This window comes from Bufo bufo, chromosome 8, assembly GCF_905171765.1.
Source record: "Bufo bufo chromosome 8, aBufBuf1.1, whole genome shotgun sequence".
NCBI lineage: Eukaryota > Metazoa > Chordata > Amphibia > Anura > Bufonidae > Bufo > Bufo bufo.
The window spans coordinates 114,834,872-114,906,960 of NC_053396.1; the positions used below are offsets into that span (position 1 = coordinate 114,834,872).

General features: G+C 44.1%; 1 pseudogene; it reads left to right on the forward strand.

The window, feature by feature from the left end:
• Nucleotides 1-30,926: 30,926 nt before the first annotated feature.
• LOC120978086 lies at nucleotides 30,927-53,491 on the forward strand (annotated as a pseudogene).
• Nucleotides 53,492-72,089: the final 18,598 nt, after the last annotated feature.

Here is a 72,089-nt window from a genome sequence, read left to right on the forward strand (position 1 = left end):
AAAGTCGCGGTAAGCCCAACACTCACCTAGGGATGACCGCCTTAAAGAGGACCTTTCACTAGAATAAAACATCTAAACTAACTATACAGACATGGAGAGCGGCGCCCAGGGATCTCCCTGTACTTACTGTTATACCTGGGCGCCGCTCCGTTCTCCCGTTATAGCCTCCGGTATCTTCATAGTTAGGCTCCACCCAGGGGAACCTGCCGGCGTCTCATTCTCCCATGCTGTAGCGCTGGCCAATCGCAGCGCTCAGCTCATAGCCTGAGAGGCTTTTTTTTTTGCGATTGGCCAGCGCTACAGCCTGGGAGAAGGAGACCCCAGCAGGTTCCCCTGGGTGGAGCCTAACTATGAAGATACCGGAGGCTATAACGGGAGAACAGAGCGGCCCAGGTATAACAGTAAGTGCAGGAAGATCCCTGGGCGCCGCTCTCCATGTCTGTATAGTTAGTTTAGATGTTTTATTCTAGTGAAAGGTCTTCTTTAAGAAGGCACCTAGTCTCCCATCACCGAGCCCAGTGGGAGAAACACAGTCAGAACCCATAAAGCCGCACTCCACGTCTTGCCTCTTCTCCTCTCTCCTCCCATTTTTCCTACACCCCACCTTCCACCGTTCCATTGTCGTGTTCATCTGGCAAAAGGCAGGCTTCAGTAGCGCAAATGTTCGAACGTAAAAAGTTGATGACGTCGGATAACCCTCTTGCCAAAAGGCTGACCGCTGGCTTGTCGGAACTTCTAGCCTGCCAACTACTGCCATAAAAACTGGTGGGCTCGGAGGTCTTTAGAAAATTTGTGGCCATTGGCACACTGCAATGGAAGGTCCTCGGAAGGAAATATTGCTCCCAGGAGGTCATCCCAGAGCTATATGGCCATGTTCAGTGGCAAGTGAATGTATCTCTGGCCCACAGTGTTGGTGCCAAGATACATGTGACCACAGACACGTGGTCTAGCAAACACAGGCAGGGAAGGTAAGTAACTTTTACTGCCCACTGGGTGAACCTTCTGACGGACTTTAAGCATATAACCCATAGGACCCGTGTGGATTTGGTGTTACCGCCACAGATTGCATGCAGGCATGCCTCTTCTCCTCCTCCTACTCCATCCTCCGTCTCCTCCTCAGATGACTCCTTCTTTTCCACTGCTACCGCCTCTTCCGCTGCACCCCCCAAGCTCGTGCAAGGTGAGAAGTTTCCATGTTGTGCTTCGGCTGTTGTGCCTGGAAGCCAAGAGCCCCACCGTTCCTGTACTCCTTTCAGCTCTGTGGTCACAGGCCGACCAGTGGCTAACCCTGCTCAATTTGACAGTTGGTAAAGTGGTGTGCGACAACTGTTCCAATCTGCTGAGCGTGCTGAAATAGGGCAAAATGACACACGTGCAGTGCATGGCACACATCCTGAACTTAGTCGCGCAGCGATTCATTGCCAAATACCCCGGGTTCCAGGACGTCTTGCGGCAGGCCAGGAAAATCTTTGCCCATTTTAGAAGATCTTACACAACCATGGCTCGCTATGCTGACGTTCAGCGGCGACACCACTGGCCCGTCAGATGTTTGACTTGTGACTGCCCAACGTGCTGGAACTCCACCTTGTATATGCTTGATAGGCTTCTCCAGCAGAAACGTGCCGTTAATGACTACCTGTACGAACTCTGCAGCAAGACAAACTCTGGGGAGCCTGTTTTTTTTTTCACTGCGCTAGTGGCTGCTCATGCGCGATGCCTGCAGACTTCTGCAGCCATTTGATGAGATCACCAAACTGGTCAGTCGCATCCAGGGCACCATCAATGACATTGTACCTTACGCCTTCTTTCTGGAGCGTGCATTACATTGTGTCATTGAACAAGCCGTCGAGGAGCAGGAGCTGAAAGATGAGGAAGTCGCAATGCTGAATGAATTCCCAGGGGTGGGGCTACTCCATCTGAGACAAGTCAGAAGGAGTCTGAAGAGGAGTCAGAGGAGTCAGAGGAGGATGGTGCCTGGTGGGATGAGGAGGAGCAAGAAGAGCAGGCTTTAAACTTTTCTGGGATCCCTGGTGTTGTCCGAGGATGAGAACGAGGAGGACATTCTCCTGGGTGGTGAGCAGGAGCCAGGGTGCTCCATCGCTTCCAATTTAGTGCAAATGGGGGCCTTCATGCTCCAGTTTTGGAAAAGAGACCGCTGTATAAAAAGCATAAAGGGCAAGGACCAGTACTGGGTGGCAACGTACTTAGACCCCCAGTACAAACACAAAATGGAGGACATGTTTCCAGCATCACAAAGGGCTGTCAGAATGCAGCATTTCCAGGCCTTGCTTTGAGAGATGCTGCATTCTGCTGTTGTGGGCGCTGGCAGAGGAATTTCCACCCACAGAGAAACAGTTGGGAGTACCAATCCTACAGGGCATGCAAGAAGAGGCCGGTTTGAAGATGTGTTGGTCACTTCGAATATGAAATCATTCTTGCAGCCAACCCCTCGACAGCTGCCCTCCGGATCCAGCCTCAGGGAACGCCTAGACCAACAGGTGTCAGACTATATTGGGTTAACGGCCAATGTGGATGCTCGCTGAAAAGCGAGGAACCCCTGGACTACTGTGTGTGCATACTTGACCTGTGGCCAGAGCTGGCACAATTTGCCATGGAACTCTTTGCATGCACCTCGTCAAGTGTCCTGTCCGAAAGGACAGCAGTGGGGATCGTGACCGATAAGCGCACTCGCCTAGCTCACGACTGTCATGCCCCACTCTGACGATGTCCGGAGGTCGGCCAGGATAGCAGCACGAGTTTAGTATTTGTTTTGGTGCCGTGCTGGATCCGCCTCTCATCAGGTGCACTGGGTGGAGTCATTAGTTTAAATGGTCTCCAGCTAAGTGCTCTGAGCGGATTATACTGATCATTTTGGTCTGGGAAGTTTGGAGGGAAGGTTGGCTGTCAGTTCCTGCTCTCAGAAGATAAGTGTCATTTCTTGTTTGGTTGTTGGTGTCATCTTTCCCATCCAGGTTCTGTGCGAGCAGGCTGCTCCTATCTCCCCACTTCACCATCTCAGGGAGTTCAGGGTTTTGTCAGTCCAGGCTGGAGGACACAGCACACCTACCTTCAAGGTCTGCCTGTGGGCTGAGCAGTGCAGGGAAAGAGGTCAGGGATAAACTAGGAGGTGACCCTTCCCCTGTCTCTCGTCCAGAGCCTGGTTGGTGTGTTATCTTCTATACTGTGCACGTCCGTCGTGACATTATAATCCGCCATACTGTGACTGCCATTGCTCAGCGTTTATGTGATGGCGTCAATTGATGCACTGGTTGACCGCATGCAGGGTTTGTCCCTGGAGGTTGCGGATCTGATTAATACGGTCACACAGTGTCAGAGGGTGTTGGCTTCAGGTACAGGTCAAATTGTTGGGGAGCCTAAAGTCGCTCTTCCTGAGAAATTTGCAGGGGGTACTGATGATTTTTTCCGTTTCAAAGAGTCATGTAATTTGTACTTTCGATTGTGCCCATTTTCATCAGGTAATGAGGATCAGAGGGTGGGTATCATCATGTCTTTGCTTAAAGGGGACGCGCAATCCTGAGCTTTTTCTCTGCCGCCCGGTTCTCTGGCCCTCCGGTCGGTGGAGGAATCTTTTAAAGACCTGGAATTGATTTACGATGACCCAGATCGAGTTTCGATGGCAGAATCAAAATTACGTAACTTACTACAGGGTAAACATACTGCTGAGGTTTACTGCACAGAGTTTAGGAGGTGGGCTACTGAGTCGGGGTGGAACGACCCCGCATTACGTAGCCAGTTTTGTCAGGGGTTATCTGAAATGTTGAAAGATGCTCTGGCTATTCATGAATACCCAGATACTTTGGAGAACGCAATGTCTTTGGCTATACGTTTGGATAGATGTATCAGAGAGAGGTGTAAGGGTCCCTCCGTGCAGGGGATTCCTCCCCGCGTGTGGTTTTGTTTCACCAGCTGCCCAGGGTGATATTGCTTGTTACTCTGGGGTAGGGCAGGAACCCATGCAGTTAGGTCAGATATCTTGCCATTCGGATAGTAGAGACTTTCGAAAAATGCACAATCTATGTTTCTATTGTGGGAAGAGGGGTCATTTTGTTTTTTCTTGTCCGTATATTGAACCACAGGGGGAAGAGATAAAGAAAAAAGAGAAAAAAAAAAACTCCCCTCACACTTGGTAGTATGAATGGTGTGGTGGAGCAGACTGGTATGCAAGTTCCCTGCAGTTCCCGTTTTCTCCTTTCAGCTATGGTGGCGCTAGGGTCTAGAAATGTGTTTGTTGATGTTTTTCTTGATTGTGGTGCTGGGGTAAATTTAATTGACTTTCTGTTTCTTGAGGGTTTGGGACTAAGTACTTGCACGTTAGAGAAAGAGATTTGTGTTTTTGCTATTGATTCTTCCCCTCTTTCTCAAGGGAGCCTTACTCACGTTGTTCATGGTATTCATTTAAGGGTGGGTGATTCACATGTTGAGATTATTTCCTGTTTCGTCATGAAGGATTTGCCAGCTCCAATAGTTTTGGGGTTGCCATGGTTGTCTAGACACAACCCAATTATAGACTGGCAAGCGAGACAAATCATTGGTTGGAGCAAGTTTTGTTCGGATAATTGTCTTGTCACATCTATTTCTGAAGTGTCCGTTACGGCCTTGCCTCAGTATCTCTCTGATTTTTCGGACGTCTTTTTGGAGGGTGGGGCTCAGGAATTGCCCCTCATTGTGACTATGATTGTCCAGTGAATCTCATTCCGGGGGCTAAGTTGCCTAAGTCTGGGCTCTACAACCTCTCTCAACCCGAGAGAGAGGTCATGCGAAAGTATGTCGCCGAGAGTTTGGCAAAGGGTCATATTAGACCATCTAAGTCTCCAGTGGCTGTAGGTTTGTTCTTCGTGAAGAAGAAAGATGGATCACTGAGACCGTGTTTAGATTTCCGGGAGCTGAACCGTATTACAGTCCGGGATCGATATCCCCTGCCTTTGATCTCTGATCTTTTTGATCAGATTGTTGGAGCCAAGGTGTTCTCCAAGTTGAATTTGAGAGGAGCATACAATCTTATCAGGATCAAGGAGGGGGATGAGTGGAAAACGGCTTTCAATACGCACGAGTGTCATTTTGAGAACCTTGTAATGCCTTTTGGGTTGACGAATGCGCCAGCGGTATTTCAGTGATTCGTCAATGATATTTTTCATCACTTGGTGGGGAGGTTCGTAGTAGTCTACCTAGATGACATTTTAATTTATTCTTCTGATCTGAAGACCCATCAGGATCATGTGAGACCGGTTTTGACGATCCTTCGGGAGAATAAGTTATACGCCAAATTGGAGAAATGTTTGTTTGCGGTGCAAGAGCTTCCATTCTTGGGATACATGCTTTCTGATTCCGGTTTTCGTATGGACCCCGAAAAGGTCCGGGCGGTTCTGGAGTGGGACCGACTGGAGAATCAGAAAGCTTTGATGCGGTTTTTGGGGTTTACGAATTATTATAGAAAATTTATTTCAAATTATTCCACGCTAGTCAAACCTCTTACTGATATGACCAAGAAGGTGATGTCTCTGTCTGGTCGGATGAGGCATTGCAGGCCTTTTCGGCTATTAAGGAGCATTTTGCGTCTGCTCCCATTCTGGTGCAGCCGGATGTATCTCAGCCATTCGTGGTCGAGGTGGATGCATCAGAGGTGGGGGTTGGGGCGGTGCTTTCGCAGGGTCCTTCTCCTGGCAAGTGGGTCCCGTGTGCCTTCTTCTCCAGGAAGCTCTCGGTCGCCGAGAGGAATTATGATGTTGGAGATAGGGAATTGTTGGCATATCAAGTTGGCCTTTGAAGAATGGCGTCACTGGTTAGAGGGGGCTTCTCACCCCGTTACTGTGTATACAGACCATAATAATTTGGCTTACCTGCAATCTGCCAAGCGTCTGAACCCTAGACAGGCCAGATGGTCATTGTTTTTTACCAGGTTCAATTTCGTGGTTACCTTTCGCCCAGGGGTCAAGAACGTCAAGGCAGATGCCTTGTCTCGCAGCTTACCTGGGGGAGGGGATTCAGAAGATCCAGCGCCGATTTTGGCGGATGGAGTGGTGGTCTCCGCTCTGTACCCTGAATTAGAGATGGAGGTATTGGGAGCTCAGGAGAGGGCTCCTGGTTCGTGTCCCCCAGGGAGGTTGTTTGTTCCTGAGGGGCTACGATACAAGGTGTTCAAGGAACATCACGATACTGTTCTCGCTGGACATCCTGGTGGTAAGTCCACCTGTGATCTGGTGTCCCGGAGGTTCTGGTGGCCAGGGTTGCGTAAGAGTATTGAGAATTGTGAAACCTGCGCTCGGTCAAAGGTTGCTCATACTCGACCGCCTGGTTCACTTCTTCCATTGTCTATTCCATCTCATCCTTGGACGCATTTGTCCATGGACTTTATTACGGACCTGCCGAGTTCCTCCGGGAGAACAGTGATTTTGGTGGTTGTCGACCGTTTCAGTAAAATGGCTCACTTTATACCACTAACAAGTCTGCCTAACGCTATGACTCTTGCGCAGATTTTTGTGGATAATATTGTGAAATTGCACGGGATTCCTTCGGATGTGGTCTCTGATAGGGGCACGCAGTTTGTCTCCAGGTTTTGGAGGGCGTTCTGCTCTCGACTTGGCATTCAACTTTCTTTCTCATCGGCTTTTCATCCACAGTCGAATGGTCGTACGGAGCGTACCAATCAAAACCTGGAGACCTACTTGAGGTGCTTTGTGGCTGAGAATCAGGAGGACTGGTCCTCATTCTTGGCCTTAGCAGAATTTGCATTGAATAACCGTAGGCAGGAGTCCATGGGTAAGTCGCCATTTTTTGGCGCATACGGTTTCCATCCTCAGTTTGGTACCTTTTCTGGGTCTGGTTCCTCCGGAATGCCAGAGGAGGAGAGATTCTCTTCTGCCTTATCCTCTATCTGGCGGAGGATTCAAGGGAATTTGGAGAGGATGGGTGAGAGGTATAACCGAATGGCTGACAGGAGACGTGACTGGTCCGGACCTGTGTGTGGGTGATCTGTTGTGGTTGTCCACTAAGAATATCAAGTTGAGAGTGCCATCTTTGAAACTGGGTCTAAGATTTGTTGGTCCGTATAAAATTTCTGCGGTGATCAATCCTGTGGCGTTTCGACTGGATCTGCCGCAGACTTGGAGGATCCATGATGTCTTCCACAAGTCTTTACTAAAAAAATATGTTAAACCAGTGGTACCATCGCCATTGCCTCCTCCTCCTGTTCTAGTCGAGGGAAACTTGGAGTTCGAGATCTCCAGGATTCTCGACTCGATAGTTCTGCGGGGTTCCCTCCAGTACCTGGTGCACTGGAGGGGATACGGTCCTGAGGAGAGGATGGGGGTTCCGGCGTCAGATGTCAACGCCAGCCGACTGGTGAGGGCCTTTCATAGGTCCCATCCGGATAAGGTTGGTCCAGGGTGTCCGGAGGTCACCCGTAGAAGGGGGGGTACTGTCATGCCCCACTCTGACGATGTCCGGAGGTCGGCCAAGATAGCAGCATGAGTTTAGTATTTGTTTTGGTGCCGTGCTGGATCCGCCTCTCATCAGGTGCACTAGTTTAAATGGTCTCCAGCTAAGTGCTCTGAGCGGATTATATTGATCATTTTGGTCTGGGAAGTTTGGAGGGAAGGTTGGCTGTCAGTTCCTGCTCTCAGAAGATAAGTGTCATTTCTTGTTTGGTTGTTGGTGTCATCTTTCCCATCCAGGTTCTGTGCGAGCAGGCTGCTCCTATCTCCCCACTTCACCATCTCAGAGAGTTCAGGGTTTTGTCAGTTCAGGCTGGAGGACACAGCACACCTACCTTCAAGGTCTGCCTGTGGGCTGAGCAGTGCAGGGAAAGAGGTCAGGGATAAACTAGGAGGTGACCCTTCCCCTGTCTCTCGTCCAGAGCCTGGTTAGTGTGTTATCTTCTATACTGTGCACGTCCGTCGTGACAACGACAGTGTGGACTACCTCACATTTATAAAAATTAATGAGACATGGATCTCGGAGGAATTCAACACCTGTGACAACCACGTTAAATAGAATTTCCTCATGCCAGCCCACACATATCTGCCACCACTAGAGCAAATAATGGTCCCTGTCTTATGTAAATACAGTGGCATAAAAGGCCTTTTCTGTCCGGTGAATGCCTAATGTTTGGGACATCGGAGGAATTCAACACCTGTGACGACCATGTGTTATCGAATTTCAACTATTATAATTTGGGGGGTTTTCAAGAGGGGGGATTTTGTTAGCCATGTTTTTAATCCAATTTTATATTTTCTGTTCTTTTAAACATGTATTTTACATGTATTTCTACTGGAATGCAGTAAAATTGATATCCAATGACCTTCTAATATACCTCCAACCACATAATCACTTGATGTTTTTTGTCCAGTAAATGAATAATTTTTGGGGCCTGTAGTCCACTGGCATGCAGTAAAATTGATATCCATTGACTGTCTAATATACCTCCAGCCACATAATCACTTGATCTTTTATGCATGGTGAATGCAGAATTTTTGGGGCCTATAATCTAACTGGCCAACAGTAAAATTGTTATACGGTGACCACTTAATGTACCTTCAGCCACATTATCAATTGTTTGTTTCTGTACGGTGAATTAATAATTTTTGGGGCCTATAGTCCAGTGGCCTGCAGTAAAATTGATTTCCATTGATAGTCTAATATACTGCTGGCCACATAATAACTTGATCTTTTATGTACTTTAAATGCATAATTTTTGGGGCCTATAATCTAACTGGCCAACAGTAAAATTGTTATACGGTGATTGCCCAATGTACCTCCAGCCACATAATCACTTGATCTTTTCTGTACGGTAAATGCTTAATTGTTGGGACCTCAGAGGAATTCAACACCTGGGACGACCACATGTTATCGAATGCAACCTATCATCATTTGGGGTTTATTCAAGAGGGGGGATTTCGTTAGCCATGTTTTTAATAAATTTTTATATTTTTAGTTCTTTTAAATATATGTATTTGACATGTATTTGTACTGGCCTGCAGTAAAATTGATATCCAATGACTATCTAATATACCTCCGGCCACATAATCACTTGATATTTTCTGTCTGGTGAATGCCTAATGTTTAGGGTCTGTACTCCCGTGGCCTAAAATAAAAAAATTCTAGGCCCCAGCATGGCACATTTTTGAGAGTTTCCCTTTAAGACGCATAAAAATGGCCCCTGATTAAAATTTATATTTTTTATGGGAATTTTTGCCATTGATCCCCCTCTGGTATGTCACTGTCCATGTTGTGGGTCGATTTGTGCACTTCTTGTAAGTATTTGGTCGGTACAAACATGACCTGAAGGTTTTTCATGTTTGCCTGCCATTAAAGTGAATGGGGCCCGCCACGAACTTGCGATTCGCAAAAATTTGATCGTGTTTGCGTTATTGCGTTTGCGAATCATCCCAGCAGATGTTCGTCTATCACTAACTATGAGTAACCTGCATGGCCTAATTGTGCTACCATGGCCTGCAGCATCTCTGGACTTGTTTCATATCGCACACATCTGGGATGTCATTGGTCGGCAATTGCAAAGGGAGCTGTCAGCTGCAGATCTTGATGATTTGCATGCCCAATTGCTTTCAACATGGCAGAAAATTCCTTAGACAATAATTAATAAACTCACAGATAGCATGCCAAGCGTGTGTATTTCTGTGTGTGGTGCCCATACATGATACTGAATACATAGAGATATTTTGTTTCCATTCTTTTTATCATTTGCAATGCATATTATTATAATTTCTATTGATCCTGTGATTTCCAGAATTCCTCAACTCCTTCTTTGTGTTGCTTTTTCATTGTTGCATCCACAATGTGCATCCAAAATAACCAAAATGAACTGTTTTATTAAAGTAAATATCAGTATATGACTAAATGTGCTGTTACATTATAAAACACAGTTTATATGTTATCATACTTGTAGTCATGGCAGGCTGAATTAAGTCCCTCTAGCCTCTCTAGGAAAGGCCTTTGCTGATTATAGCTACCAAAAGTTTTTAGCATAGAAATATTGCAATTTTTGTCACAAGTGTTGGTTTAAGCTTTTTCTGATACCGTTGTGACTTTCCTAAAAAGTGGGTGAGGTTTGATTTGGAGGAGAAAAGCTATGGACAGGACCTGTACAGCTCAACTCATTTTAGAATGTGTGCATGAGAAAACTGGTGCACATTACCCCAGATATCTAATCCAGCTCCTAGGTGGAGTAAACTTTAGTTCTGGGACTAAGAAGTCCTGACACACACCACAGTAATTAAGAGGCGTGCGAGGAGAGCAAAATAAGACATTAACGAGAACATTTTGGCATAACCCATATCATTAAAAGTCATCAGGCAGGAAAATGCAAAAGGCCGCAAGTAGGTCCATTAGCAAAGGGAGGTCAGAACAAACGTAAAGAAGTTCAAGAACCTTCCAAGGTAAGGGCATGCATTTGTACACAAGTATGTATAACAGTATTACATTTTCTGTCTAAAATATGGAGGCCTCATCTTGGTTTTCTACAGAAGAAATATTTTAACAGGCAATACTTTATGTTAGCATGATGAGACAAGAACTTCTAATCTAACAAGGGTTCACACAAGGTAGATTTTTTTTTAGAAATTTCTTCAGCCGTTCCATAAATCTGAAAGTCATGCTCATGCTGTAGTAACAACCCAATTCCTTTTCAGTTGCTGAAATTTCTGAAACAAATCTGCTGCGCATAAACATGTCTCTAAAACTTGGACCTAGCCTATGCTTTCTAAGTAAGACTTGCCATATAGATTAGATTTTGGCCATCAGCTATCCTTCCTAACTACCCCATGCACATACTGTACATGCTTGGCCTCGCTTGCATATGATCTTTATAACCACAGGGAAGTAAACCACTGCCAGACACATCTGGAGGTTTATATCTCAGGAACAAATAGATTATGCATGCTGAAGTCAGGTGGTCCCCATATTGATTGGATGAGTTTGGTGAACCAAAGGTCTTCAGATGATGATAAATATTAAAAGAATGTTAAGAACGTGCAAACTTTCTTTTGTCATAAAAGTTATTTTTTTCTTTTAATACATATTTCCTGTTCTGAGTATTGCTATTTATATGTACTGTAAATGTCACCAGGCTTACAGAGTAAATATAAATATGGTATAAAGCTATATGATTCACCTCGATCTACTTGTGTGTTTTTCTATTAATTGGTGAACGTCACAGAAAACTGACCTTTTGCTAAAATAAACATTTTCCTTGGTTCTGTCAGAAAGCCAAACAGTTTGCATGTCTTTACACACCGACTATATTTACCTAAAGGTCAGCCATCAGAGAAACAATTGCAAATGTGGCATTTATCCTTTAGTGTTGTCAGCAACTAAGATTTTTATATAAAACTTTGAGTTTGCTAAGAAAATGAGTCTTTGTTTTATTTCAAATGTCATTTAAACATAATGTGGTAGGTGAACTAAAAAAAAAAAAAAAAGTTCTCCATAGATATCACATAGTTACGAAATATCATTGTCAGCTATGCCATTGTGGAAGCGACTGATAGAGAAGTTAGGTATTAGTCATATCTGTAGAGGAGGTGTATAAGGAAAGGATGCAATGACACAAACATCTCCGATATGTACTCAGGTGGTCTGTTCCGGCAGAGGAACAGACTAGTGGAGTTACTTTATCTGGCATATCTAGATACTGCCACAAACTGCCGTGCACCATCGGATCCCCCACTGACTATAAAAGGATCAGATGCGGATCTGGCAGGTTTCTGGCATAAATGCCAGCTTTCTGCTGGAAAATTACTACTGTATGTAGAGGTATTTCTCTGACAGAAAGCCGGCATTTATGCTGGAAACCCGTTGGACCACTGACGGATCCCATTTTAATGAATGGAGATGTGACGGTGCCCAGCAGTGTCCAGCTATGCTGGATACAGTGTACTCTGGTAGTCTGATCCTCTGCCAGAACACACTACCAGAGTACATATCGGATGTGGCTTTAGATACGAAGTGCTACCAAAAACCTAATCATTGTTTATTATATCACACAATGAGTATCAAATACTTGTGTTAAAAAATATACACATTTATGCAAATTTGGCCAGCATTTTTAAACATATCATCTATTACTTGGTCTCCATTGCATGTTTCAGACTACCCATATATGTTTACTCTCCATCAATCATTATTAGATGAAAGAGGCATGTGTATGGTATCTTTCTTGCCAAAACTTTAGAGTTATAGGTACTATGTGTACTGCCTAAAGCCTCATTCACACATAAAGCGTTCCAGGGACGTGTGCTGTACGTGTTCTCCATGGAAAGCACACGTCCCTAATCATTTTAATGTGGATATACAGACATCAGTGTTTTAGCACGGTCCATGGGCCCATGTTTTTAGCACGGGTGCATGCTTTATTTTGTCCATCACACCCATTATAGTCTATGGGTCCGTTAAAGGACCATTAGGAAAAGATGCTTTGAAGATTATTTTTCAGCTGTGCAGGGTCAGTGAAACACAGATGGCACACGGACAGCAAAAAACGGACACATGGACCACATATGGATCCTTCACAGACAGCTTCACAGATGCATCACTGACTACTTTTTCTTGGATTTGAGCACGGACATATGGAGGTACATAAACAGATGCAACGCTCCATAGTGTGGCACCCAATGGAGAAGGTCACATTTTTTTCGGAATCCAACAGAAAAATATCTATATGCTTCAATATGAAATCAGAGGCATCAGTAGGTACAATATTATTCCATATATTTTAAGGTTAACATCATGGCTCCGTCTAACTCTGAGCTCTAGAGTCTCCTCCCTGGTAGAAGAAGGGTTTGATGCTGAGGAAAGGCCTGAGCTACATAGCTGTCCCTCTCTCTCTCTCAAAAGACTGGCATCCTGGTAAAGGGCCCACGGTCTGTAGCTCACTAGTCTGGGTGGCTCATTGGTCACAAGGTTAGTGACCCATGGTCTGTGGCTCAGTGTCCCCATCTCATTGTCTTCTTCTGGTCACTCATGCAGGCTGGCATGAGTCTCCCCTCCAAGCACTGGTCCCTAACTGCAGCACACTAGGGGCTCTGACTGCTCTCCTTATATACAGTTTCTAGCTAGACTAGAACCTTTTAGTGGGAGGGGTGGAGTGGAGAAACTCAGCATAAACAGATACTTTGTAACACTTTCCATCTGGTATAGACTTACATTACAGCTTCAATGATACTAAATGGCAATGACATAGCAGTTTTTCCAGGCAAAAACAAGTTTCCAGACATAACAACATAGGTAAAACTTTTTAAAAGGTCAGACTGTCTGCTTTTGGTGGTGAACAAGTCTTGTTTCCCCCCCCCCCCCCCCCCCGAAACAGGGTGGTAAACAAGTCTGGGTATTTCCCTCCAAAACCGGGTGGTAAACAAGTTTGGGGTTTTCCCTCCAAAACATGTTCTTCTTTAAACCCTATGGCAACTGTGGAAAATTACCAGCTTCTCAATCAAAGTCCTAACAGTCTCTCAGTATTCATTAACCCTTTCCACAGAGCAATGTAAATATAGTGATAATGAACAGGATATATATCACAACATATAAAATATAGTTGCACAGTATTAAACAGTGCAAGTTAACCCTTTCAAGTGAAATAAAGTAAGAAGTTTTAACTTTCCATAGGGGAAATAGGCAAATGTCCAAAAATTTCCAAATGTCAAAGTACTCCCTGCTCCAGGGCACTACAATAGTGTTTCTGATTAATGGAGCGCTTAGTCATGGACCTATCAAGTTCTTATTCAGGCAATCGTAGCTCTATTTAAACCCCTTCCTGGCCATATACCAGTGCCAGTGATAGTCTCCTGGTTCCTTTTTCCTGTGCTTATTGGATTGATCCTTCTTTTGACCCCGGCTTGTCTTCTGACCATGCTCTGTCTCTCGTTTGGTACTGCATAGCTGGTTCTGACCCATTTATGTATGACGCTGGTATTGTTTTTGTCCGCTTCTGCACTTAAATAGTGTAGGGACCTTTAACCTGTTGTGGTCTAGCTATCTAGGGCTTGTGCCTTAGGGCTCACTCTCCTTGTCTGTCCTTACCTACCGGCATAACAAAGGATTTCTGAAACAGCCAAGAAACATTTTAGATCCCATGATATCTCAAGATATGTACATATTTAAGAACACTCTTTCAAAAATCTAAAAAGATGATATTAGGCTCCCTTTGTTATATAGCAAATGGGCTTATCAAGCTCAGGCCCCTGATGGCACTGTGTAGTGGATATAGGTTCTATGCAACACATATTCTGGTCCTTCCCAGACATTCAGAATTGTTGGACATACATAGAGAGTTAATGGAAATTTGTGCCACCCCCATCCAACTGACTCCAGAGTCCATTCTCCTCTGGATCCCGTACCCTACCCATCTAATAATTATTTAGTTACTCAACCACTTTAGGCTGCCAAATTCATTATTCCATTAAATTGGTTGGGCATAAACCCTCCCACAATTGGCCAATTGTTTTCTAAAAGAGATGCCATATTTAGGCTGCAGGAATTATTTAGTTGGGAACTGAGAAGATATAGTATTTTTTTTTTACTTGTGATCTACATTCAAAAATAATTCACAACCCTCTTTATAAGCCTCTTCTTGGCTCTTCACAAAAATAAAAAATTTTTATTGCAAGTCTTGCTGATATTCATATTTGAGAAACCAGACCAAAATTACTATTGGGGCTCACTTTTTCAGATTTTCAGCTACCATTATGTAACCAGCTATTCTTCCCTTTCCATTCCTGCATCCCCCAAATCACGTTGTTTTCATGTCTTTAAAAAAATTACATATTCAGTTATAAACTCACTCCATAAGATAGTGGTGTAAACCAAAAAAGTGATGGCAATAGGGTGTGATGTAAAAAAAACTAAAACTGTTGAGACCTCTCTAGAGAAAAATGTTAGGTTTAAAAAAGCACCAAATTTATCAAACATAACATTAAAGTACGCCAGCAGAGACTAGAGCAAAACTGACTCCAAATATTACCCTCATGATAAGTTCATTCCAGGAGAGTTTAAGGCCCCTTTCACATGGGCGAGTTTTCCGCACGGGTGCAATGCGTGAGGTGAACGCATTGCACCAGCACTGAATCCGGACCTATTCATTTCTATGGGGCTGTGCACATGAGCAGTGATTTTCACGCATCACTTGTGCGTTGCGTGAAAATCGCAGCATGCTCTTTATTGTGCGTTTTTCACATAACGCAGGCCCTACAGAAGTGAATGGGGCTGCGTGACAATCGCAAGCATCCGCAAGCAAGTGCGGATGCGGTGCAATTTTCACACATGGTTTCTAGGTGATGATCGGGATGGGGACCCGATCATTATTATTTTCCCTTATAACAATAATACAGAATGCTAAGTAAATTAGGGATGGAGGGGTTTAAAAAAAATAAAAAATTATGAAACTCACTTCATCCACTTGTTCGTGCTGCCAGGCTCATCTTCTTTATTATTCTTGGATGACCTGGGAGATGAAGTCACTGCACTCACGTCACTGCACTCATCACATGGTCTGTCACATGGTCCATCACCTGGTTCATCACCATGGTGATGGACCATGTGATGAGCACAGTGAAGTCACCAAAGGTTATTTTCTCCCAGGTCCTCAAAGTAGAAGAAAGAAGACAAGCCGGGCTGCGCGTACAAGTGGATGAGGTGAGTTTAATTATTTTATTTTATTTTTAAGCCCTCCATCCCTAATTTACTTAGCATTCTGTAGTAAGAATGCTATTATTTTCCCTTACATGTTATAAGGGAATATATAAAAATCTATAGAATACCTAACTCAAACCCGAACTTCAGTGAAGAAGTCCGGGTTTGGGTCTCGGTACCACATTCAGTTTTTTCTCACGCGCTTGCAAAATGCATTGCACTCGCTTGGAAAAAACTGAAGTATGCAACGCAATCGCATACAATCGCACGATTTTCCCGCGACGCACCAGCATCCTATCCGGCCCTCACACATGACTTTGTCACCAGATCACCCCTTTTAAACCAGGCACATAGCCTGGTAGATGTGATCTTGCTGTGGCAGCCTCCTCTAGTGCCAGCTTTTCTGGCAAGCAATTTCAAGCACCAGGAGGCAGGCTTTTTCAGTAGAAGCACCACTATGCGACGACTACCGATATCTAAACACCCTCCTCCCCCTGATTGACAATGCTAGACCAAGTTGAGGTCATACTCTAGTGCTTTCAATCAAAAGGAGGGGATGTGTTTAGATGTCAGTAGGCATCCCATAGTGGTGCTCGTACTGAAAAAGCCCACCTCCTGGTGCTCCAAATTGCCTGCCAGCAAAGGAATAAAAGTATGATTTTATCAACAACTGTGGTGCTGACAGTGAGGAGGAAGGTATTATTTTAAACTGGAGGATCACCAGTCTATGTAACTGGTTCAACAGGGATGATCTGGTGACAGGGCCACTTTAATGTCTTGATGTCTCGGGAACAGTTCTAATTACTGAGAACCACAACTATTTGATGTGGATTTACAATGGATTTTCCGGTTACATTCAAAATATTCAATAGTTTCTTTTTTAACTCATGTTATTTAATTGTATATTCACCTGTTCTTTGTAAAATGCTGAAACTGTGTAATGTGACTGGATTGAAATGGCATGTGCTTTGTGTGCTTACAATTGAGGCTCATTTTTTGAGCTGTGAGATTTGGTTTGTTTATGTCAAGTCTTTTAATGCAAGAACCACAAAATAGATATTTTTATGTACAGTTTTCCCAATGCTTTAGTCAAGGCAGGATGATAAGGTTCTATCCAGCCCTCTAGGGGCTTCCAGCCTACTTGCTTCAGATACCACACTTTCAAAATGAACTCACTTAGGAAAGTCATAGCAAGTGCTGCATCTAATTTGGATGATTTGTCAAACAGCAGCTGTAAGAGAAACCACACAGGTCTCAACAAGTCATGTGAACTTGAATAAAATCAGAATTTTCCATGAGCTCTGTGATGTTTTGTCCAGAGGATGCATAACACTCATCATCCCTAAATATAAACATTATCAACAATATATTATATATACAGTAAAAGAGGACACATATACAATGCATCAGCCAGCCTAAAGTCTGCTTCACCTGAATACTGTTTTCTAATTAGTGCAATAAGGATATGACTGGTGCATAAAAGATAACTCTGCCCTCTAAATACAGTATGTTCCACTTGAACATTTGCTGAATGGCAAAATACAAAATACATGATAATTTGTGAAACATGACTGCCAGAGTATAAAACCAGGAATACATGTATCTTTCAGACTAGCACTGTAGAACAAAATATGTTGTGGCACTGGGTCAAAGCATCTCCAAAACAGCAGGTCTTAAAGGGGTTATCCCATGATTAATGTAAGAAATGAAACAGAATCAGACATCATATAGTACATGACAATCTCTTTCTAACAAAGCTAGAACCAGCCCTGTACATCACATGGATCCAGAGATCTCCCCATTCATTGCTCTGCTAGATTTATTCCAAGGTGCTGGTTTGAAAAAATTAGAATATTTTTTGTGGGACAACCCCTTTAAGTGGGGCCCTGGGCAAACAAGGATTAAAGGTGAAACCAGTAGTGATGAGCACACCCGTGGAAGTTGGGGTATCCCGGTTCGGCCAAACTACAGTTCAAAGTTCGGGTTAAAGTTCAGGACCTGAACTTGACCCCAAACTCGGACCACATTGAAGTCAATGGGGACCCAAACTTCACTTTATTATTTTCCGTTATAACATGGTTATAGCGGAAAATAATAGCATTCTTAAGACAGAATGCAAAAGAGTATGACAATTTAGGGGTAAAACAAAAAAATACTCACTTCATCCACTTGATCGCCCTGTCACAGTGTCTTCTATCTTCTTTCAGAAGGACCTGCAAAACGACTTGCGATGACATCACCACGCTCACCACGTGGTGAGCGCTGTGACGTCATTGCAGGTCCTTTTGCAAGTCCTGCTGAAAGAAGATAGAAGAAACTGCGGCAGCGCGATCATGTGGATGAGGTGAGTTTTCTTTTGTTTTACCCCTAAATTGTCATACTCTTTTGCATTCTGTCTTAAGAATGCTATTATTTTCCGCTATAACCATGTTAACCCGAACCCGGACTTCGCTCATCCCTATGTAGAAAAAAGTTGTTCAGGAGCAGCACAGCAAACGGCTAGTGTAGAGCAATAATGGAGATCATGCAGCAGCTGGGCAGGGGATCACAGATCCAAAGCGATCCAAAGACGTGTAGAAAGAGTAGAGGGCCACAGCAGCATATCCAAAATTCTTCTTTATTAATCAATCACCGCATGACACGGCATAAAAATAGCAGCAACGTTTCGGCTAAAGATAGCCTTTGTCAAGCATATTTTACAATTAAAACCCCAGGTATATAACCAACATGTCAATGCCACCCACAATGATAACGATCCAATCAACAGACGTTTCTCTATGTTACACCCACCTAGTTAATATTCACCAGGCTGTATAACATTCATTAGCTATTTCTAACAAACATGAACAGAGTTCACACATTCACATATTCACCTGCGTGGCATGATGGTATGTACATATCCTCATGGTGGCTGGCGTCTCAAGATGGAGAGTGCGCATGTCCGCGAGCGTCATCAGGGGGCGACTAACACAGGGCAGCGCCGCAACTGCTGATGACGAACATCACAACGTGGTAGTTGGCGTCCCAATACTCACACTGCGCATGTCCATAAGCGTCATCAGAGGGCGGCCGGCCAGTGTCACGATGCCGCATCCTCTACTGACGTGGCAGGCAGTGGGACAGGAGAGGCAACATCGTTGTGTGACAGCGGAGGCAATAAAGCTGCAAAGTAGAAAATGTCCGCGTTGCCTAGATACAGAACAGCGCGCACAATCATGGATACAATGACACATGGTAAAAATACAATGCGTCACGTGTAAAGGGGGAATATTAATCACCAATATTTATGCAAATATCGATAATTAATATTCATAAATGGGAGGAGCCATCTAGTGATAACTCCGCCCATTTATGCCTTTATATAATAATAACAATACCTTCGCTATGCTTCACACTGATCACTATGCTAGCTGCATGCGCCTTACTAACTAACTATCGCCAATAACTACACGTTACACAGATAGTTACAAGTAACAGTATTTATTACTAACAATACACTACGCACACAATACTAACAATACCAAGCACTACAAATATACAATCCTAAACTACACTACACATTCCCATATTCCACCCATAAACTAACTAGACAATTCACACATACAAGTATATTAACAATCCCACCCGTCTGTACTCACTGTCCCTACAGGGTTAACAAAGGGTTAAAAGGATTTGTTTGCAGAGCAGAAGCATGCTCTACAGGACCAGGGTAACCACCAGTGGTTTATCAGGGTCACCAGGGTAAAGGGGGTAATGCAGGCACATTTCCGCCGGACAGGGGACATCAGGGGTACAAATAGGGCCACAGGATCAGGGGTACAACAGGGGAATACAATAAGGCAAGGGTTTGGGGGATCACAGGATCAGGGGTACAAACAAGGATACAATAAGGCAAGGGTTTGGGGGATCAGGATGTCCAGTAACCAGTGGCACAGGATCAGGGGTACAAACAAGGATACAATAAGGCAAGGGTTTGGGGGATCAGGGTGATACAGTGGGGGTAACCACAAATACAATCAGGGTAACCAGTGGCACAGGATCAGGGGTACAAACAAGGATCAAGGGTTTGGGGGATCAGGGTGTCAAGGACACAAATATAGGGGTTACAGGACCAGGGGTGATACTTAGGCCTTATCCAGGTGGTCATCATGGAGCTCCTCTCTCCTATGCGTCTCTGAATCTAGTCTGGTTGCAAGAGAAGGCACCTCTGTCCGGTTCGGGGTTTTATAGCCCAAAAGCAACCCCCTCCTCCTTCCTCAGGCATGTGACATCATAGTGTGCCTTAGTCCCCCCTCCTAGTCCCAAAAATGCTGGGAGTAATGGGCATGGCCATGGGGCAGAGGTGTGGAAAAACAGGTCTTTGATGTCTCTGATTAGAAGGTCCCCTCACAACGGTGCCACAGAGTCTGATTGCTTTGGGCCTGAACAAAAGGGGACTAGATGCTAATCAGCTGTTATCCTACAGGCTATCAGCACAAGTTTTTCTCTAAACAACTCTGTTGATAACAGTTGGAATTGCATATATGCATATATATATCCACAGATGCTTGGGGGCTCATCTATAAGCACATACAAAACAGGGGGTATGAATGGGCAGCAATAAGCCCACATACATACTGTCATGCTGACATAAGTGTATATACATAGACACGCGTGCAAATACATACACACATATCTATATATACACACACCCTCGCATATATCTGGGGCATCACATACAGGGGACATATATCACATATATATACTAATATAAGGGGGATTATAAGGGGGCACAGCTTCCAGGGACCACATATTTCCCACAGGGGCCACCATGAGCCCCTGGGGATCACCATGGGCATCACCCCATGATGCGGTGGTTAATGTATGCATATATATACTATACATGCCCGCACGTGTTTGCAGGCATGCATGGATATATATGCACACGTCTCAACCGTTCCTCAACAATCCCCCTGTTGTCGGAATATAATACGACAATATAATGGGGGAACGGGTTGAGATATGTTTGCCCCCCTTCAACCCCATCTTTGGTGGAAGTTCAGGAAGAACTGTAGTGCACACTGATCTTTAGGTACTTAGACATCCCCAATCCAGCTTCCTCCGACCTGCCCTTCTGTCTTCTTCTTGACATCTTTAGGATACCACACACCCACAGTCTCTTGGTTAGCTGGTCTTTCTTTAACAGTCTTAGTGTCGGCCACCCCCACTTTGGAGTGACCACACCCCCACAGTCTCTCGGTAATTCTGCCAATCTTCAGGTATCTTCGTCCCCCCCCCAATTCTGGAGTGGGTTCACCCTTACAGTCTTTAACTGGCCTTTCTTTAACAGTCTCTTGGTGTCGGCCACCCCCACTTTGGAGTGACCACACCCCCACAGTCTCTCGGTAGTTCTGCCGATCTTCAGGTATGGCCCGCCTCCAAGGCATCTGGAGCGGGTTCACCCTCACAGTCTCAGTCCCAACTTTCTTCTATCCAACGTCTGTTTCCATCTTGATGGGTGCGGTTCTCCCGTGGACAGATTAATAGGTCTTTACAAGGCAGGTCAGACTCTCAAGCGGCGATGTCACAGTACCTAAATTCTACTGCGGAGAACACCTCCGCCACACTACACCTCCAGCCCTTCCCTTAAGAACCTCACCGTTCCAGGGTTCAAGGTGGCAAATGAATGATGCCTGTCCCTATCGTGACCTAACCTTATCCCCATTCACACAAAATACATGTCACATCCCTCCCAACACCACCAAATTCCATTAAATGTGTGTACCCATAGAGACTCATGCAACCTGGCATATCTCTACACCTCCAAAGACACAGGTAGGTCGCAGACCCCTGTGTCAATGGGAAACGACTATAGGATGCAAATGTGTACAGCCAAATTATAACTCACCGCAATGCGTTGGGCGAGTTTCCCTGGGTGTAGGCTGTCACACATTTGTACCTAGAGTGTCTATGGGTACACAATCAACCAACAAACATAATCAATATATATACAATACAATGTGCTATGGGGTTTCAAGGTAGTACATGTTATACGTTCCGAACCCTCATAGGAAACAAAGTGTCCATAAAATATTTGGCTACAGGACAAAGTTGGAGTTATGTCCTGAGCCTCCTCCTCCGGATAGTTCTGTAAAGTTCTGTCTGGTTCTGGTGTATTTGGTCAGTAAGTCCCTTGACCCTCCGATTACGATGACCAGAACCAGAAGAAGTTTCACTGGGTGAAACAAGTGATAAGTTCTTCCACCCGAACGTCTCCCAAGTCTTCCTCCAGAGCCTTAAATAATGCTCCCTCTGGATTGTGGCACAGTCTTCTCTAGAACACCTCTAGGCAGAGGTCGCTTAGTTGCCAAAATCCAGTGGGATCTTCTGGAGCTTCCCAACAGTGTCAGGGGGAATAGCTGGTCTCTTCTGTGGCGTCTCCTGGGTTTTTCTTCCGCTCCATATAAAATCACACCTATGGCAGAAGAAAATACCAGGCGCTCCCAGGGGAATTTCTCCCCTAACAGTGCAATTAATGTGAATTTCCAGCACCAATACCTTTGACCCATGGGTAGAGAAAGGCATTGAGCTGCCCTTTATCTCACAGGACCCCTCGTCATCCCAACACTGGTGTCTGAACATCCTACCTTCAGAGGAGCGTGTCCCTCTGCACCAACAGATAAGGATGGCCACCCTACTAGGTTAGGATAACTGGAGCTCTGTGGACAAAGCACCATCTTGTTATTGATGGCACCGTATCCCCGTCCACTCGTGTGTACCCAGGCCGATTTCCCCCTGTGATCCCATCTTGTGGAGGCCCGCAGAACCAATGGCATAGGCATGCCCTGGCTCCCCAGGCCCCCACAACACAAGAACACAGTCCACATTCTGCTGCCAAACACTCTGCGTCCAATCCCTATCAGAGCTGTGCTACCTGACCGGACTAGAATTAAGTGCGCAGCAGAACATTACACCAATGTTGTCTGTCCGCCCCAGTCCCCAGCGCAACACAGTCCTACCGAAAACCTTGAGCAAAACAGTGTTATCTGTATCGATCTGAGACCCTGGCTGCCCAGAATAATATCACATCATCCTTTGTGTAGGATTTCCCGTGTGAAATTATCTGCTCGCAAGCCTATACGTTCTCGATCCACAGTATAACACTGTTCCACTGCAAGGGGACACAGAATGAAACAGACAGCAGATGGGACTTACACCACTACATAAATCAGCATGGTAGAACACATCCGCAGACAAGGACTACCACCATCAACATCAAGAAAAACTCAAACAGATAACAAAAACACACAACATGGACATACACAGGGAACAAACGGTGTAACAAATCGTACAGGGGTGTCAAATGTTGCCTAGCCTAGCTTGGCCATTCTGACCCCTCAGCAGCTGGTGATGCTGCCGAGAGGTAACCCCGTTATGGCCAGGCTGACTAGACCCTACTGCACAATTTGTTACCTGGCTGATACTGTTGGACACATTACAATTACCTGCACAAGGGCAATTCCTTGCAATGTGTCCTTTGTTCCCACACCTGAAACACGTGACTTGGTTTCCTGTCCTGTGTGTTATGTTCCCATCTGTTTCGCAGTGTCTCGCTATGTGACCTAGGCCACCACATGCAAAACATCTGATGTTTGCTCTGCATGGCCCAGGTCCATCTACACTGCATCCGTGCTCCCTTCTCCTGAATTGTTCCATCCTCAGGGACGCACTCTTCACCACAGTTGTTTTTCCCAAAGTCAGGGAAAAATCTCTGTTAGTCTGGACCGGCTTGACCTGATGATCAGACCGGTCACAGACTACTCTCCCCCCTTGTGGCCCTGCACAGGGCAACGTTTTGGGAGATTCCGACCCTGGCTTTACGGAAAAAGAAAGGGCCGGCACCAACTTGGTGATAACCTGTTGCATGCCAGACATTAGCTGGGACCTTACAGCAACCTGAGCCTTCAATTTGGCTACCGTCACGTCAGTAGAGGCAGTCCGCTCCTTGAAGGCCTTGACTTCAGTATAAGACTGAGTCAACTTAGCCTCAATTTCCTCCTTCTGCCTCTGCAGCTCTACCAACTGTGACTCTATCCTAGCCACCTGCGCATCTCGGTCAACAGTAGACTGCACATTCTCTGCCAGCTGTGCCCGCAATGCCGAAACCTGGTCCGAATTACTAGCACAGCATTGGCAGTGAATGGCCGGAGGAATTGTCTCCGTTGACTGAGACACCAGCGCCACTTCCTTTGGCTTACAGATGCTAGCCTCAAACGTATGAACGAGTTTGGCTAGCATCCGAAGCCGTTTGGTGGCCTTGTTCAAAACCGTCCGTTTGTTAACACAAAGCTTGTCGTAACTACAAGCCTGTGCTAACAAATCGGACCACAGCATTTCTGCTGACTTGTATGTAGTGGGGAGGATGGGGTTAAATGTGCTGTGTCTGCTCAAGTGTTGCAGTGTGGGGAAGTCCATACTCACCGTTTGATGAGTGTCCATCTTCTCCTTGGCGCCGTATCTCGCAGCTGCTTGGAAGAAGTCCATTTTCCCGGATCGCCTCTTCCCGACCAGCCTGACTTGTACGCCGCTACAACGAAGATGGATCTCCTCCAGTGACGTGTGCTCTTCTCCCTTGCAATCACTTGAGCGATGCTTGTTGGTGCTGTACTTTTCCGTGTCTTCTTACCCCAGCGACGGTGACCGTGTAAAGCAAATACAAAAATATTAATTCACAGAACAATTATAGATTCTCTGCAAAAGATTTTGTTTTATTTCTGGTACTCTAAGGGAAGTATGGCTTCTCCTGTACGAATTATCGGGTTCTAGACGCACAGACACTCCGCTGACCGCGTCTCTCCTGCCCGCTAATTCACAGTACTAGCGACCCTCAGCCTTCAGACCAAAAATAAAAGCAGAATCCACGCAGTGGGCCTGGCTCGCCAATGTAAAGGGGGAATATTAATCACCAATATTTATGCAAATATCGATAATTAATATTCATAAATGGGAGGAGCCATCTAGTGATAACTCCGCCCATTTATGCCTTTATATAATAATAACAATACCTTCGCTATGCTTCACACTGATCACTATGCTAGCTGCATGCGCCTTACTAACTAACTATCGCCAATAACTACACGTTACACAGATAGTTACAAGTAACAGTATTTATTACTAACAATACACTACGCACACAATACTAACAATACACAGCACTACAAATATACAATCCTAAACTACACTACACATTCCCATATTCCACCCATAAACTAACTAGACAATTCACACATACAAGTATATTAACAATCCCACCCGTCTGTACTCACTGTCCCTACAGGGTTAACAAAGGGTTAAAAGGATTTGTTTGCAGAGCAGAAGCATGCTCTACAGGACCAGGGTAACCACCAGTGGTTTATCAGGGTCACCAGGGTAAAGGGGTTAATGCAGGCACATTTCCGCCGGACAGGGGACATCAGGGGTACAAATAGGGCCACAGGATCAGGGGTACAACAGGGGAATACAATAAGGCAAGGGTTTGGGGGATCACAGGATCAGGGGTACAAACAAGGATACAATAAGGCAAGGGTTTGGGGGATCAGGGTGTCCAGTAACCAGTGGCACAGGATCAGGGGTACAAACAAGGATACAATAAGGCAAGGGTTTGGGGGATCAGGGTGATACAGTGGGGGTAACCACAAATACAATCAGGGGAACCAGTGGCACAGGATCAGGGGTACAAACAAGGATCAAGGGTTTGGGGGATCAGGGTGTCAAGGACACAAATATAGGGGTTACAGGACCAGGGGTGATACTTAGGCCTTATCCAGCTGGTCATCATGGAGCTCCTCTCTCCTATGCGTCTCTGAATCTAGTCTGGTTGCAAGAGAAGGCACCTCTGTCCGGATCGGGGTTTTATAGCCCAAAAGCAACCCCCTCCTCCTTCCTCAGGCATGTGACATCATAGTGTGCCTTAGTCCCCCCTCCTAGTCCCAAAAATGCTGGGAGTAATGGGCATGGCCATGGGGCAGAGGTGTGGAAAAACAGGTCTTTGATGTCTCTGATTAGAAGGTCCCCTCACAACGGTGCCACAGAGTCTGATTGCTTTGGGCCTGAACAAAAGGGGACTAGATGCTAATCAGCTGTTATCCTACAGGCTATCAGCACAAGTTTTTCTCTAAACAACTCTGTTGATAACAGTTGGAATTGCATATATGCATATATATATCCACAGATGCTTGGGGGCTCATCTATAAACACATACAAAACAGGGGGTATGAATGGGCAGCAATAAGCCCACATACATTCTGTCATGCTGACATAAGTGTATATACATAGACACGTGTGCAAATACATACACACATATCTATATATACAAACACCCTCGCATATATCTGGGGCATCACATACAGGGGACATATATCACATATATATACTAATATAAGGGGGATTATAAGGGGGCACAGCTTCCAGGGACCACATATTTCCCACAGGGGCCACCATGAGCCCCCGGGGATCACCATGGGCATCACCCCATGATGCGGTGGTTAATGTATGCATATATATACCATACATGCCCGCACGTGTTTGCAGGCATGCATGGATATATATGCACACGTCTCAACCGTTCCTCAACATCACGTATCATAGTTAGAACAGAGATCGCCTTGCAAATGGATAGTTTCATAACCAACACAGGTGTATACATGTAATGATGTGTATCTATACAACAGTATAAAGCATGTATACCCAACATGAAATGTCATAATGAAAAAAGATCATCCTAGTTGGTGACCTGTCAGTTGAAACCAGTGATCAGATGGTTATCAATCATTAATCATATGGTTTAGCATAGTCATGTGTTAAATTGGTTTTCAAATACATAAAATATAAAATAAAAACTATATATAACAGAGAAGAGTCTAACTGATTCCAGCCACATTGAACTCAAGATTGAGTCCAAATGGCTGCAGGGACTTCAGCGTAAAGATCCATTTGAGTTCCTTTTTTCTCAATATCGCATCCTTGTCACCACCTCTCCGTAGAAAACCCACACTATCTATAACTCTGAAGCGAAGTTGGTTGACAGAGTGCCCAGCCTCAACAAAGTGTTTGGCAGCAGGTTTATCCATGTTCTTATTGCGTATGGTGCTCTTGTGCTTATTAATGCGTTCCCTGACTTCCATGGTAGTCTCTCCCACATAGGTGAGGCTACACGGACATTGGATCGCATATACCACGTCCCGTGACCTGCTGGTGTAATAACCATTGATTTTATATTTTTTGCCACTATATGGATGGAAGAAGTGATCACCTTTAAGCACATTGCCACAATTGCAGCAAGATAAACACGGATAAGTACCATTTTTGCGTGGGGCAAGTAGTTTCTGTGTAGTCATTGTCTGGTCGCTAACATCAGTTTTAACCAGCCTATCACGTAGGCTAGGGTTCCTCCTGTATGCCATCATCGGCGGGGACTTGAATTCTTCTATCTCTGGCAACCCCCTTTGGAGTATATGCCATTCCTTCCTGAGGACATGCGCAATGTCACCACTGTCCCGGCCGAAGATGGAGACAAAGGGAACCCTAGCCTTAGGTCTGGTCTTTGTAGATTGCCGAAGTGTGGAACCTCTGTCAACCAACTTCACCTTGAGTCTAGTTCTGTCAAGAAGATGTTTGGGATAGCCACGTTTAACAAAACGTGTACACATGGCATCCACCCTTTGTGTGCAAACATCTTCCTCGGAAACTATGCGTCTAACCCTTAAAAGTTGACTCCAGGGTATGGAATCAAGCATTTTACGCGGGTGATAGCTATCATGCATAAGAAGGGTGTTTCTATCAGTGGGTTTCTGATAGAGGTCCGTAGCTAAAAGACCCTCCATCACATACACCCGTACATCAAGGAACTGCAATTCATTAGCTGATGAAGTAGCCGTGAATTGCAGTCCTGGGACACCCGCATTCAAATGTGAGTGGAAACTGTCCAACTCATCGGTCGTCCCTGTCCAGATCATGAAGATGTCGTCGATGTAGCGCCACCAACATAGGACCCTCCCAAAGAAGGAGGAGCGGTAAACCAGTTTGTCCTCAACCTCGGCCATAAAGATGTTAGCATAAGTTGGGGCCATATTAGACCCCATGGCCACACCCCGTTGTTGCTGGTAGAATGTGTCCCTGAAGAGGAAATAACTCCTCCTCAGGACAACCTCCAAGAGGTGGAGGACAAACTGGCGCACCACCGGGGAGAGTCCCATGTCGGTAAGGGCCACATCGACGACACCTAAACCATAGGTATGGTCAATTGATGTGTACAAAGACACTACATCAAAGCTTACCAATAAAAATTGGGTGGGTAATTGTAACCCATGTAGCTTGGATAGAAAGTGTCCTGTGTCCTTGATGTAGGATGGGGCGGAGGTCGCCCGGACCTGCAGCAACCTGTCAAGAAAGACAGACAATGGGTTAAATACAGAACCCCTACCGGAGACAATTGGTCGACCCGGAGGGTTGTTCAATCGCTTATGTATTTTGGGGAGTATGTATAACATCGGGGTGATAGGGTGAGGCACCGTGAGATATTGATACAAACCATCATCGATGATTGAGTTAAGTCTTGCCTCACCTAATATCGCCCCGATGTCCCGCATAATATCCCACTTGGGATCCCCTGGCAGCCGTTTATATACTTCAGAATCACCCAATTGTCTGTCAATCTCGCAGATATACATTGCAGTGTCCATAACGACCACCGCCCCACCCTTATCGGCAGGTTTGATAGTAATGCGGGTGTCGCGTTCTAGTGACATGATAGCCTCTCGCTCTGGTTTAGAGAGGTTGTTCCTATCCGGAAAAGTGGTTTTCAAAGCATTGATCTGTCTATGCACTATGTGTATATAGGACTCCACCACGTGGTTTGAATGAGGTGGTGAGAAAGTGCTAGGTTTCCTGAGCTGCAGCTCATTACATGTTAGCAAAGAATCACTAGCTTTATCAGATAACAACACTCTGCCATCAACATTTTTAGATGCAAAGAAACTTTTTAAACGTAAATTTCTAAAGAAACGTTGTAAATCAAGCTCTAAGGAAAAAAAGTCCCTCTCAGTGGTGGGAGAGAAGCTAAGACCCCGGCTTAGTACTTGGATCTGTACAGGAGTAAGTGTCGTTGATGAGATATTCACAACGAGTTGTGTTATCTCCTCGGATTGCGCCTGGTTGGCCTTCCAGGCATCGCCTGATTCGGTGGTGGTTTCCCTTTTGTATGACCGGTGATGCTTCCTACCGCCCCGGCGACATCCCCATCGCCTTGCTGTCCTAAAAAAGGAGCTGACGTGGAGGGTTCATCCGTAGAGTCGGAGTCAAAGGTGGAAAAGCCAAAGTGGCTGTGGTCAAATCTTCTATTGCGTCTTTTCCTGGGTCTACCTTGTGACTGCTGAGAGCGCCAGTTATACACTTTACCAGTTTGATAGTCCTTAAGGTCCCTGTGCCACTTCTCCCTTTTAACCCGTTCGGTTTCACTTCTATGGCGTTGGACCTGTTGTACAACTTTGTCAGTGTGCGCTGTAAAATCCTCTGCGCTGCTGAGGCCTTGGATTTGCGCATTCAGGTCAGTCACAATTCCTTTAATATTCTCGACCTCTTTACACAGATAGTCAATATTAAGCAGGATCAGGTCAAAGGAGTATTTGTTACTCACTGCCTCGAATTTGGCACAAAAGTCTGTGTCATTTGGAAAGAGGTTCGGCCGTAAATGGGAACGCAGTCCCCTTGGAATGCGACGATTCCGATAGTACTCTCTCAAGGTACTAAGATGTAGTTCCATTGTAGTCAGCCTCTTTGATTCCTGTTCACATTTGCGTCTGAGCAAATCAATGGAAGGGGTGCTGAGAAAGGAAACATCACTGGAGTCTGTACCAATAAGTTTCTGTATCTCCTCATCTGTATACATATAAGCCGTGTCATTTGGCATATCGATGCTCTTACCGGAGCCTGAGAGCGGATCCATATTCACATATAGTGTAGAAAGGCAGGTCCACTCACCGGTGCTCGCTCCCCAGATCAGGTTATGTAGAAAAAAGTTGTTCAGGAGCAGCACAGCAAACCGCTAGTGTAGAGCAATAATGGAGATCATGCAGCAGCTGGGCAGGGGATCACAGATCCAAAGCGATCCAAAGACGTGTAGAAAGAGTAGAGGGCCACAGCAGCATATCCAAAATTCTTCTTTATTAATCAATCACCGCATGACACGGCATAAAAATAGCAGCAACGTTTCGGCTAAAGATAGCCTTTGTCAAGCATATTTAACAATTAAAACCCCAGGTATATAACCAACATGTCAATAGGTCTAATATGGCCCCAACTTATGCTAACATCTTTATGGCCGAGGTTGAGGACAAACTGGTTTACCGCTCCTCCTTCTTTGGGAGGGTCCTATGTTGGTGGCGCTACATCGACGACATCTTCATGATCTGGACAGGGCGACCGATGAGTTGGACAGTTTCCACTCACATTTGAATGCGGGTGTCCCAGGACTGCAATTCACGGCTACTTCATCAGCTAATGAATTGCAGTTCCTTGATGTACGGTTGTATGTGATGGAGGGTCTTTTAGCTACGGACCTCTATCAGAAACCCACTGATAGAAACACCCTTCTTATGCATGATAGCTATCACCCGCGTAAAATGCTTGATTCCATACCCTGGAGTCAACTTTTAAGGGTTAGACGCATAGTTTCCGAGGAAGATGTTTGCACACAAAGGGTGGATGCCATGTGTACACGTTTTGTTGAACGTGGCTATCCCAAACATCTTCTTGACAGAACTAGACTCAAGGTGAAGTTGGTTGACAGAGGTTCCACACTTCGGCAATCTACAAAGACCAGACCTAAGGCTAGGGTTCCCTTTGTCTCCATCTTCGGCCGGGACAGTGGTGACATTGCGCATGTCCTCAGGAAGGAATGGCATATACTCCAAAGGGGGTTGCCAGAGATAGAAGAATTCAAGTCCCCGCCGATGATGGCATACAGGAGGAACCCTAGCCTACGTGATAGGCTGGTTAAAACTGATGTTAGCGACCAGACAATGACTACACAGAAACTACTTGCCCCACGCAAAAATGGTACTTATCCGTGTTTATCTTGCTGCAATTGTGGCAATGTGCTTAAAGGTGATCACTTCTTCCATCCATATAGTGGCAAAAAATATAAAATCAATGGTTATTACACCTGCAGGTCACGGGACGTGGTATATGCGATCCAATGTCCGTGTAGCCTCACCTATGTGGGAGAGACTACCATGGAAGTCAGGGAACGCATTAATAAGCACAAGAGCACCATACGCAATAAGAACATGGATAAACCTGCTGCCAAACACTTTGTTGAGGCTGGGCACTCTGTCAACCAACTTCGCTTCAGAGTTATAGATAGTGTGGGTTTTCTACGGAGAGGTGGTGACAAGGATGCGATATTGAGAAAAAAGGAACTCAAATGGATCTTTACGCTGAAGTCCCTGCAGCCATTTGGACTCAATCTTGAGTTCAATGTGGCTGGAATCAGTTAGACTCTTCTCTGTTATATATAGTTTTTATTTTATATTTTATGTATTTGAAAACCAATTTAACACATGACTATGCTAAACCATATGATTAATGATTGATAACCATCTGATCACTGGTTTCAACTGACAGGTCACCAACTAGGATGATCTTTTTTCATTATGACATTTCATGTTGGGTATACATGCTTTATACTGTTGTATAGATACACATCATTACATGTATACACCTGTGTTGGTTATGTATCTATCCATTTGCAAGGCAATCTCTGTTCTAACTATGATACGTGACGCATTGTATTTTTACCATGTGTCATTGTATCCATGATTGTGCGCGCTGTTCTGTATCTAGGCAACGCGAACATTTTCTACTTTGCAGCTTTATTGCCTCCGCTGTCACACAACGATGTTGCCTCTCCTGTCACACTGCCTGCCACGTCAGTAGAGGATGCGGCATCGTGACACTGGCCGGCCGCCCTCTGATGACGCTTATGGACATGCGCAGTGTGAGTATTGGGACGCCAACTACCACGTTGTGATGTTCGTCATCAGCAGTTGCGGCGCTGCCCTGTGTTAGTCGCCCCCTGATGACGCTCGCGGACATGCGCACTCTCCATCTTGAGACGCCAGCCACCATGAGGATATGTACATACCATCATGCCACGCAGGTGAATATGTGAATGTGTGAACTCTGTTCATGTTTGTTAGAAATAGCTAATGAATGTTATACAGCCTGGTGAATATTAACTAGGTGGGTGTAACATAGAGAAACGTCTGTTGATTGGATCGTTATCATTGTGGGTGGCATTGACATGTTGGTTATATACCTGGGGTTTTAATTGTAAAATATGCTTGACAAAGGCTATCTTTAGCCGAAACGTTGCTGCTATTTTTATGCCGTGTCATGCGGTGATTGATTAATAAAGAAGAATTTTGGATATGCTGCTGTGGCCCTCTACTCTTTCTTCGCTCATCCCTAGTCACCAGTTTTATGCAGTCCAGCAAATGCCATTGAGCTCCTGTTTGTCCCACTCGCCTGCAGGTCCTCATGAATTTAAGGGCTCATTGACATGTTCACCTTAAAATATAAAAAAGAGGGTTAAGCAGCACTCCAGGTCCCAATATAGGGACAGTTGCCAATAGAAACCTAGATAGGTCGGTGCTCGCGGATGAGGATCCTGGCTGAGGGTCCCATAGGTATACAGATAAAAAAGAAAATCCACAGCACTCCTTAGTTCTGGTGAACAAGCTGGTTACTTTATTGGTAACAGCAGCATAGGGATAGCAACGTTTCAACCATCTCTGGTCTTTATCAAGCTTGATAAAGACCAGAGATGGTTGAAACGTTGCTATCCCTATGCTGCTGTTACCAATAAAGTAACCACCTTAAAATATAGCCAGGATTAAATTTACTGTACGCATACCTGAGGCTCAATTATATACCTCTGCCGGATGCACGCGCTCCATTTTGCTTTCCACCGCCCGGAAGTTATCACTTCCGGTTTCCGGAGGTAACCTGTGTTCCACAGTTGCGCTCCACTGGCAGGATGTGGAGTTTCAGCGCCGGCCGGAAGGAGCAGAAGTGCGCTCAGTTGAGCGGATGTCAATCACCTGACAGGTGATACGGCCAGCGTCAGTATACTCAGGATTGGCTATATCGTTTGGAGGGAGGCCCGGGCGTGCTATTTAAAGGTCAGTGCGCAGGTGCCCCTGTATGCCCACAGTATCAGGCATCTGCAGGAGGTGGCACACATCCTAAGCTTGGAGGTCAAGTAAGTCTCTATTACCAACATGTATGATTGTTAGGGACATGTTGTTACTTTGTATGGATCTTATATAGGTGCCTCTCTTCTTTTGTAGGTATCAGGCTGTGAATACCAATCCCGCTGTCCTCTAAACAGTGAGACAGATAGTATAATCTATCACTCTGTCTGTCTATCTTTGCCACCTCACTGCATCATTTATTATTTACTTTATCTAATTTTATTTATGTGCTTATCATTTTACCTAATATCCTGACCCCCCGAGGAACCCACTTTGCTGGGGGAAACGTGTCGGAGTCTTGTTTTTATTTTTAACCCCCAATATACCTGTAGGGAAATTTAGGGTAATCTAGTTCAGGAACGAGGACAGAGAGTCTCCACCATCAGGATTCTTCTCTGGGCTGAGGGGTACAACAGGGTAATCCAGGGTTAGTGAGTTACCCTCCCCCCTGGACCCCGGCCCGCTCCTCTCTGTATGCTTAGTTTCAGCATTTATTTGAGTACATTTTTGTGGTACCAGGGTTTTTGATTGGCATCCTTTTCCAATCATAGTTTGGGCAATAGGTTTTAGATTGATATATAAAAAAAGTCTGAGTGCTAAGACCCCCACCAGTCCCTAGAACAAGAGGAGAGGTGTGCACATATCTCCCTACACTTCTATGCAGCCCATTTAATGCAGTGAGGAGAGCTGAGCATGCTTCTCTCCCCTTATTCTTGAGATCTCAGCACTCATACCCCACCAATCAAAACATTTAAAATGTCTCTATGACATATATATATAAAAAAAAAAATGAAAACGTTAGTGACACTTTAATGGGAATAAGTAATTTATTGTTAAACCAGGAAGATTGCCTGGTAGAGCTAGCTCAGCTGAATGTAATGATACCTTTCACTTGGCGATCTGTTGCTTCACTGTAAGTGCACCAAGGGCCGGCCCAAACCACTCTGTGCAACCTTACTCCTTGTGCTTCTTCTGCCAGCACTTCCATTCTTAAATCACAGGTCCAGCTTCTTGCATAGTCATAGTCATTAGGCCCTGTCAATAAAGAAGGGGCAGAAAACCTCTATGTTGGCCATGATGGAACAGTATCAGGACACACAGTGAATCACAGCTTACTCTATATAGTTCTGTGTAGCCTGTGGGGATTCGCTCTGGTAGGCAGGTTAACAAAATATAAGCAAAGTCAACTTAGTTTAAATCCTGGTGTTCCATTCACACCTTGCAGCAGGTACCGCATAAGAAGGTCAAGTCCTGGTGTTCACTTCACACCATGCTGCGGGTACCGCTTAAAGAGTCCCAGTTCTGGATGTCGTTCCCTTGTCCTCCCAGACAGGTCGCAGGCATGCATCCAGCTACAAGCCTCATACACAGACACATCCCTGGCTCTGAGCCCAGCTGCCTATTAAAGAACAACCAGGTGCTGCCAAAACCCGGACCAGCACTTAAACTCCGCTCCGGTATTTGAGCTCACCTGGCTGGAAACCAGCCCAGCTGCACATGTTGGGAGTAAAATACCTGCACTCCCATACAAAACCCCTCGCTGTGTCACAAGCCACAGACCAGTAACTGTGACAATGTTTCCCCAATCTACTTCTGAAATTGCCTTCAATGGTCTTGTGAGTATCAGAACTGGACCAAGGTACAACAGTAGAAGGTAGCCTGCATACCAGGGAAATCACACAAGCTGCAATTCACTTGGTGTTCTGGCTTCTTTTTATCCTAGCTGACACTGAATTTTTCAGCAATTTGTGCTGCAGTTGCTCTTCTGTGAAATTAGACAAGATGGGATACTCTTTGCTCCCCAAACACATCTATGAGCCTAGGGTACCCTTATCACCTTTAACTAGTTTACTAGTTGTCCTTCCTTGGAGCACCTTTGGTAAATACTAACCACTGCATACTACATGCATAGGAGTAACCAACAAGTCATCTAGCCACAATAATGTTTATTTTAACTAATTTAAAAAAAATCCGTTAACCAGAGTTTAGACTGCCCTATGCAATGTGAGTGACAATAATTAGTGTGCACCCTGCCAGATCATGTCTAATCTACTTGTCTACTGCCTTACCAATTAATTATGTAGGAAATATATTGCAGGGTTATGTCAGGTTAAGGGAAGAAAAGGCTCATTGTTCTACAGTATCATGAGAAAACTAGAAAAGATAAAAGTAAATTATCAATTGGATACATGGATACAAATAAAACAAAAATATTATTTTATAGTAATATATTAGAGGGTAACTGTCATATTTTTTTATTTTATTTGCAAGTTTATTTGAGCTAGGCATGTATACCTGAGTTGGTCTGTCAATGATTGTCAAAAGATCTGTAATTACCTTATAGTAACAGCTTTCATTAATGTCCTCTGTCCCTTTCCACTGCTCCCTTAAAGGGATTCTGTCACCAGGTTTCACCCCTGTCAGCTAAACATATGCTGATGTTCAGGGCCTCATCAGGATTCCTAATGTGAGCTTCTAAATGTGATCTGTAGCCTTATTTTGCTAAAAAACAGGTTTTACTAACCTGTCACTCAAAGAAATAAGGTGCCCAAGGGGATGTCAAGGGATGCAAGGTGCCAGCCGCACCCACCGCCGTTCGTGCCCAGCGCCGCCTTTCCAGACTTCTGCACCGCCTCCTAATCCTCTGTGCCGCCTCTCGCTCTCCCTCCATCCCCCCTCCTCCCTCATCCTGCTGTAAGATCTCACGCGTGCGCACAGGGCTCTGCCTGATGCGCCCGTGCGGACTTCTCGATTTGGCTTCTTAAAGCAAAGTGCACATGCGCCGGCACTTCGCTCAACCCAGGTATGACCTGCACTCTGGCGCCAGCCTCTCAGAGCCCTGTGCGCACGCGCGATATCTTACAGCAGGAGGAGGGGGGAGGGAGGGAGAGCGAGAGGCGGCACAGAAGATTAGGAGGCGGTGCAGAAGTCTGAAAAGGCGGCGCTGGGCACGAACGGCGGTGGGTGCAGCCGGCACCTTGCATCCCTTGACATCCCCTTGGGCACCTTATTTCTTTGAGTGACAGGTTAGTAAAACCTGTTTTTTTAGCAAAATAAGGCTACAGATCACATTTAGAAGCCCACATTAGGAATCCTGATGAGGCCCTGAACATCAGCATATGTTTAGCTGACAGGGGTGAAACCTGGTGACAGAATCCCTTTAAAAGACAGTTGCTATGGCTTGTCTGTCTCTGGCTAAGAAAACAGAAAGTCGGAGCGGCAGTCCTTACACTGCATGTCTGCATTAGGCTTCAGAGTGAGGAGGCGTGCCTCTTAGTAATCCAATCTGATTGGCTGGCAGGGAGCTGCTGGCTACAGCAAGTGTGTATGGGAAGTGAGAGAAAGCAGTTTTGGCCTCAGAGAACTGGCAGAGGAGCCATCTTAGAAGGTCCTCATATTGTAAATGTTTAAACAGCCGTAACTAAGGGAAAAACTCAAGGAAAACAGTGGTATGTGAAGATCCCACACCATAATTTTTCAAATTGAAAATTTTTAAAAACTGCTCCTATGCATTGTTACACCAGCCATTGGACCTGGTCACCTGCCTTGCACCCGAACCAACATTTAACTTCAAGGTTATCCCAATTACTGTTAGGCAGGAGCCCCCTACATCAGGGTATGCCCAGAGAGAAGAAAAGGTTATGTCTTCTTGTCACTGCATGGCCGTAGGTGTTATCTGTGTAAGGATTGTGACTGTGATCTATGTGAACAACTATCATTCCCAGAGCTACTACCACACCCATCCTCCACTTGCTCCTCCTGGGCTTGCTTCAACAATACTTATTCTAAGCACAAACTTTCTTTATCTTAGCAAAAATAATAACTGCAAAAACAGACAGTTAATAGTGATTTCAACAGAATTCCTTGGCAGTCAGTATTCTAGACAAAAGAACATTAACACTGAGCGGAGAAACAAAAATTAACTATAAAATAAGACATATGTCAATCTCCCAATGAGTGTTTTTCGGAACTTCTATGAAATATACAGCATTCACTGGAAAATTGTTATTCATGTAATGTTGCATAAATAATCTTTTTGTGTTATTTTTCCATATGCACATGAAATTTGCAAAAGAAGAAGATAACCAAATACTATATCAGCAATGTCTTGCAGAAATATTCACAGCAATTACTATAGCAGTTTGGAGCAAAATAAACTTTATACATTTGATTCAAGATGGTTTTGCAATTATTTTAAAAGCAGATGATAACCACAGGTGTATATGCGTAATAACAATAACCATGGCACTTAATTTAATGTTTAAATCAACACATTTCCTTTATCCATCCTTCCAGCATTACATAATATTCAGCCACAGGTGTATATATGACATTAATATGGAAGTAAAGAAAATAAATCCAACTTCCTTAGTTTCTAGAATACTTACTGATGGCATCTTGTAGTTTATTAAACCCAACTAAGTACAGTATTTATCAAGATTTCATTTGTATTTTTATAAAATATGTTGCTTCATTTTTTATTTGCGATTTTGATGCAATATGACCCTGTTATGTAACATAATATGATCTTTCACTTTGTGACTGAGTTGCTGTGGTTTCAAAATGCTTCCACTTTGCAGTGATACCACTCACAGTTTATGGCGGAATACCTAGGAAGGAAGAAATCTTATAAAATAACCTGATGCAATGGTGAAATCCTATCATAGGACCATGCTGAAATTCAGGGATCTCTTTAGAATAACCCATTCTTTCACAAATGTTTGTAAAGGCAGACTGCATGGCTAGGAGCTGGATTTTATACACCAGTAGCATTGGGACGGATGGAAACACTTGAAATCAATGATTAAGAGGTGTGTCTTCTAATTCTTACTTTAAAATGTATTAATTAATTTAGATTGTATGATAGACTTTAATTTAAGCTGAAAATATGCATAAGAATTTTGTGACTTTTTTGTGATATTTATGCACTTTTGTGGTCTTAGTGCTTAAAGTCTATAGGAAAAAGCAGCGTAGACAAGTTTTTTGCCTAGTGGCCTTTCTTCTTAATTGATGGTGCTTTTTGCCTCTCTGTCGTTATTTTAAAAATGCTGTATGTTGAAACATGTTTTTTCATGCAGATTGCCATCCCCTTTTTGTAGGGGAAAACACCTGAACAAAAAACATCATTCACACTTTTGTTTACAAAAATGCTACTAAAAGAATGCCATAAAACAACCGTTTTTATGGCATTTTATAGCAGCAAACAAATGGAAAACCAGATTTTTGTGTGTAGAGGCCCTAAGAGCTGTATTACACTGGCAGCTTGTCTGCCAGATCATCACTAATGAGCGTTCGTAGGGTTCGTTAGGGACGATCTGGCAGTGTAATACTGCGCCAATTACCTGATGAACAAGCGCTCATTCATCGGGCAATCAAGATTTTTAGGCATGCTTAAAAATCATTTGACAACAGCAGATCGGGTTGTCTAATCATGATCTGCTCCTGACAAACAACTAGTCAGTATGGCGACAAGCAATGGCATAACGATCGCTCATGCCCACACTCTAGAGGAGATCACTGCATATAATAGCAGCGGTCTCCTCCACTAACAAACAGGCAGGAATGGTCTGACCTTTACATGTAATACAGCCCTAAGTCTTCCTTAAAATGCAAATCTGGCCTTGTATTTTTTACCACAAAAATCACTTGCTTTTTTCATATTGTAGACATTTGTCTTTGTATTTTTAGTTGTGCACATGCTTTGTTTTGTTTTTCAGAAAAAAATAAATGCCTGAAAACACACCAATACGGCAAAGTTACAAAAAAGCCATCAAATTGAAAGAAATTATGTAACAAAAATGCCTGTGTACTGCATTTCATTATTTCCATATACTTTCAGCTAATGCCTGGAGTTAGTATTTTTCAGCAAAGGCTGCACCAAAAAACAGACGGAAAAAAATACCACCAAAAGCGCAAAAGTTCAGAGAAATGTCCTACAAATGTATGTCTAAATCCACCATCAGACTTTCTTTACAGGTAACTTGGTTTGCAATAGCGTGAATTTCATTTTCATGGCTTTTTGGGCAGCATTTCTTGAATTTAATTTTTATTATAAGACTTTCAGACATTCCATAGAAAAGTAAAAATGCATGAAGAAAATGTGTGTGGTGTTTTTTGGAGATTGCCTATAGGCTTCTGTTTTAACTAATTGGTCTTGAAAAAAAAATTTATGAATAAAAAAAATGCCACAAAAGATCCAATAACAAGCAAAGTCATATTTACAAGAAGGCACATGAGGGCTCGCATGTTTTAGGATTTCAAGAATGGGAGGAGAAACTTCACAATGTTGATTTTTTTACCTTAGTGATGCTTCTCATATCTCCTTTACACTATTTTTTATTGCAGCTACAAGTTAGGAGGTTTATTTAACCCTTACACTGCTTATCTACAGCTAATATAACATTAATCTCTTCAGAAAGGCAGTGTAACTATTAAATCCTCTGACTTGGTGCTGCAGTTAGCAAAAGTAAGTGATCCGGAGACATCAGAGCAGTCATGAGGAGAAATATGATGCTAGTATATGATCCATATGTACAATGCCAACTAGCAAAGAGGATGTCATCGCCTGTCACACAGCAGAACATTTCATAATTTACACACTGACACCAAAGCAGTGAAGCTCCTCAGCAGTAATGGCCAGTTTGCATTGTTCGCCCGCGAACACATGCGGGCTGCCATCTTTTCTCACAAGTCCAGCGAGGCACAGGTAAGCCCTTACCTGTGCCTGCGCCGCGAGCCGGTCTGAAACAAATGCGGTCAGCGGGAGCAGGCAGTTCTGAGAACAGCCGCCGGGGGCCTTCATCGGGCTGTTCTCGGAACTACCTGCTCCCGCTGACCGCATTTGTTTCAGACCGGCTCGAGGCACAGGTAAGGGCTTACCTGTGCCTCGCCGGACTTGTGAGAAAAGATGGCAGCCCGCATGTGTTCGCAGGCAAACAATGCGAACTGGCCATCACTGCTCCTCAGTAGAACTAAAAAAAAAAAAAACAGCTGCCACAGAGTAAAGCCTCTTGCACACAACCATATAAATTTTTCAGTATTTTGCGGTCAGCAAAAAATGGATCCGCAAAAAATATGGATAACGTCCGTGTGCATTCCGTTTTTTGCGGAACGTAACAGCTGGCCCCTGATAGAACAGTACTATCCTTGTTCATTATGCAGACAATAAGGCTCCATTCACATGTCCGCAATTGTGGTCCGCATACATTCCGCAATTGTGCGGAACGGGTGTGGACCCATTCATACTCTATGGGGAAGGAATGGATGCGGACAGCACACAGTGTGCTGTCCGCATTCGAATTTCCGGAGCGTGCCGCGGACAAGAATAGGCATTTCTATGGGGGTGCCGGCCGAGTGAATTGCGGATCCGCAATGCACTGCGAACGTGTGAATGGACCCTAATAGGACATGTTCTATCTTTGAACGGAACGGAAAAACGGAAACATGGAAACAGAAGGCATACGGAGTACCTTCCGTTTTTTTGGGCAGATCCATTGAAATCAATGGTTACGTATACGGTCCGTATACGGAACGCAAAAAACAGAATGTAAACGGAAAAAAAAACATTTGTGTGCAAGAGGCCTAAAGGTGGCCATACACCTAGCAAGATTTATAGTTTACTCATATTAGCAATTTTATAAGGACTACTTAAACCAACCAAGGACAACATCTGCATGGAGTTTGTATGTTCTCCCGGTTTTTGTGTGAGTTTCCTCTGGGTACTTTGGTTTCCTCCCACACTTCAAAGTCATACTGATAGAAAAATTAGATTGTGAGCCACATTGGGGACAACTTGATGCGAATGTCTGTAAAGCGCTACGGAGAAGCGCTATATAAGTGCATAAAATAAAAATAAAAAAACATGTTCTATCTTTTTGCAGAACGGAAGTACGAGACGAAACCCCACGGAACCACTCCGTAGTGCTTCCGTAGTGTTCCGTTCCGTGCTTCCGTTCCGCACCATTCCGCATCTCCGGATTTGCGGACCCATTGAAGTGAATGGGTCCGCATCCGTGATGCGGAATTGCCACGGAACGGCACCCGTGTATTGCTGATCTGCAAATGCGGTCCGCAATACGTGCAAGAGGCCTAATAGTTTACCTTTATAGTTTGCCGTTTTGATGCCGTTTTTTCATGTGTTTTTTTTTTTGTCGAAAGTAGGAGAGGAACATAAAAGCAAGATAAGCATAATTGAAAACATTAAACTTAAAGACTTAGGCCTCATTCACACGACCTTTGTTTTATTCCGTGTCCGTTGTGCCGTTTTTCGTGAATTTCTGCGGACCCATTGACTTTCAATGGGTCCGTTGAAAACTCGGCTAATGCACCGTTTGTCTTCCGCGTCCATGATCTGTGGTTCCAGTCCGTCAAAAAAATATAACCTGTCCTATTATTTTCGTGGAAAACGGTTCACGGACCCATTCAAGTCAAAAACACGGAGGCACACAAGATTGTCATCCACGTCCGCGTCCGTTTTTTTCCTTTCATTTGCATGGCAAACCTGTCATGTCTGGTGATCCTCCAAAAATAAAGGAAGACACACGGAAACAAAAACGGAAACGGATCACGGAACAACGGAACCCCATTTTGCGGAACGGAACACAACAACAGTCGTGTGCATGAGGCCTTAGGGGGACATTTATTATGGTATTTACACCACTATTCTGGTGTAAAAAAAAAAGTCATACATTTTGTTGCCCAGCATATCTGTGGTAATGTTTTCAACTTTTCCCTCTTCTCTAACTTTTCAAAAGAGGCAAGAAAAGGGGGCATGGCGAGGGCAAGAGGAGGCAGGGCCAGTAGAGCCCACACTCTTTTTGGATTCACGCCAGTCACGAAATGTAAAACTTTGGTCTTGATAAATGTCTTCCTTAATTTGCATATATTCTGTAAACACAAAACAAACTACATCATTTAAACTGAGCCTTATCTTTAGAAAATTACCATAATTTTAAACTTCCAAATAACTTATTCTTAGTCTCTGAAAACAAGCAAATATTTCAATTTTAAGTGTGTTCTTAACAAAGTAAGTTATTTATTTTTCATTCTCATCTTAATTTTCCTTTAAGTGCTAGAAAACTGCTGAACCATCCGTTACAAGTATCCTCATCTCAGGCCTGGATGATTCAGGTCTTTATTTCTTTATTGGCTTGTCTTTCCATCCACATTTGACGTTTCAAGTACAATGGAAGTCAGGATTTATACCCACACTTATTGCTTCTATTTCATTTAATGTTATAACATATCTTAGCTGTTCATGTGTAATGACCCCCTAACAAAAAAAAAACTAAAAACTAATGGCATTTAATGGATGTTTGCATCATTCTGCTTTAAGGCAAATAATAAAAAAAAGTTCCCTAATGAATACAAATAAACCCTCCAGCCATCTCTCGTCTGCCTACAACTGAGAATCGTGTTACTGATGCTGAGCTTGTTTGCATGTGCAATATAGTTTTAATATTTTCAGCACTGCTTGACAAATGGCTATCTATACTAATAAAAGCCCTGTGTACGTGCTCAGGGCTGTTGTCCGTGCGTGTGTGCCGATTAGTGAAGTGCGCATGCGCGGCGCACAAACCAATCAGCACACACTCCATCGGATCAGAGTTTTCTCCAATCCGGTGGTATATTTTAACTTGAAGCGTCCCCATCACCATGGGAACGCCTCTATGTTAGAATATACCATCGGATTTGAGTTAGATCGTGAAAATTCAGATCCGACAGTATATTCTAACACAGAGGCGTTCCCATGGTGGGTGAGGGGGACGCTTCAAGTTAGAATATACTAAGAACTGTGTACATAACTGCCCCCTGCTGCCTGGCAGCACCCGATCTTTTACAGGGGGCTGTGATCCGCACAATTAACCCCTCAGGTGCCGCACCTGAGGGGTTAATTGTGCGGATCTCAGCCCCCTGATCGGGTGCTGCCAGGCAGCAGGGGCCAGACCCCCCTCCTTCCCCAGTATTAAAAGCAGCGTTTTGGTGTCCGCCTCCAGAGCGGAATGGAGGCGGAACGGAGCCAAACTGATGCATTCTGAATGGATCCGCATCCATTCAGAATGCATTGGGGCTAAACTGAAGCCTTGAAACAGATCTCACAGGCGAACCCTGAAACGCCAGTGTGAAAGTAGCCTTAGTGAAGTGCGCATGCGCGGCGCACAAACCAATCAGCACACACTCCACACACACACAGCAGGGACCGCCCAAAGCACCGCTCCGCCGGCCAATAAAAACACGGCGCATCACATGCAGCCCGGACAGCCCACAGCAGCGCGGCCGCCCAATCAAAGTCGCCGCCCGGACCGCCCACAATTGCGCCAGCCAATAAACAAACGGCGCACCACACGCTGTACGGACCGCCCACAGCATGGAGCCCTCCAATCACACCATCCCCACAACTGCGCCGCTGGCCAATAACCGCCTCTTATGGTGTGTGGTGTCAGTTGGAGCAGAGTGCATAAGAAGCAGAGTGCATAAGAAGCGCCGCCATTACATGCACAGTGACAGAAATTGCTCTCAGATACACACTGCAGCTGCTGCCAGCAGTATTAGCCAGTACCACCAATCAATGCCAGCAATAATTGCCAGCCATCAATCATTGCCACCAGTCACAGTAACAGCAGTCAGTGCCAGCCCTATCAGCCACCAGTCACAGTGCCCGCCGTCTCAGCACCACCAGTTAGTGCCAGCTCTATCAGCCACCAGTCACAGTGCCTGCCGTCTCAGCACCACCAGTCAGTGCCAGCAGTCAGTGCGAGCTGTATCAGCCACCAGTCACAGTGCCAGTGGTCTCAGCACCACCAGTCAGTGCCAGCAGTCAGTGCCAGCCGTATCACCCACCAGTCACAGTGACAGCAGTCTCAGCATCAACAGTCAGTGCCAAGCGTATTAGCCACCAGTCACAGTGACAGTGGTTTCTGCACCACCAGTTAGTGCCAGCTCTATCAGCCACCAGTCATAGTGCCCACCGTATTAGCACCACCAATCAGTGCCAGCTGTATCAGCCACCAGTCACAATGCCAGTGGTCTCAGCACCACCAGTCAGTGCCAGCCGTATCAGCCACCAGTCACAGTGCCAGCAGTCTCAGCACCCCTGCTGCCTGGCAGCACTGCCAGTTGTCTCAGCCACCAGTCAGCGCCAGCTGTTTCAGCCATCAGCTGCAGTCTCAGCACCACCAGTCAGTGCCAGCAGTTCGTGCCAGCCATCTCAGGCACCAGTCACAGTGCCCACAGTCTCAGCACCACCAGTCAGTCCTAGCAGTCAGTGCCATCTGTATCAGACGGTATTGATTATACCAACACACAGTAAAGATGCGTTTGCGGCATATGTTCACACCCAAATATAATTGAAACGTATTGTGAATAGGAATTTAAAACATAACATTTACTAAATCATTTAAAATAAATGCCACTTGGTGAGAAACATTAAGGACAAATATCTCCACTATAGCATAGATAAATAAAGGGTGGATCTTACCCCGTTTGGTGGGTTCCACAGCCTGTGGAGGACGGTTCAGGTAGTAGGTGGACCACCGGAACCCGTGTGACCAAGGTGCTGATGTCTATAGGCAATATGGCACTCCTGTGTAACCCTATTATGTCTTTCCTGCCTACACACAGATGGGGGGCTAATCGAGCAGCTGCCTAGCACACATGGAGCACCCGCCCCGACAGGGGCGACCCCATACCGATCCTGTCCCTCAGTATGGGCCTTGTGCTATATATACCCTAATACAAAACCCTACATGCCATGTTTCGGTCCTAGACTCCAGACCTCCTCAGGGGTTTCATAGACGTATTCAGGGGTAAGGAAAGAAGATAGTTTTTGCCTCCTACTTCAATCCGGATCTATGTTGTATGGTATCCGAGCCTTAGCATGAGAAGTGTCCCAAGCAAGTGCTGTGTCTCACCTCAAATAGTGGCGATTTGGGTGAGCCATCTGTATCAGCCACCAGTCACAGTGCCAGTGGTCTCAGAACCACCAGTCAGTGCCAGCCGTATCAGCCACCAGTCACAGTGACAGCAGTCTCAGCACCACCAGTCAATGCCAAGCGTATTAGCCACCAGTCACAGTGCCAGTAGTTTCAGCACCACCAGTTATTGCCAGCTCTATCAGCCACCAGTCACAGTGCCAGTGGTCTCAGCACCACCAGCCAGTGCCAGCCGCATCAGCCATCAGTTACAGTGACAGCAGTCTCAGCACCACGTGGCACTGCCAGTCGTCTCAGCCACCAGTAAGTGCCAGCTGTTTCAGCCATCAGCTGCAGTCTCAGCACCACCAGTCCGTGCCAGCCATCTCAGGCACCAGTCACAGTGCCCACAGTCTCAGCACCACCAGTCAGTGCCCGCAGTCAGTGCCAGCAATCAGTGCCAGCAGTATCAGCCACCAGTCACAGTGCCAGTGCTCTCAGCACCATCAGTCAGTGTCAGCCGTATCAGCCACCAGTCATAGTGCCAGTGGTCTCAGCACCACCAGTCAGTGACAGCTGTATCAGTCACCAGTCACAGTGTAAGTGGTCTCAGCACTACCAGTCAGTGGCAGTCATATCAGCCACCAGTCATAGTGCCTACAGTCTCAGCCAAAGGTCAGTGCCAGTGACGCATATTACAGCTACATATAAGTCAGTATTACAGTAAGAGAAAATATTCTAAAATTATAAAAGTACAAGCCTATATTACTTGGACTTTTTACTAACAACATGCCACCCAAAAAAAAGGACACATCAAGTAGGACAAAAGACACAGGCAATGAAACCCTACATAACCAAATTCTCCTGGAGAAACAGTCAAGTCAGCAAGTAAAAATCAAAAAAAGAAAGGCTGAAAAACAAAGAAAAAAACGAGCAAATAGATCAATTCAAGAAAAAGAAAATGAGTGTCACAAAAACGCTAAAAGAGAAAGATTCAGAAGAGCAAATAGATCTATAGAAGAACAGGAAAATCAGCGTAAAAAAACAATCTCTAAGAGAAAGACAAAGACAAGCAAATAGATCTATTGAAGAAAAGGAAAATGAGCGTCAGAAAAATATGAAAGCACACAGAGCTACGTCAGCAACAAGCAATAAAAAAAGGCAGGATAACAGATCTACAAACAGACACAACACATTTATCAACAGCCACACAGGAGAGGATAAATGATATTAGAGAAAGACAAAAATGTAAGAGACATGCTGAAAGAGAAAAAGCTAGGAGAGCAAGACTTACATCAGAAGAACGACAATTACAATGTTTGCGGCAAGCACAATTACAGAGACTGGCCCGAAGTAAACGAGTGGAAAATAACGAATCTGTCACGAGGGTATCAAGAGCCACGTCTGACTCCGTTATACCCGGGGTCAGGAAGTCGCAGCGGGTGGCTGCGCGCTCTATAGCTAAAGATCATGGTGTTTCTTAGTTATTGTTTTCTGTGTTTGCCTTGCTATCCTTTTTGTCTCTCTCAGGGATCCGTAGCTTCTCCTCCTCAGCTGTTTCGTGTCTGCCACTCCCTACCTCCTTATATTCTCCCCTCACACTTCTCTAGTTGCCAGTTATAGAGCTTCCTGCCTGGACATCTATACTGACCCACTGGAGTGGTTAATCCTGGTTGTTGTTCCTGTGTGCTACCCTCCGGATCCCTGTTGGGCTTATTGTTGTCTCCTGTTGTCACCCACCTGGGATTATATGTTGAGTCTGTGTTGTCTGTCCTTCCCTTGGTGTTTTCCCTTAGAGCTAGTGGTGCGGACTAGTGTTCCCATCGCCCTGTTCACTACCTAGGGCTCAGCTCAGGGAAAGCCAGGGCTTTAGGCACGTGATCGGCGTACGGGTGAGGAACCCGTCTAAGGACGTCAGGGCAGCCAGGTGCCAGCCGCCAGGTGAGTCAGGGGTCACCATCTTCCCTCTCACTTGGGCAGGGCCTTCCTTGTTCCCTCCCTCTGTGTCACGTATGTGATAGCCACGCCGACCGTGATATTATAACTGGCCATTACTTTTTGAGAAAAAAAAAAATTATATAATTTTTTATTTGTTGTTTTTTTTTCTCTACTTAGAATCCAATATGGATCCTATTGATGCCTTGGCAGAACAGCTTCAAAGCCTGTCTTTGGAGGTGGCAGGATTGAAGGCGTCTGTTCTCCAACAACAGCAGAAAATGCAGCAGACCGCACCCCCAGCGGTTGCTATGGGTAACCAGGTTGTCACTGAACCCAAGGTTGCTCTTCCCGACAGATTTTCTGGGGGAAGGGACAAATTTGCAACGTTCCGTGAGGCCTGCAAATTATATTTTAAGTTACGCCCTTACTCCTCAGGTCATGAAGAACAGCGGGTTGGGATTGTCATTTCCCTGCTTCAGGGGGATCCGCAATCCTGGGCGTTCTCGTTACCCCCTGGTTCTCAGGCTCTTCGGTCAGTGGAGGGATTTTTTGGGGCTTTGGGTCTCATATATGATGACCCTGACCGAGTCGCCCTGGCTGAGTCAAAGTTACGGAGACTCCTACAGGGAGATCGGTCAGCAGAGGAATATTGCTCAGAGTTCCGTAGGTGGGCTACGGATACTCAGTGGAACGACCCGGCTCCCAGGAGTCAGTTCTGCTCTGGGTTATCTGAAAGGGTTAAGGATGCACTGGCGCTGTATGAGACCCCCCTTTCCCTTGATGCTGTTATGTCCCTCTCTATCAGAATAGATAGACGTCTTAGGGAGAGATCGAAAATTCCGGAGCAATTGGTTACCTCTCCCAAGCAACAGTCAGTCTGTACTGACTTAGATGAGCCTATGCAGCTAGGCGGAACTTCTCGTCAGGTCCGTCCTCCCGAGGTTCGCCGTAGGGGGGGGGCTTGTTTTTTCTGTGGGGGGAGGGGTCATTTCATTAATGTCTGTCCCTCCTTTCTCAAAAACAAAAGACCGTCGGAAAACTACTAACCCCGGGCTGTGCGGAGGATGTCAGCCGGGGGGTATACGTTTCCTCCATACGAACATCTCAATTTGTGTTACCAGCGGTCATTGTTTTTGGTGTTAAGACGGAGTCTATTTCTGTTTTTCTAGACAGTGGAGCAGGGGTAAACTTGATTGATGCCCATTTTGCCCGCACTATGGGTTTGTCTCTCTGTACGCTGCAGAGACCTATTCCCGTATTCGCTATAGATTCTGCTCCTCTGTCTCAGAGAAACCTCACCCACATTGTTCGTAATTTACACCTTCGGGTAGGGGACCACCATAATGAGTGTCTTTCATGTTACGTTCTGGAGGGCCTTCCCTCTCCGGTGGTATTGGGTCTTCCCTGGTTGGTAGCGCACAATCCAGTGGTGGATTGGCAGGCCAGGGAGATATTGGAGTGGAGTGAGCATTGCAGAGAGAATTGCTTAAATAACAATTGCTTAATCGCCTCCATAGCTTCCCTACCTACATTTATTTCGGACTTTGAGGACGTTTTTTCTGAAAAGGGTTGTCAGAAACTACCACCTCATCGTCCTTATGATTGCCCGGTTAACCTGATTCCCGGGGCAAAATTACCCAAGTCCAGGTTGTATAATCTTTCGGGTCCCGAGAGACAAGCCATGAAAGATTATATCTCCGAGAGTCTGGCTAAGGGACACATCAGACCCTCTTCTTCACCCGTGGCTGCAGGGTTTTTCTTTGTTAAAAAGAAAGATGGGGGCCTGCGTCCTTGCTTCGATTTCCGTGAGTTAAATCAGATAACCATCCGTGACCCATACCCTCTTCCTCTCATTCCTGACCTTTTTAATCAGATTGCGGGTGCTAAGTGGTTCTCCAAACTTGATCTTAGGGGGGCCTACAATCTGATTCGTATCAGGGAAGGGGATGAGTGGAAGACAGCTTTTAACACCCCTGAGGGGCATTATGAAAATCTTGTCATGCCTTTCGGTCTGACCAATGCCCCTGCTGTCTTCCAACATTTCGTTAATGATATTTTTAGTCATCTCATCGGCAGGTTTGTAGTCATATACCTAGATGATATCTTAATTTATTCGGCTGATCTGAAAACACATGAGGTGCATGTCAGGCAAGTACTGCAGGTCCTACGGACGAATAAATTATATGCGAAAATTGAAAAATGTGTCTTCGCTGTTCAGGAATTACAGTTCCTGGGATATCTATTATCTGCTTCAGGTTTCCGCATGGATCCTGTGAAGGTCCAAGCAATTTTAGATTGGGATCTTCCTGAGAACCTTAAAGCCCTACAACGGTTTTTGGGTTTCGCTAATTTCTATAGAAAGTTCATTAAAAATTATTCAGTGATCGTTAAACCCCTTACCGACATGACTAGGAAGGGGACGGATTTTTCCAAATGGTCTGACGCCGCTAAAGAGGCATTTTCCTCTCTAAAGGAGAGGTTTACCTCGGCACCTGTTCTAATTCAACCTGATGTCTCCCAGCCTTTTATTGTCGAGGTAGATGTGTCAGAGGTGGGAGTGGGAGCTGTATTGTCTCAGGGTCCGTCTCCTGGCAAATGGCGTCCTTGCGCTTTCTTTTCCAAAAAATTATCTTCTGCAGAGAAGAATTATGATATTGGAAATAGGGAACTGTTGGCGATTAAACTGGCGCTTGAAGAGTGGCGTCACTTCTTAGAGGGAGCAGTCCACCCCGTCACGGTGATTACGGATCACAAGAACCTTCTGTACCTAGAATCGGCTAAACGTCTCACCCCTAGACAAGCTAGGTGGTCGCTATTCTTTACCAGATTTAACTTTGTAATCACCTATCGTCCTGGGGCAAAAAATACCAAGGCAGGCGCATTATCTCGTAGTTTCCCTGGAGGGGGTAATGTTTGTGATCCGGTACCTATTTTACAAAGAGGAGTGGTTGTCTCTGCTGTACACTCTGTTCTAGAGGGAAAGGTGTTAGAGGCTCAGGGGGACGCCCCGGCCTCTTGCCCCTCAGAGAAATTGTTTGTACCGTTAAACCTGCGTCTTGAATTATTAAAAGAACATCATAATTCGGCACTTGCTGGACACCCGGGTAGTAAAGCAACCTTGGAGCTTTTATCTCGTCGTTTTTGGTGGCCAAGGTTGCGTCAGGATGTAATGGATTTCGTGTCTACTTGTTCTACTTGTGCACGCGCGAAAGTCTCTCATACACGTCCAGCAGGGTCTTTATTGCCACTTTTCATTCCCAATAGGCCATGGACACATCTGTCTATGGATTTCATCACTGACTTACCGTTGTCGGCGGGTAAAACAGTTATCTTGGTAGTAGTAGACAGGTTTAGCAAAATGGTACACTTTATTGCGTTACCCGCACTTCCTAATGCTAAAACTCTTGCTCAGGTGTTTATCAGTGAAATCGTGAAGCTTCACGGGGTCCCTTCCGATGTGGTTTCGGATCGGGGAACCCAGTTTATTTCTAAGTTTTGGAAAGCTTTTTGTTCCCGTTTGGGGGTTCACTTGTCCTTTTCCTCAGCTTTCCATCCTCAGTCGAATGGACAGACTGAGCGTACCAACCAAAACCTAGAAACATATTTAAGGTGTTTTGTGTCTGAAAACCAAGAGTTGTGGTCATCATACTTACCGTTAGCTGAGTTTGCCATAAATAATCATTATCAGGAGTCCACTGGCAAGTCACCATTCCTTGGTGCATACGGTTTTCATCCCCAATTTTGTACTTTCAAAGAGGGGGGGTCTTCTGGGGTTCCCGAAGAGGAAAGGTTTTCTTCATCTCTTTCATTGGTATGGCAGAAGGTGCAAGTTAACTTGAAAAAGATGAGTGGTAAATATAAATGCATGGCCGATAAGAAACGGTCGCCAGGTCCGGACCTAGGAGTGAATGACTATGTGTGGTTGTCTACTAGGAATATTAAGTTGAAGGTTCCTTCTTGGAAACTGGGTCCTAGGTTCATTGGTCCCTATAAAATAGTAACCGTCATTAACCCTGTGGCTTTTCGCCTGGAGCTACCTCAGACTTTTAAGATCCATAACGTCTTCCATAAATCGTTACTCAAGAAGTATGTTCCACCTCTAGAACCATCGCCGCTGCCACCTCCTCCTGTTATTGTGGATGGTAATCTGGAGTTTCAAATAGCCAGAATTGTTGATTCTCGTCGGGTCCCCCGCTCTCTTCAGTATCTTGTGCATTGGAGGGGTTACGGTCCCGAGGAAAGAATGTGGGTTCCAGCGTCAGAGGTAAACGCCAACAGGTTAATTCAGACTTTCCATGCCTCTCATCCGGAGAGACCTGGTCCTGAGTGTCCGGAGGCCCCTCGTGAAAGGGGGGGTACTGTCACGAGGGTATCAAGAGCCACGTCTGACTCCGTTATACCCGGGGTCAGGAAGTCGCAGCGGGTGGCTGCGCGCTCTATAGCTAAAGATCATGGTGTTTCTTAGTTATTGTTTTCTGTGTTTGCCTTGCTATCCTTTTTGTCTCTCTCAGGGATCCGTAGCTTCTCCTCCTCAGCTGTTTCGTGTCTGCCACTCCCTACCTCCTTATATTCTCCCCTCACACTTCTCTAGTTGCCAGTTATAGAGCTTCCTGCCTGGACATCTATACTGACCCACTGGAGTGGTTAATCCTGGTTGTTGTTCCTGTGTGCTACCCTCCGGATCCCTGTTGGGCTTATTGTTGTCTCCTGTTGTCACCCACCTGGGATTATATGTTGAGTCTGTGTTGTCTGTCCTTCCCTTGGTGTTTTCCCTTAGAGCTAGTGGTGCGGACTAGTGTTCCCATCGCCCTGTTCACTACCTAGGGCTCAGCTCAGGGAAAGCCAGGGCTTTAGGCACGTGATCGGCGTACGGGTGAGGAACCCGTCTAGGGACGTCAGGGCAGCCAGGTGCCAGCCGCCAGGTGAGTCAGGGGTCACCATCTTCCCTCTCACTTGGGCAGGGCCTTCCTTGTTCCCTCCCTCTGTGTCACGTATGTGATAGCCACGCCGACCGTGATAGAATCCCGGGCAACAATAGAAAGAATGGCAATGATAAATGATATAGTTAATATTAATGAGGGTAAAATTATACCCCACACATGTGGAGATTTAAATCAGATATGCAATTTTTGTCAAGCAAAACATTTTGAAGGAGAAAGACCATCTGATCAAAAATTTACACAGTGTTGCTCAAAAGGAAAAGTAAATCTTCAACCAATTCGAACAAATCCGTTTATACAGCAGCTCATGATGGGTCAGCATCATTACAGCAAAAATTTCATGCAAAATATAAGGTCAATAAATAGTGCTCTAGCATTTGCATCTATGGGAGCTAACATTAGTCCGCCTTCTGGCTATGGGCCATACTGTTTTCGAATCCATGGTTCGATTTGTCACAGAGCAGGAACACTGCATCCTCAACAGGGTGAAAACAGACAGTTTGCACAATTATACATTTTAGATCCCTCTGAAGCTGCAGAACAAAGAATGCAAATTTCTGCCAACTCAGGAATAAATACAGAGCTTATGCAAACATTAAGTACATTTAGGGCACAATTCAATCCTTTTGCCGAGGCCTGCAAAATGTTGTACCAAGTTGAAAAAGAATATGAAGAGAATGCCGCCAAAAATGACAATGTTATTAAGGAAGTGTCCATGACAATAGTACAAGATCGCAAAAATGACCAAAGGCGCTATAACGCACCAAAATATAATGAGGTTGCTTTTATTTTTCAAAATGATGATGGAGAACCACCACTTGAAAGAGATCTTCTTATACACTGCAAACCAAGTGAAGATTATACAAATTTTAAAAAAACACAAAGAATTAGTGTCCTTGATCCTAATTTGGAAACCATGGTTTATCCTTTGTTATTCCCCTATGGGGATCAAAGCTGGGGAATTGACATTCCATTGCAAAACAGACCACAAGCTTTATTAAATTTACCAAACCAGTCACACAATCCTAGAGTTAGAGTCACTCAAATGCAATACTACGGTTACCGTCTTTCCATTAGAGAGGATTTTAATCCCTTTTTAAATGCAGGCCGCCTTACACAGCAATATATCGTTTATGCATATGTAAAAACAGAAGCCAACAGACTCAATTATATACGTCAAAATCAGCCTAAATTGTGTGTTGAAAAATACTCTGGATTAATGGATCATTTGTTTAATGAAGCCAATGAAGCAGGCCTGAGTCCTGGAAAAATGTATATTTTGCCTTCTTCATTTGCAGGGAGCCCCAGAAACATGCAACAAAATTATCAAGATGGTATGGCAATTGTCAGAAAATATGGAAAACCAGATCTTTTTATTACAATGACATGCAATCCCAAATGGGAAGAGATTGTACATAACCTACAACATGGACAAACTGTTGATGGACAACCACATTTAGTTGCAAGAGTATTTCACCTAAAACTCAAAGCTCTAATTGATGACATCAGTAAAAAACATATTTTTGGAGTCCCAAAAGCAATGGTCTACGTGATAGAATTTCAAAAGAGAGGTTTACCACATGCTCACATACTTCTCATTCTTAAAGAAAGCTGTAAACCAAAAAATTAAGAACTGATAGATAAAATTGTCTCTGCTGAAATCCCTAACATAGAAATCACTCCTCGCTTACATGCAATTGTAACAAAGCATATGATTCATGGACCATGCGGAACACTCAATCCTAATTCTCCATGTATGACAAATGACAAATGCTGTAAGGATTTTCTGAAGGAATTCCAACAAAAAACTATTGCTAATAGCAATGGCTATCCAAAGTACAAGAGAAGAAATACAGGCCAAACTACAGGGTGGGCCATTTATATGGATACACCTTAATAAAATGGGAATGGTTGGTGATATTAACTTCCTGTTTGTGGCACATTAGTATATGTGAGGGGGGAAACTTTTCAAGATGGGTGGTGACCATGGCGGCCATTTTGAAGTCGGCTATTTTGAATCCAACTTTTGTTTTTTCAATAGGAAGAGGGTCATGTGACACATCAAACTTATTGGGAATTTCACAAGAAAAACAATGGTGTGCTTGGTTTGTAACGTAACTTTATTCTTTCATGAGTTATTTACAAGTTTCTCTTTGTTTACAGCCATTGACATGTCGCCGAGGTTAACACTTGCGGAGCAGATAGAAATTGTGTTGATGTCAGGTGAACGCAGTAACCGGGTCATTGCAGCAGATTTTAATGCAAGACAGCCTACGAGACCACCCATCTCCCATGCTACAGTTAGCAAACTGCTTGCTAAGTTTCGTGAAACTGGTTCAGTGTTGGATTTGCCAAAATGTGGACGCATGAAATCTGTCACTAATGAAGAAACATCAGTGGCTGTCCTAGCTTCATTCAGCAAGAGCCCACAGCGTAGCACTCGCCGCATGTCACTGGAAAGTGGCATTAGTCGAACATCCCTTCGCCGGATATTAGCTACTCACAAATGGCACCCTTACAAACTCCAGCTACTGCAGCATCTCAACGAGGATGACCCAGATCGGCGCACTGAATTTGCAGAATGGGCAAAACAAAAATTGGAACAGGACACTCAGTTTACGCAGAAGATTTTGTTCAGTGATGAGGCAAACTTTTATGTGAATGGTGAAGTTAACAAACAAAACCACCGCTATTGGTCTGACACTAACCCACATTGGATAGATCCCTCCAAGACTGTTGGAACAAAAGAATTGATGGTATGGTGTGGTATATGGGGTACAAAGATAGTGGGGCCATTCTTCATCAATGGAAACCTCAAGGCCACTGGATATGCGAAATTGCTACATGATGATGTGTTTCCCTCTTTATGCACTGAAGCTGGCACGTTCCCTGAGTTTTTCCAGCAAGATGGTGCACCACCACATTATGGGTGTCAGGTCCGAGCATTCCTAGATGAACAGTTTCCTGGAAAGTGGATTGGTCGTCGTGGGCCAGTTGAATGGCCCCCAAGGTCTCCCGATCTGACCCCCTTAGACTTTTATCTTTGGGGTCATCTGAAGGAAATTGTCTATGCTGTGAAGATACGAGATCTGCAGCACCTGAAACTACGGATACTGGAAGCCTGTGCTAGCATTTCTCCTGTGGTGTTGCTATCAGTGTGTGAAGAGTGGGAGAAGAGGGTTGCATTGACAATCCAACACAATGGGCAGCACATTGAACACATTTTATAAGTGGTCAGAAACTTGTAAATAACTCATGAAAGAATAAAGTTACGTTAAAACCAAGCACACCGTTGTTTTTCTTGTGAAATTCCCAATAAGTTTGATGTGTCACATGACCCTCTTCCTATTGAAAAAACAAAAGTTGGATTCAAAATGTCCGACTTCAAAATGGCCACCATGGTCACCACCCATCTTGAAAAGTTTCCCCCCTCACATATACTAATGTGCCACAAACAGGAAGTTAATATCACCAACCATTCCCATTTTATTAAGGTGTATCCATATAAATGGCCCACCCTGTATAATTCTTAATGGAAAGAATATTGATAATTCTTGGGTTGTACCATATAATCCTTACTTAGCGTTGAAGTACAATTGCCACATTAATGTGGAAGTTTGTGCATCAGTGAAAAGTGTCAAATACCTTTTTAAATAGGTGTACAAAGGTCATGATTGTGCAAATGCTGTCATTCAAGAACAAGGTACTTTGAATCATGATGAAATAAACACCTTTATTAATTCTAGTTATGTCAGTGCTCCAGAAGCAGCATGGCGTTTGCATGGGTTTGAAATGCATTATCAATCCCATACCATCCATAGATTAGCAGTGCATCTACCTGAAGAACAATCAGTTTTTTTCAACCCAAATGACATTACCACAGCGGTACAGAGAGCTTTAAACCGTGATACTCAATTGACAGCTTGGTTCAAATTGAATCAACAAAAAGAGGAAGCAAAAAATATATTATATTCGGACATTCCTTTGCATTATGTGTTTGACTCTCAAAATTGTTGTTGGAAATTGCGTCAACATGGTGCAGAAAAAATTATTGGACGAATGTATTCTGTCAACTTAATATCAGATGCAGAGCGTTACTGTCTGCGTCTACTATTGCTGCATGTGGCTGGTGCAGTATCCTTTGAAGATCTGAGGACAGTACATGGTAATGTCTATCCCACTTTCCAAGAGGCTGCAAAAGCAAAAGGACTTATTAATGATGACGATGTGTGGGAGAACACTCTGGAAGATGTTGTCCACTTTACAATGCCTAAACAACTTAGGGAATTATTTGCATATGTCTGCGTTTTTGCATCATTACAAAATATGAATGCACTTTTTCTAAAATATGAGCAATATCTCATTGAAGATTTAGTTCACAAACATAAACAACACAATGATGATTGTACAATTTGTCGTAAGATCGCACTTAAAGAAATAGCCAACATTCTGGTACTACATGGCAAAAACTGTGAAGATTTTGGATTGCCTTCCACAATGCCAAATACTGATCAACTTTGGAATATGTATGATAAGGAATTACAAAAATACAGAGTTGAAGAAATGGAGAAAACATTAAACAGAGAACAAAAAAGAGCTTCAGAAAAAAAATTGTCTGCAAGCAAAAATGACAACCTTCAACCGTTGTTTTTCTTGGATGGTCCAGGAGGTAGTAGAAAAATTAATCTTTATAAAAACCCTTCTCAGCACAGTTCGTGGAGAAAGTAACATTGCACTCCCTGCAGCCTCAACAGGTATAGCAGCCAATCTTCTTGAGGGTGGAAGAACATACCACTCTCAGTTCAAATTACCTGTTCGGATAGTTGAGAACTCAATATCAAATATGCGTCTCAATTCTGCTGATGCTAAAAAATTTTGATCATCTACAGTGCTCATTTGGGATGAGTGTACAATGGCCCCGTCTATCGCTGTTACAGTGGTTGACAAACTGCTAAAGAAAATAATGGATAACCAGAAACCCTTTGGAGGAAAAGTTTTATTACTTGGTGGAGATTTTCAGGAAACTCTTCCAGTGGTTCCTCATGGTGACCGGACAAAAATTGTTGAAGCATGTATAAAGTATAATAAACTGTGGCAAAACTTCCAAATACTTAACCTTACAAACAATATCCGTTCAGTTGATACTGAATTCAGCAATTGGTTGATCCAAGTTGGCAATGGTGATACACCACACATTGACGGTTTGCCTGAAGACATAATTGAAATCCCTTCAAAAATTTTATGTTTAGGAAATATTGTCAACAACTTTTTTGGAGAAAGAATTTTAGTTGCTGATGTCTGAAAGATAACAAAAAAATGTATTCTTTGCCCAAAGAACTCTGATGTTGATAGCATAAATGAAGAGGTGCTAAACATTTTGGAAGGAGATACTGTGACATTCCTTAGCTCAAAGGCCCCTTTCACACGGACGAGTATTCCGCGCGGATGCGATGCGTGAGGTGAACGCATTGCACCCGCACTGAATACCGACCCATTCATTTCTATGGGGCTGTTCACATGAGCGGTGATTTTCACGCATCACTTGTGCGTTGCGTGAAAATCGCAGCATGCTCTATATTCTGCATTTTTCACGCAACGCAGGCCCCATAAAAGTAAATGGGGTTGCGTGAAAATCGCAAGCATCCGCAAGCAAGTGCAGATGCGGTGCGATTTTCACGCATGGTTGCTAGGTGACAGTCTATTCACTGTATTATTTTCCCTTATAACATGGTTATAAGGGAAAATAATAGCATTCTGAATACAGAATGCTTAGTAGGTGATCAATTGAGGGTTAAAAAGAAATTTAAAAAATAACTCACCTTCTCCTCTTGTTCGCGTAGTTCCCGGTCTCTTCTTTACTTCTTTAATGATGAGCTGTGGGCTAAAGGACCTTTGGTGACGTCAGATCACATGCTCCAATCACATGGTCCATCATTGTGGGGATGGACAATGTGATTGGAGCATGTGATCTGACGTCACCACAGGTCCTAGCCGGTAGTTCATCATTATAGAAGTAAAGAAGAGACCGGGAACTACGCGAACAAGAGGAGAAGGTGAGTTAATTTTTATTTATTTTTTTAACCCTCAATTGATCACCTACTAAGCATTCTGTATTCAGAATGCTATTATTTTCCCTTATAACCATGTTATAAGGGAAAATAATAACATCTACACAACACCCAACTTAAGCCCGAACCTCTGTGAAGAAGTTCAGGTTTGGGTACCAAACATGCGCGATTTTTCTCACGCGAGTGCAAAACGCATTACAATGTTTTGCACTCGCGCGGAAAAATCGCGGGTGTTCCCGCAACGCATACGCACATTTTCCCGCAACGCCCGTGTGAAAGAGGCCAAACTCAATTGATGACTCAACTGAGGAAGATATGCAGAACTATCCTATTGAGTTTCTTAATGAGTTAACTCCACCAGGAATGCCGAGGCATAAACTGAACCTTAAAAAGGGAGCAATAATTATGCTCCTCAGAAATATAAACACTAAAAGAGGATTGTGCAATGGAACCCGCCTCTTTGTTAAAGACTTGAAAAGAAACCTCATTATTGGTCAAGTAATAACAGGTTCAGCGGAAGGGGACATGGTCTTTATTCCACGTATTGATTTAGCTCCATCCTCTACTAATTTGCCATTTACCTAAGAAGACGACAATTTCCAGTTGCATTAGCCTTTGCCATGACAATTAATAAAGCTCAGGGGCAAACCTTAGAAAAAGTTGGCATTTACTTGCCTGAACCAGTATTCTGCCACGGTCAGTTATATGTTGCATTATCTAGAGTTAGAACTTTTTCAGATGTGGTTGTAAAGGTTGTAGATGGTCCTGAACAAGGCAAACTGTTGCCAAATGTAGAAAAATTTCAAGAGGTTAAAAAATACCTTTTTCCGGAATATCTGATTCAGGTATTGTATATTGCAGATTGTTACAAACTATACTTACTGTATCGTGATATACAGTTGCAATAACAAGTATGTGAACCCTTTGGAATTATATGAATTTCTGCACAAATTGGTCATAAAATGTGATCTGATCTTCATCTAAGTCACAGCAATAGACAATCACAGTCTGCTTAAACTAATAACACACAAAGAATTTAATGTTACAATGTTTTTATTGAACACACCATGTAAACATTCACAGTGGAGGTGGAAAAAGTATGTGAACCCCTAGACTAATGACATCTCCAAGAGCTAATTGGAGTGAGGTGTCAGCCAACTGGAGTCCAATCAATGAGATGAGATTGGAGGTGTTTGTTACAGCTGCCCTGCCCTTTAAAAAAACACACACCAGTTCTGGGTTTGCTTTTCACAAGAAGCATTGCCTTATGTGAATGATGCCTCGCACAAAAGAGTTCTCAGAAGACCTAAGATTAAGAATTGTTGACTTGCATAAAGCTGGAAAGGTTATAAAAGTATCTCCAAAAGCCTTGCTGTTCATCAGTCCACGGTAAGACAAATTGTCTATAAATGGAGAAAGTTCAGCACTGCTGCTACTCTCCCTAGGAGTGGCCGTCCTGTAAAGATGACTGCAAGAGCACAGCGCAGACTGCTCAACGAGGTGAAGAAGAATCCTAGAGTGTCAGCTAAAGACTTACAAAACTCTCTGGCATATGCTAACATCCCATATGCTAACGTAAAACACTAAACAAGAATGGATTTCATGGGAGGATACCACAGAGTAAGCCACTGCTGTCCAAAAAAAACATTGCTGCAAGTTTACAGTTTGCACAAGAGCACCTGGATGTTCCACAGTAGTACTGGCAAAATATTCTGTGGACAGATAAAACCAAAGTTGAGTTGTTTGGAAGAAACACACAACACTATATGTGGAGAAAAAGAGGCACAGCACACCAACATCAAAACCTCATCCCAACTGTGAAGTATGGTGGTGGGGGCATCATGGTTTGGGGCTGCTTGCTGCGTCAGGGCCTGGACGGATTGCTATCATCGAAGGAAAAATGAATTCCCAATTTATCAAGACAATTTTGCAGGAAAACTTAAGGCCATCTGTCCACCAGCTGAAGCTCAACATAAGATGGGTGTTGAAACAGGACAACGACCCAAAGCATAGAAGTAAATCAACAACAGAATGGCCTAAACAGAAGAAAATACGCCTTCTGCAGTGGCCCAGTAACAGTCCTGACCTGAACCCGATTGAGATGCTGTGGCATGACCTCAAGAAAGCGATTCACACCAGACATCCCAAGAATATTGCTGAACTGAAACAGTTCTGTAAAGAGGAATGGTCAAGAATTACTCCTGACCGTTGTGCATGTCTGATCTGCAACTACAGGAAACGTTTGGTTGAAGTTATTTCTGCCAAAGGAGGTTCAACCAGTTATTAAATCAAAGGGTTCACATACTTTTTCCACCTGCACTGTGAATGTTTACATGGTGTGTTCAATAAAAACATGGTAACATTTAATTCTTTGTGTGGTATTAGTTTAAGCAGACTGTGATTGTCTATTGTTGTGACTTAGATGAAGATCAGATCACATTTTATGACCAATTTGTGCAGAAATCCATATCATTCCAAAGGGTTCACATACTTTTTCTTGCAACTGTATACGTTTCCATTTTATTTTTATTATTAATTTACTTTTGACTTCTTTCCAAAATATTTTTGACAAAAGAAAATAAAACAAGAAATACAATGTGGTTAAATTATCTTACTATTTAATATAGTCTGTTTCTACTAATGTTTATACACTACTGTTCTAGCGCCCGTTATTATAACGGGCTTAATGTCTAGTAAAATATATATATGATACTGTGCTGACTCAGCTTGTACATCAGAGGGACAGACAGGCACATAAGCTATTCATATTACATTTAGAAGAGATAAAGGGATTGTCCAGCAATATAAAAATGTCATTGTTGTTTTGAAAATTATAGAAAACTTTGTAATATATTTAATTATGAAAGGCAATATGATGGGATGAAGGGAGCTGCCTGGCTCAGAACATTAGCTAAACCAGCTTCCTTCTCTATCTCGACTGAAGCTGAGGACGGAAAGAGACAAAGTATGGGATGATCCTTTCTAGTGGTACTTCTCTGCACCACTGCTGCACAATACAAATACACTATAATATACTTTCTATGTTAGAAAGTATATTATAAGTATATCACACCCCTCAATAAATCACACCTATCGATAGCACACCTATACCAGTCCTTAAAATGACTTTTGTGGCCCTATTAGCTAGCGTTTGGTGTCCCTAACAGTCTGTCCCTGCTCCACAAAGCAACCTCTCCCTACAATGGCAAAACACAGAATGTAAAATGGCTGCCAGATCGGGTTCTGTTATAGGGTGGGGGTGTGTCCATGTGCTTAAATGTCTCAATTGGCTGTCCTGTCCCACCTGATGGATGTTTTAAGGGTCAAAGTTTGGCACAATGCAAAAGAATATGGCGCATGGGAACATCACCATATGTTCGCATGTTCGGCGAATCGCGAACGAGCAAAGTTCGCCGCGAAACAACCGCCGGACGAACTGCAAGGCATCTCTAGAAGCAGGTATTAAAGACGAATTTTAGAAATTTAAGTCCCTGTCACCTATGCAGAATAGAGATTTTTCATCGCCAGAAATGGGTTAATGTCACCCACCAATGGAACTGATTATTTTAAAAAAATTCTGTCCCTGTCACCTATGCAGAACAGGGGTTTATTCACGTTAAAAATTGTAAAATGTCAACCCAAGAATGTAACAGAAAAATTTGTGAAATTTATTAACCTGTCTATTAGGTAGAGCAGGGGTCTTTCACAGACAAAAATTGTTTAATGTCACCCGAAAATGTAAAAGTAAATTAGTGAAATTTATTAAGCTTTCAACTAGGTAGAGGAGGGGCATATTACAGCCAAAAATTGGTTAATTTCACCCGAAAATGTAACAGACAAATTAGTGATTTTTTTTTTACCTGTCTACTAGGTATAGCAGTCGTATATCACACCCACAAATTAGTGAATTTCACCCTAAAATGTAACAGACAAATTTGTGATTTTTTTTTTACCTGTCTACTAGGTATAACAGTGGTATATCACAGCCAAAATTTGTTGAATTTCACCCGAAAATGTAGCACACAAATTTGTGAATTTTTTTAACCTGTCTACTAGGTATAGCAGTGGTATATCACACCCAAAAATTGGTGAATTTCACACGAAATTGGAACAGACAAATTAGTTAAATGACATAAAATAAAATAAAATACGTACAAATAAAAAAATAAACCTAATTTATGAGGTGAAAGTCAATATGGGTTAGGAGTTTGAGGAGGCGGTGGACGTAGCAGTGTAGGTGGAAGCATCGGTGGAGGAGGATGAGGTAGCCAACACAGGTTTTTAATTTTAATATTTTTTTTTATTAGGGTACACTCCAAAAGAGTGTGAAATATAAAAAATGCAAGAATGAGCAAATGCGCTGTAGTATAACAATGGCTGGTTAAAGCCGGTATACATGTCTATTCTGCACAGGGTACGGACAAGTCCTGTGGGATCCAAGCCTGGTTCATTTTAATGATGTGCTGGAGGTGCCCCAGCTGCGTTGGCGACCTCTTCCTCCTCCTCTGCCTTCGCCTTGTGCTTCCACTGTGCCCCCGCTGTCAGGTGGGAATGCCACCAGCAGCGCGTCTACCAGCGTGCGCTGGTACTCGCGCATCTTACAATCACGCTCCAGTGACGGAATTAAGGACGGTACGTTGTCCTTGTAACGGAGATCCAGCAGCGTGGCCACCCAGTAATCAGCACAAGTTAGAATGTGGGCAGCTCGGCGGTCGTTGCGGAGACACTCCAGCATGTAATCGCACATGTGTGCCAGGCTGCCCAGAAACAACGAAAAGCTGTCCTCTGTGGGAGGTGTATCGTCTATGTCCTCTGTATCCCCCAGCCAAGCACCAGTGATGGCCATGAGCTGGTCTGGGTGCCACCCTGCTGTGAACATGGTTCCTCCTCCTCCATCTCCTCATCCTCCACCTCGTCATCCTCCAGAACTGTGCCCTGGCTGGACAATTGTGTACCTGGTATTTGTGGGTGCAGGAACCCACCCTCGGAGCCACTTGTGAATTACTGGGCAGGAAAACCCTACGAAATGATCCCTCTTCCTCCTCCTCCTCCTGTGCCACATCCTCTTCCATCATCGCCATAAGCGTTTTTTCAAGGAGGCATAGAAGTGGGATAGTAACGTTGAGAACGAAGTTATCGGCACTGGCCATGTTGGTGGAGTACTCGAAACAGCGCAACAAAGAATACAGGTCTCGCATGGAGGCCCAGTCATTGGTGGTGAAGTGGTGCTGTTCTGCAGAGGGCGTGCTACAGCTGAAACTCCACTATCGCCTGCTGCTTCTCGCACAGTCTGGCCAACATGTGCAAGGTGGAGTTCCACATTGTGGGCACGTCGCATATGAGGCTGTGAGCGGGAAGGCCGAAGTTACACTGCAGCGCTGACAGGCGAGCAGCAGCAGGGTGAAAACGCCAAAAGCGCGCACAGACGGCCCGCACTTTATGTAGCAGCTCTGACATATCGGGGTAATTTTTCAGGAATCTCTGCACCACCAAATTCAGCACATGCGCCAGGCAAGGGATGTGCGTCAAACCGGCTAGTCCCAGAGCTGCTAAGAGATTTCGCCCATTATCGCACACCACCAGGCCGGGCTTGAGGCTCACTGGCACAAACCACTCATCGGTCTGTTGTTCAAGGCCCGTCCACAGCTCCTACGCGGTGTGGGGTTTGTCCCCCAAACAAATAAGTTTTGAAACTGCCTGCTATCGTTTACCCCTGGCTGTGCTGAAGTTGGTGGTGAAGGTGTTACGCTGACCGGATTAGGAGCCGGTAGAGGATAAGGAAGCGGAATAGGAGGAGGAAGCAACAGGAGGCAAACTGAAGCGCCCTGCAATCCTCGGTGGTGGAAGGACATGGGGCAAACTGCTATCCGCCTCAGGCCCAGCCGCCACTGCATTTATCCAGTGTGCTGTTATGCAGATATAACGTCCCTGACCGTGCTTACTGGTCCACGTATCCGTAGTCAGGTGCACCTTGCCACAGATGGCATTGTGCACTGCACACCTGATTTTGTCCCCAACTTGGTTGTGCAGGGAAGGGATGGCTCGCCTGGAAAAGTAGTGGCGGCTGGGCATGACATACTGTGGGACAGCCACCGCCATAAGGCCTTTAAAACTCGCTGACAGCATTTCAAAGACCAGTAATTTTGAAATGCTGGCATTCAGTGCCAGGGATCGTGGGTGGGTAGGGTGGTACTTCCTCTTCCGCTCCAGTGTTTGGGAGATAAAGAGCTGAACGCTTCCGTGGGACATTGTGGAGATGCTTGGTGACCCAGATGCTGGCAGATCCTCTGTTTGCGGCGTGGCAGGTGGCACTGTCACTCTAGAGGTGGATGAAGAGGCAGAGACTGCAGCAGATGAGGAAGCAGGAGGAGCCAGTGACCTTTCTTGGTTTTTGAGGTGTCTACTCCACTGCAGCTCGTGCTTTGCCTGGTCATACAGATTGTGTTCAGGTTGAGAACGTTTATGCCTAGCTTCAGGATCTGATTGCACAGCGTGCAAACCACTCGCGTCTTGTCGTTAGCACATTGTCTGAAGAACTGCCACGACAGGGAACTCCTTGGAGCTGGCTTTGGTGTGCTCGGTCCCTTGATGTGGTGGGCAGTAGCAGGCGTACTGTCTAGGGGACGGCCGCTCCGCTTTTGCACCCTGGTCCCTCTTCTGCTGTGCTGGTGGCTCTGTGTGACCACTGCCTCTTCCTCCGAACTACACAGGTCACTCGCATGACCTTGATTCCATGTGGGGTCGAGGACCTCATCATCCTCCACATCATCTTCTTCCCAGTCTTCACCCCTGCCCTTCTTGTCAGTCTGAACACTTTTCGAAAGCCCCAGCAGTTGGCACCTGTGTTTCGTCATCATCCGAGACGTGCTGCGATGGTCCTTCTATGTACTCATCTTGAAACATAAGTGGTTGGGCATCGGTGCACTCAATCTCTTCCACTTCTGGGGCAGGGATAGGTGAATGGCCCTGGGAAACCCTGCTAACAGAGTCATCAAAAAGCAGAATAGACTGCTGCATGCCTTGGGGCTCAGACTGCTTAGCTGATTTGCAAGGGGGTGAGGTGAAAGACTGATGGACATCGGCTGCAGGTGCCAACTCTGATCTTTCAGCAGGAGACTGGGTGGGAGACAATGTGAAGGAACTGGAGGCACTGTCAGCAACCCAATCTACTATCGACTGTAATTGTTCTGGCCTCACCATTCGTCGAGCCGCATTAGGCCCGACCAAATACCGCTGCAGGTTCTGTCGCCTACTCACACCTGAGGAAGGGGTTTCACTTGTGCGTGTAGCTGGCACAGATCGACCACGTCCTTTCCCTGCAACAGGAGCTCCACCAGCAGCACCACAACCTGGGCCACGTCCCTTATTTAACGCTCGCATTATATTTCTCAAATTTCGGAGCTTGCTCTAAATGAGTGTTTTATTAATTGCAGAATAGAACCACAGTATGTAAAGGGGGTATCTCACACGTACAGATGCAAACTAGGCAGCAATTAAAGATTTTGGACCAAAATGGGTGTTTTATTAATAGCAGAATAGAACCACAGTATCTAAAGTGTGTATCTCACACGTACAGATCCAGTCAAGGCCGCAATTTAAGTTTTTTTCAAAAAATGGCTGTTTTTCAAATAACAGAATAGAACCACAGTATCTAAAGTGTGCATCTCACACGTACAGATGCAGACTAAGCCGCAATTAAAGTTTTGTGCCCAAAATGGGTGTTTTATTAATAGCAGAATAGAACCACAGTATCTAAAGGGTGTATCTCACAATGACATATGCCGCAAAGGCCGCAAAATTAATTTTTTTGCCCAAAATAGTTTTTTATTTTTATTTAAGAATATGACAGCAGTATATAACGCTTGAATTTCACAGGTGCAGGTGCAGCAAGGGCTGTAAAATTATGTAATTTGCCAAAATAGGCTGTTTTATTAATAGCAGAAAAGAACCATAGTATCTAAAGGGTGTATCTCACTATGACATATGCAGCAAAGGCTGCAAAATTTAGTTTTTTGCACAGAATGGGTGTTTTTTTAATAACAGAATATGACAGCAGTATATAACTCTTGAATTTCACAAGTGCAGATGCAGCAAGGGCTGTAAAATTGTGTATTTTGCCAAAAAAAAGCCTGTTTTATTAATAGCAGAAAAGAACCACAGTATCTAAAGTGTGTATCTCACACGTACACATCCAGACTAGGCTGTAATTAAAGATTTTTGCACAAAATTAGTGTTTTTCTAATAGCAGAATAAAACGACAGTATGTAAAGGGTGTATCTCACACGTACAGATCCAGACTAGGCCGCAATTTTAGTTTTTTGCCCAAAATAGCTGTTTTTCAAATAACAGAATAGTACCACAGCATCTAAAGTGTAACAAAGGAAAATCTGGGCACTCTCAAGATAATCAGACCATAATACGTTTATTACTACACAAATAAATAAAATACAGATTGATAAATGCAAATTCATGAATTTCCGCTACCCATACACATCCTAATAAATGCTCCTAAGGATAAAAATATACATGCCAACAAGGAACCCTAAAATTTAAGTATAAATAAATAAATAAACAAGTGGCCACAAGTCACAAAATATCGTTTCAGAATAGAAAACAGCACTGTCAATGAGGTAGATGAGTTGCACTTGATATATAATCGCACTTGATATATAGTCCCAAATATAATCGATATTGACAAAATCTCCTAGCAAGGATCAATGAATGTTCCTGGTGTGGTATCACAAACTGGATCCTATAAGTCAATTGCAAATAGTGTGTACATACACTCAGAGAGATAGCGGCGTCCCGCTATAAACTATCACCAGCGGCGTCCCACTGGGGAAAGAAACTTTCTTGTGCTCCTTATGACTGCCTGCCGGAAGAATCAGGACGATCTTACCATGTAAGTAAATGTCCCAATGGTGCTCAGCTCGGTGGTCCTGTATTTGTCAGGCCAATACTCACGAGCGTCTCTTGTCTCCGTTCTCCAGCGATGGTGGTTTGTTGACCACGTGCAGCTAGACTCCAGCTGATGTGGTTAGCCTTACGCTGTGTGATTCACCTTCCCATTCGCGCGGCAGACGGTATTGCAGTCAACAGCAGGCTAGTCACGGTCGCTGAGGTCCTGGCTAGGTCACGATCACTGGGGTCCTGGCTAAACGTGTTTCGGGGTATCTGGTCACCCCTTCCTCAGTAGCTATCGGACCCCTAGGATAATCCTCTTTTTTATAGTCCATGGGCCTAAATTGAAATCCTCTAAGAATATCTATCCAGCTGCAAGAAATATTTTTATAATGTTTTTATAATATTTTTATAATATTTTTTATAATATTCTTTATTGCTTATTAGAGTATTTTTATAGGACTTTTAATAGTATCTCTATAGGCTCCTTGTCATTGTATAGGTTCCTTTGTCATATAGTGATTTTTATCTAGTTATGATTTTATATACTTTTTAGAGCATTTTGTATAATAAAAGGTACCTATTACTTAGGATATCTCCAATTTATCACCCAATATAATATCAAATGAGTATGGACTTGAGTTTAAGACAAAGATATGGAAGAACGCAACGGAACCGCATCGTTACCGCACAGGTGTCGATGTGTTTTTGAGTGATATGGAGGTAATGGATACGGACAAATATTTGTATGGGAGGTTTTTTATGTAGAAGGTTGCGATGAGGCTATTTTTGGGAGATTTATGCATATGAATGTCATGAGGTGAATTGGAAAAGGTTTAATATGTGATTATTTATTATGTGGTGAGGATTCCTTTTTTCAGAAATACCCAAGATCATGAAGCTCAAAAATAATCCGAAATACTATTTACTTGCCAAAAATCCATGTCGGGTTTTGAAAGAGCTCATGGACTATAAAAGAGAGGATTATCCTAGGGGTCCGACGGCTACTGAGGAAGGGGTGACCAGATACCCCGAAACACGTTTAGCCAGGACCCCAGTGATCGTGACCTAGCCAGGACCTCAGCGACCGTGACTAGCCTGCTGTTGACTGCAATACCGTCTGCCGCGCGAATGGGAAGGTGAATCACACAGCGTAAGACTAACCACATCAGCTGGAGTCTAGCTGCACGTGGCCAACAAACCACCATCGCGGGAGAACGGAGACAAGTGACGCTCGTGAGTATTGGCCTGATAAATAGAGGACCACCGAGCTGAGCACCATTGGGACATTTACTTACATGGTAAGATCGTCCTGATTCTTCCGGCAGGCAGTCATAAGGAGCACGAGAAAGTTTCTTTCCCCAGTGGGACGCCGCTGGTGATAGTTTATAGCGGGACGCCGCTATCTCTCTGAGTGTATGTACACACTATTTGCAATTGACTTATAGGATCCAGTTTGTGATACCACACCAGGAACATTCATTGATCCTTTCTAGGAGATTTTGTCAATATCGATTATATTTGGGACTATACTGTATATCAAGTGCGATTATATATCAAGTGCAACTCATCTACCTCATTGACAGTGCTGTTTTCTATTCTGCAGCAATATTTTGTGACTTGTGGCCACTTGTTTATTTATTTATTTATACTTATATTTTAGGGTTCCTTGTTGGCATGTATCTTTTTACCCTTGGAGCATTTATTAGGATGTGTATGGGTAGCGGAGATTTAGGAATTTGCATTTATCAATCTGTAAAGCACCAAAAAACAACTATATCATAAATATCTCGCATAGAGTTATTCATATTATCACCTATACAGCTCAAAGAGCAACCACACAGAGAGTAATTCTAATTAATTATTCTTTATTGGATATCCAAAACATTAGATGGTATATCAGTTAAAACATATACAAAAACAGCACATACTGGGAACACAACGGTGTTACAATAAATGTATAAAAACAGAGTAAGCTCCAAACCAATGAGGGACTAGTATCCCCCCATACACAATAAAGCAGTATCAATTTGGTGGGGAATAGCAGAATAGAACCACAGTATCTAAAGGGTGTATCTTACAATGACATATGCAGCAAAGGCTGCAAAATTAAGTTTTTTGTCCTAAATGGGTGTTTTTTTTTTTAAATAACAGAATATGACAGCCGTATATGACGCTTGAATGTAACACGTGCAGATGCAGCAAGGGCTGTAAAATTGTGCATTTTCCCCAAAAAGGCTGTTTTATTAATAGCAGAAAAGTACCACAGTATCTAAAGAAAATTATTGAAGTATTTCAAACTGGTTTTTAACAATCACAGATTCAGCAAGGGCTGCAAAACTTAGTTTTTTGCCCAAAATGGGTGTTTTTTTAATAACAGAATATGACAGCAGTATATAATGCTTAAATTTCAAACGTGCAGATGCAGCAAGGGCTGTAAAATTGTGTATTTTGCACAAAAAGGTGTTTTTAAAAACCCAAAAAATTATAGCTGCATTTCTAGCTTAAATTGCACACTGACTAATACGGCAATGGCACCAGATGTTGGATATTACCAAAAATTTGTGTTTTTTTAAAGCCAGAAAATTATTGAAGTTTTTAAAACTTGTTTTTAACAATCACAGATGCAGCAAGGGCTGCAATATTAAGTATTTTGCCAAAAAAGGGTGTTTTTTTATTAACAGAATATGAAAGCTGTATATAACGCTTGAATTTCACACATGCAGATGCAGCAAGGGCTGTAAAATTGTGTATTTTGCCAAAAAAGGGTGTTTTTAAAAACTCAGAAAATTATAGCTTTATTTCTAGCCTAAATTGCACGCTGACTAATCCTGCAAAGGCACCAGATGTAGGATATTGCCAAAAAAGGGTGTTTTTTTAAAACCAGATTTGAATGTCACAAAAGCACAGATGCAGTGCTGGTGCACTGAGCTTGCATAAAGTGGCCGCCGCCGCCCACCTAACTAACAGACGGATAAAAGCTATTTTTTTCTGTCACTGGGCTCAGGGCAGGGTCAAAAGTTTGTGCACTGCACCCACACAACTAAATCTATGTAGATTGCTGAGGTCTGGAGGTCTGATAACAGATTATGTCCTATTCTCACCCTCACAGCAGCATCCTCTCCCTACACTATGCACAGCAGCGTGACGTGCAGCGCTACGTGACTCCAGCTTATATAGAGGCTGGGTCACAGGCTGCACTGTCCAATCACAGCCATGCAATTAGTAGGCATGGCTGTGATGGCTTCTAAAGTCACACAGTTAGACGCTTGTTGATTGGCTGCTCTGCAGCCTTTCAAAAAGCGACAAGAAATCGCCGAACACCGAACCCGAACCCAAACTTTTACTGAAATGTTCGGGTTCGGGGTCCAAAAATCCTAAAGTTCGTTACGAACTCGAACTTTACAGTTCGGGTTCGCTCAACCCTAGCATCAATATTTGGTGGAAGCAGGTATATCGCACCCCTCAATCAGTATTTTGTGGAAGCAAATATAGCAAACCCCTTAATCAGTATTTTGTGGAAGCAGGTGTATCGTACGACTCAATCAATATTTTTTAGAAGCAGGTATATTGCACTGCTCAATCAGTATTTTGTGAAAGCAGGTATATAGAACCCCTTAATCAATATTGGGTGGAAACAGGAATATTGCATCCCTCAATCATTTTTTTGGGGGGCAACAGGTATATCACACCCATCGCAAATAGTTGTTCCAATAACGCTCTTCCTTCAATATACCTGCGGTATCTTAGCAGAACCGCACACAAACTGCTACACAATACAAATGCACTATAACAGGGATGCTCAACCTGCGGCCCTCCAGCTGTTGTAAAACTACAACTCCCTCCATGCCCTATTGTAGGCTGATAGCTGTAAGCTGTTCGGGCATGCTGGGACTTGTAGTTTTGCAACAGCTGGAGGGCTGCAGGTTTATCAGGCCTGCACTATAATATACTTTCTATGTTATAAAGTATATTATAGGTATATCACACCTCTCAATAATTTTTTTGGGGGGCAACAGGTATATCACACCAGTTGTAATTAGTTATTCCAATAGCGTTTGTCCCTCTATATAGCTGCGGTATTGCAGCAGAACTGCACACAACTGCTGCACAAAACAAATGCACTATAATATACTTTCTGTGTTAGAAAGTATATTATAAGTATATCACACCCCTCAATAAATCAAACCTATCGATAGCATACCTATACCAGTCATTAAAAGGACTTTTGTGGCTCTATTAGCTAGCGTTTGGTATCCCTAACAGTCTGTCCCTGCTCCACAAAGCAACCTCTCCCCACAATGGCAAAACACAGAATGTCAAATGGCTGCCAGAACAGGTTCTGTTATAGGGTGGGGGTGTGTCCATGTGCTGAAGCGTCTCAATTGGCTGTCCTGTCCCACCTGATGGATGTTTCATGGGTCAAAGTTTGGCCCAATGCAAAAGAATATGGCGCATGCGAACTTGGCCATATGTTTGCATGTTCGGCGAATCAGGTATATCGCACCCCTCAATCTCTATTTTGTGGAAGCAGGTATATCAAACCCCTTCATCAGTGTTTTGCGGAAGCAAGTATTTCGCACCCCTCAATTAGTATTTTCTGGAAGCAGGTATATCAAACCCCTTAATCAGTGTTTTGTGGAAGTATGTGTATCGTAGGCCTCAGTCAATATTTGGTGGAAGCAGGTGTATCGATCACCTTAATCAGTATTTTGTGGAAGCAGGTGTATCGCAGGCCTTAATCAATATTTGGTGCAAGTCGTCATATCAAACCCCTTAATCAATATTTTGTGGAAGCAGATTTATCACAGATTTCAATAAAAATTTGGTGGAAGCAGGTATATCGCACAACTCAATCAGTATTTTGTGGAAGCAGGTATATCAAACTCCTTAATCATTTTTTTGTGGAAGCATGTGTATTGCAGCCCTCAATCAGTATTTTTTGAAAGTACAGATGTAGCAGGGTTAGCAATCCAGCTCTTAACTCAAATTTCTTAACTCATCGTGTTATCTTGAGACAAAAGCGATTGAAAAGCAATTGAAGGTGTTTGCTTAGATTAGATTAGAGGGGCAGCTGTGCTGGGGAGAAAGATGGCTAGAAGGTTGGAGGAGTGTTTAAACTAGGGACTGGGGTGAGGGAAATGACATTATAGGAGGGGAAGATAGGGCAGATAGAGACCGGGGGCAAGGTAGTGGGACTGGGGGAGGAATGGAAGGAGGGACTAGAACAGTTCAGAAGGTGTAGGGTAAAAAATATACATAAACCTCTCAAATGTATGTATACTAATGCCAGAAGGCTGACAAATAAAACTGGGGAGCTGGAATTTGTGATGTGTGAGGAGGACTATGACATAGTGGGAATAACTGAGACATGGCTGGATGATA